The sequence below is a fragment of the Pseudorasbora parva genome, chromosome 17 (assembly GCF_024679245.1).
Source record: "Pseudorasbora parva isolate DD20220531a chromosome 17, ASM2467924v1, whole genome shotgun sequence".
NCBI classification, from domain to species: Eukaryota; Metazoa; Chordata; class Actinopteri; order Cypriniformes; family Gobionidae; genus Pseudorasbora; species Pseudorasbora parva.
The window spans coordinates 31025122-31097210 of record NC_090188.1 but is presented as its reverse complement, the minus strand read 5'-3'; the positions used below and the strand labels follow the sequence as shown (position 1 = coordinate 31097210).

General features: G+C 39.5%; 1 protein-coding gene across 1 annotated transcript; it reads left to right on the top strand.

Moving 5' to 3' along the window:
• Window positions 1-24099: 24099 nt before the first annotated feature.
• Window positions 24100-59536, top strand: sfrp5 (secreted frizzled-related protein 5). Its single transcript, XM_067420986.1, has 3 exons — window positions 24100-24884; window positions 35616-35693; window positions 58738-59536. The coding sequence occupies exons 1-3, from the start codon at window positions 24359-24361 to the stop codon at window positions 59064-59066; spliced, it is 933 nt and encodes a 310-aa protein (XP_067277087.1). The 5' UTR covers window positions 24100-24358; the 3' UTR covers window positions 59067-59536.
• The last annotated feature ends 12553 nt before the right edge of the window (window positions 59537-72089 follow it).

The following is a 72089-nucleotide window of genomic DNA, read 5'->3' as shown; positions in this document are numbered from 1 at the left end:
TTCAGTCCGATGAGGTCAGACATCCGCTACTATATAGTAGAAAGAAGTTGCACTTGTGATGAAAACGAGACACTGACACAGTTTTTCATGTTTAATATGGTAAAGCTGCTTGATTTTGAGCTATAGTCGGGCAAAATAGTATTTATTTAGCCACCAATTGTGAAATTTCTTCCATTTAAAAAGATGAGAGAGCCTTGTAATTTTCATCATAGGTACACTTCAACAATGAGACACATAATGAGAATAAAATTCCAGATAATCTTATTGTCTTATTTTTAAAGAATTTATTTGCAAATTATGGTGGAAAATAAGTATTTGGTCAATAACAAAAATTCATCTTAATACTTTGTTATATACACTTTGTTGGAAATGACAGAGGTCAAACGTTTTCAGTAAGTCTCCACAATGTTTTTACACACTGTTGCCTGTAGTTTGGCCCATTCCTCCATGCTGATCTCCTCTAGACCGGTGATGTTTTGGGGCTGTCGCTGGGCAACACGGATTTTCAACTCCCTCCAAAGATTTTCTATAGGTTTGAGATCTGGAGACTGGCTAGGAAACTCCAGGACCTTGAAATATTTCTTATGAAGCCACTTGTGCACAAGTTTTCGCAGTTTTCGTGCACAAAAAAAACCCAACAACACACACACAAAAAAACCACACTAAATAAACACATAGGCCGATTTCAAAACAAAGATTTGAACGTTTATGATTTTCTGTCTCTCATAGTTGAAGTTGTACCTATGATGAAAATTAAGGGCCTCTCTCATCTTTTTAAGTGTGATAACTTGCACAATTGGTGGCTGAAAAAATACTTTTTTGTCCACTGTATCTATTGTATGAAGTGCTATATGAATAAACGTGACATGACTATGTTGAGCTATCTATTGTATGAAGTGCTATATAAATAAATGTGACATGACTTTATGACATGACCCAAGAATGGCGAATTGATGATCTTGGGAAAACATTGCGATCATGCTGCTATGATCAGATGCTTTTCTAATGCTTAAAAAAAGCTTGCTGTTTTCTCAATTTTGCGATCATTGATAGAAAAGCATGCAGTTTGTTTTAAAATCTTTGCAAATTGCTATATATATATATATATATATATATATATATATATATATATATATATATATATATATATATATATATATATATATATAATAGGGATGTCAACGATTAATCGATGATCGATTAATTGTCGATAATACATTTGATCGATAAGACTTATCGATCATCGATTAAGCAGGGTCATGCGTGCTGCTCAACCGCGAAACGGGAGGAAAAATGAAGCGAGCGTGCCCGAGTTCTATTTGGGACCATTTTACAGCTGGAGTTACACCTTCATCATGACTGCAAGTTTCATGTGCATTCGCAGCCTTTTGTTTTGTGCAAATGTAAGTTGTAATATTGTGTTTATATTGTGCAGGCCTATCTATAGCTGATTTATCTCATAAGGATGCATTTGGTTAATAATTAAGGTTAGAGGAGCGGTAGTCAAAGCGTGGTGGTGATCGGCTTCAGCTCCAACAGCAATGCACAACTAATAATGACTATGATTGGGACTGTCATATTACACAACATTAATGAGAACACTATTGTAATAAAACATTGTGATTGTTAAGTATTTGGGTTTATTTGCCATGTGTTTCATTGCGTTGATCCAGGAAGAGCGCATGCACAACATGAGTTACATTCTGACTCGCGCATGTAACTTAGTTCAAGTGCAGTTGTGCATTCGCATCAGATTGTGCTTAAGTAATTTGTAATATTACATTTATTTTGTAACGTTATATATGTGATCAATCATAAAGGATGTGTTTCTTTAAGTGAAATAAAACGCACTAACAAATGGCTTCAGTCAGTGATGGCTACCGGTTTTCATTTAGTGCTTCGGCTTTAGCGCATACAGAGCAATGCATATAACTATGATTGGGACGATCATATTGTATACTAGAAATGAGAACACTATTTTAATAAATGGTTGTAAATTCATTGGGTTTAGGTGCCATGTTCAGAGCGCTGTTCCAGGATGAGCGCGTGTACGCGTCTCCCATTCTGAATACGAATATGTCACATGCCTGTCCTGTCTTGTGTGCACATGTGGGTTTTGTCATGTCTACTGTCAACCCCGCCCTTCTTGTTATCTGATTATTGGTTAAATTGCCCCACCTGTTCTCCCTCATTATCTGCCTTGTTGGTTCCCTTTATAATCTCCTTGTGTTTGCCAGTCGGTGTTGGATCCTTGTGTAATGTCTGCGTCTCCTGTCCTCCCCGTGATTCTGTTGGTTTGTTTAAGTTTATATTTTATTATTCTATTATGTGTTTTTCCCTCTCGTGGGTTTTGTTTTGAGTTTATGTTTTATTTGTTATAAATAAATATATCATTTTCTGCACTTGAGTCCTCGCACCATTTCCCTTGTCTGTGAAGTGACAGAAGGATCCAACCATACAATGAGAACTCAGCAGAGAAGTTCTCCTCGGTGCCAGTTCCGGGGGTCCCGAGTCCGGGAATCCCGAGTCCAGACATGGCCTGGAGGGCCGTAATGGGAGGGTTTGTGGTGGCAGTCCTGCATGCTTGGGAGAAGCACAGGGTGTCATCCACCACTCCGGTGGTCCCAGTTCCGGCGGATCGTGTTCCGGTGGTCCCTGTGCCGGCGGATCGTGTTCCGGTGGTCCCTGTGCCGGCGGATCGTGTTCCGGTGGTCCCTGTGCCGGCGGATCGTGTTCCGGTGGTCCCTGTGCCGGCGGATCGTGTTCCGGTGGTCCCTGTGCCGGCGGATCGTGGTCCGGTGGTCCCTGTGCCGGCGGATCGTGGTCCGGTGGTCCCTGTGCCGGCGGATCGTGGTCCGGTGGTCCCTGTGCCGGTGGATACTGCGGGACTAGAGAAGTTTCCCCGAGGCTCTCCGTGCGCCGCTGAGGCGTCCTGCTCTCCGTGCGCCGCTGAGGCGTCCTGCTCTCCGTGCGCCGCTGAGGCGTCCTGCTCTCCGTGCGCCGCTGAGGCGTCCTGCTCTCCGTGCGCCGCTGAGGCGTCCTGCTCTCCGTGCGCCGCTGAGGCGTCCTGCTCTCCGTGCGCCGCTGAGGCGTCCTGCTCTCCGTGCGCCGCTGAGGCGTCCTGCTCTCCGTGCGCCGCTGAGGCGTCCTGCTCTCCGTGCGCCGCTGAGGCGTCCTGCTCTCCGTGCGCCGCTGAGGCGTCCTGCTCTCCGTGCGCCGCTGAGGCGTCCTGCTCTCCGTGCGCCGCTGAGGCGTCCTGCTCTCCGTGCGCCGCTGAGGCGTCCTGCTCTCCGTGCGCCGCTGAGGCGTCCTGCTCTCCGTGCGCCGCTGAGGCGTCCTGCTCTCCGTGCGCCGCTGAGGCGTCCTGCTCTAACCGCTCCTCCCTGGCGCCCCCTGCACTGACCGCACCACCCAGGAGTCCTGCTCTTACCGCGCCGCCCTGGCCGCCTGAACTCTGCGGGCCTCCCGACCTCGGCGGGCCGTCCTGGCCAGTCGAACTTTGTGTGCCACCATGGCCTCCTGAACTTTTTGTTTTCCCCATGTTTCCCTTGTTGACCCCTCCCTTGTCTGTTCCTTCCTTGTTTGTCCCTCCCGTGCCCCCCTGGTCTGTCCCTCCCGTGCCCCCCTGGTCTGTCCCTCCCGTCCCGCCCTGGTCTGTCCCTCCCGTCCCGCCCTGGTCTGTCCCTCCCGTCCCTAGTGGAGTGTCTGGTAGCCGCTCCTTAAGGAGGGGGTAATGTCACATGCCTGTCCTGTCTTGTGTGCACATGTGGGTTTTGTCATGTCTACTGTCAACCCCGCCCTTCTTGTTATCTGATTATTGGTTAAATTGCCCCACCTGTTCTCCCTCATTATCTGCCTTGTTGGTTCCCTTTATAATCTCCTTGTGTTCGCCAGTCTGTGTTGGATCCTTGTGTAATGTCTGCGTCTCCCGTCCTCCCCGTGATTCTGTTGGTTTGTTTAAGTTTATATTTTATTATTCTATTATGTGTTTTTCCCCCTCGTGGGTTTTGTTTTGAGTTTATGTTTTATTTGTTATAAATAAATATATCATTTTCTGCACTTGAGTCCTCGCACCCTTTTCCCTTGTCTGTGACGTGACAGAATATCAGCAACTCAATTCAAGTTCACTTGTGCATTCGCATCATTTTGTGCAGATATAATTTGTAATATTTTGTTAACTTTATATAAATCTGATTAATCTCATATAGGAAGTTTTTTCTTGAGTTAAATAATGCGCTAAAAAGAGCTTCAGGAACTTACCAGTGTTGATTCAGCGCTTCAGCTCGCGCAGTTCAAACAGCAACCCACGACTAATAATAACTATGATTGGGACTGTCACATTACATAACATTAATGAAAACAATATTTTAGTAAATTGTTTTGAATTAATTGGGTTTAGGTGACGTTTCAGCACGTTGTTCTTGGAAGTGCGTCCACACATTCTGAATAACAGATTTGAGGCGGCGTTCGTGTTGTATTACAGGTTATATTTGGTTATTATATAAGTCATTTAATTAAATTATAAATCGCATCGACAAATTTTACAATCCCATAGCCCTTTGTTTAGACAAAAAAAATCTTTCTCATTCATTTGGTGAAGAACATAGCGTTTTGGGCAGCATTGCACATCCTGTCATGCTGTCGGCTATAAGCCACTGCTGTAGACGCATATTGCAGTATTAAGGTTAACGATTAATCGATTAATTGATCGTTAATTTAAACGACGATCGATCATGGAAATTTGTGAAAATTGGCATCCCTAATTTATATATATATATATATATATATATATATATATATATATATATATATATATATAATAATTCACATGTACATAAGTATTCACATTCTTTGCCATGACATTCAAAATTGAGCTTAGGTGCATCTTGTCTCCACTGATCATCCTTGAGAAGTTTCTACAACTTGATTGGAGTCCACCTGTGGTAAATTCAGTGGATTGGACATGATTTGGAAAGGCACACACCTGTCTATTTAAGGTCCCACAGTTAACAGTGCATGTCAGAGCACAAACCCAGCCATTAACCTCTTAACTTGCGGCCCTACTTTTTTTTTAGAATTTTCTGAAAAAGACATACCCAAATAAAAATGCCTGCAGCGCTTAAACCCTATAGTCTATATAAAAAAATGGGTATTATTTTAAACTAGATGCTTGAAATGTTATTACTGAATATATATATATATATATATATATATATATATATATATTTGGGGTGACCCCGAATACTCGAAGATTTGATGCATCAATATGCATAGCCGGATTCGACCACCGATCTCACGGTTGAATCTTTGCAGGTGTTATGAAACGAGGATCATACCATTTTGCCAATATAGGGGTGCTCAATATTTTAAAGATGTTGTATGGTGCTGCTCAGCACAGCACCTTTAATTCAAACACATTCAATGAGTGTGCATATACCGGTGACATCATTCAGTGCCTGTCCGCGGCGACTCAGGAAGTTGTTTAAAATCCTGCCGCGCCACAGAGCACAATTTCAAGGTTTTAAATTCAATTTATATTATATTTAACACACACATAGAAAGATTCGACAATATTCCCCTCAAATCGTCGATGTACATACTGATTTCACCCAGTGCTACAAGATACACTCATCGTGCAGCTCTTCTGTCAGAAGTCGATTCAAAATTGAGCTTGTGTGTATACAATGTACGCATCTGGTTGCAGAGATAATCGAGATGCAGCACAGAGCTTCACGTCAGGTGTGCAACCCCCATTTAGGCACAATCGGCTTAAGAACATACATATATATATATATATATATATATATATATATATATATATATATATATATATATATATATATATATATATATATATATAATGGATGATACTTAAATGTTAAATGCCTGAAATAACCTAAATATAAAACTGAATGACTGATCATGTTTTGATTCAAATTTGAGGATGATTCTCTCAAAAGTGTAGCTTCTGTAACCTTTTATGTCAAGAAAAGTCTAGACGTCCTTTCAAAAAGGCAATTTATTTCAGAAAATGTGTAAATATATTGAGTAGTTTTTCATTAAAATAAATCTGCAAAAAACTGCTAATTCTCATGGATATAAAATAGGCGTTTCTCAATGTCAAGGAAGGATCCTCGGAAGCCAGAATTCCAAGGATGCTACGTCATCGACATCCGACGATGGACTGTTCCAATGTCAAGGATCCTCGGAATTTCAACCAAGGACTGAGTCCTTCATTCGAAAAATATGTCATATACAGGAAAGGATGCATATGAGTAGCCTTCGCGCTCTTCGCGTTCTCAAATCACCCACAATCCTATGCGAACAGCTTTGCTATCTTCAGACGTTCTCGGAGTCGGAGCGTGAACGGGGAAAATATTCTTGTATCAGGGTTTGTAGATGGGAAGGAAGGAGGCGGGAACCCACGAACGTTCAACAGCTTTATAATAAATAATAAACAAAACGAATGTAACGTTGGAAGCCCCTCACGGGCGACTGCCCGCACACACATAATAAAACATAAACAAACCATAACATAAAATCCAGGCCAAGTCCTTCCACGCTCCTCCAATTATACTCCCGTCACTGCCGTGAGCCGAGACTGGTGTGGCGATCAGCTGCCGCTCATTATCACTCCACCGGCCCGCTCTCACGGTCCCTCACTTCGCTGCTTGCCACAATGCTTTTACCAAACATTTGTTATAACCGTAGTAAATATAAGTAAAGTTTAACGTTTAAATGCCGGTACAAATTACTACTGTATTGATATATAAAAAAAATAATAATACAAATAACGTTACACATAACGTTATTGATGGCCAACGGACCTTTTCACTGACGAAATGACGTGCACTTGCTAGCCTGTTCCATTTACGTGTTCTCCGAATGCTAAAGAGGAGCCTCGCCTAGCCTCTGAAGGAAATGACTTGGAAGGATCAGTCCTTCTAAGGAAGCATCATTGACATTGAGAAACACCTAATAACTGAAAAACTAAAGCAACTATTTACAGAATTTACAAAGTTTAAAAAAATAACTAAATAAAAATGTGTTGATAAGACCTGTCTATCATACAGTCTGCACTATGCTGTGTGCGTAAACTGGCAGACGTGCACAGGAGTCAATGGAAACATAAGCACGAGTAGTATTCACCAATGGTGTTTACATAAAATTGAGCAAGAGAATGCTCTTTGATTGGTTAAGCCTAACAAAGCCTGTAATGCACTTCCTGGATATATTGAGTCACCCAAACACCTGTGATTGAAGGAGAGAGACAAGGGAGGGCTCATATTCAGCGGAAGACTCTAAACTGCAGGGAAGATCATCAGATTACTGATTAAAATGGAATGCATTTTGAAGTGTGGACCCATACATAAAAATGTATTCTGGTGTTTCTCAGCTTCGCCTGACCTGATCTGCATGATATGAGATGAAATATGAGTACTGTGTTTCGTTTACATTGTTCATGTTTACATAGCCATTTTTATTTAACCCTTTCCTCTCTGTTGTATTTATGGCAAAAACAAGTTGAGAACATGAGTCTTGAGTGTTTTAGCTTTCAAATGATGCATAGTTTGTAATGGTTGATTGAATATTTTTTATAAAGGTAGATAAAAGTACTTACATCCTTAATGACAACCTGCTTCAGAGCGTTCTGGACGGAAGACTGGGGCAAAGGTTCATCTTCCAACAGGACAACAACCCTAAGCACACAGCAAAGATAACAAAGTGAATGTCCTTGAATGGTCTATAGTCAAAGCCAAGACTTGACCTCGACTGAATTATCTCTGGACGGATCTGAAAATAGCTGTGCACCGACGATCCCCTTCTAGCCTGATGGAGCTTGAGAGGTCCTGCAAAGAAGAATGGGAGAAACTTTTCAAAAATAGTTGTGCCAAGCTTATCATTAAAAAGACTTGAGGCTGTAATTGGTGCTAACGGTATTTCAACAAAGTATCGAGCAAAGGCTGCGAATACTTGTCCATGTGATGTTTATTTTTTTTTTTTTTTTTAATAAATGTGCAAAGATTTCAAACAAACTTCTTTCACGTTGTCACTATGGGGTATTGTTTATAGAATAGAGAGAAATGTCATCCATTTTGCAGTAAGCCTGTAACCTAACAAAAAGTGGAAAAGTGAAGTCCTGTGAAATTTTTTTCGGATGCACTGTATATATATATGTCCACTGAAAGTATTTGATTTTGCATGTTTACCGATCATAAAGCATGACTGTGCGTGTTTTAAATATTTCTCAGAGTATTCTCCTCTAAAAGACCATACATCAACCTCTGCCGTTGCTGCTTTTGGAAAGTGCTGCATTTTGAAAAGGAAAAATATAATTGAAAAACACAACGAAACACACACATCCTGTAGACAGTTAGCAAAGCAAAAGGAAAAATAAAAGAACATTCACATTTTCATCAATAAAGTCTTGTGTCTCCTGAATGTAAGCTCTCAGAATGGAGTTTAGAACAGCCATTAGAACAGTCTGGTTTGGTTTGAGTCCAGTTTCCTGCTGGTGTTGAAGAAAAACTACACCAAACACTGGCTCTCAGTATACATGATTACACAGCAGCTGTGACTGATCAAATGCCGTATGAAAGCATATTCGGTAATTATACGTCAGAGTTCCTATATTAATGTGCAAGGGGACAGATCCTGTTGCACACCCCCCTGGGTTATGTCAAACTGGTTTTAGTCAGGCTTTGGACATAATAGAATCAGTATACGTTTATGACTTCATATGCAGTGACCTGCTCTGGAGCCTGACAACATTCAATCTCAGCTTATGCAAAAGACCTGCCCAGCACATGAACCTTGCCATAAGGAGCAGCTGTCTCTTAGTAATGTCAAGAAAAGCCCGCTATATCTGTCCTGTTTGCCTTCATACTGTCGACCCACTCTTGTGGTCGGGACGTGTGTTTGATAATCTCACATGGCTAGACCTAGGACGAATGGCACAGCACTTGGTCCAAATTGCATGCTATTTGGGCCACTTTTGGTCTTCGCGACCACTTGTCTACTTACATGACGTATTTCTGGTGTGTGTCTTCAAAGTGTGTGAAGACTTTTGTTTACTCAATGGGACACATTTTAGATGACATCTTTTAGTGATTGAGGTGCTTAATTTGCAAACGTTTTACAAATATGCTCTCTACAGTCTCTGCACCAATACAATGTGCAACAATTTATGTTTACAACCAAATTATTTGCAACAGTGAATTCATTTAACTTACACTGTGAAGGCATGTCACGAAATTGAGGCACATACTGTAAGTTCCTGAACGTGAGGAATGATGGGATATGCTTAGCTAAATACATCTGTGGATTTAGTGTGCATTAAGAACTCACACTTATTGTTCGACATAGGGATATGTTCACAACTTGATTGGTCGGCTTTTATTACGTGTTTTTCGTGACGGAACTTACCGAATATTCAAAACAACACTGTGTGTTGGGATAAATGCGCTCATTGTATGTGTGTATATGATCATCTTTATTTATATGGCACTTTTTACAAGTCCAGTTGTTTCAAAGCAGCTTCATAGTGTTAACAGGGAGATAATGCAAACGAATTTGATTCCGCTGTAAAACCGCTCTGGTGAAAACGGTGATATTATCCAGCCAATTTCAGTTATCATAGTGTCAGTGCAGGTAGATTGTGAAATGTAGGTGTCTCCAATTTAGCAAGCCAAAAGATGGCAAGGAACAGAAACTCTCTCAGGGGCAAAATGGAGAAAAAAAAAAACCTTAGGAGAAATCAGGCTCAGTCGGGGTGCCGTATGATTATAATTCTGGCAACACTGCAGATCTTAAGTCATATATATATATATATATATATATATATATATATATATATATATATATATATATATAATATTTATATTCGTAAGATTATTCGAAAGATTGGAGTCGTCACGCCGGAGATTGGTGCATGGGTTTATTTGTCCCATTTAAGGTTTGTTTGCATGTCCTTGGTCCGTGTTGCATTCATATTTAATTTGAACCTCACCAGAGTTTGTTTAGAAGCGGGCCGAGACCCATCTTTTCGCCAGTCTCAGCCTGCTTGTTTGGTGTGCGCACCAGGGTTTGGATGGCAGCGTTTGCATTTTTTCAATTGAACTGCATTAACATCGCACCAGGGTTCATTTTAATCCAACTAAACATGCCAAGTGTGAAAACACCCTTAGTGTACCTAGAAAAGTCAGACCTCGGACAGTCATGCACAGTTACTTGCTGTCGAGTCAAGTGTTCTCAAAGGGCCAAGACCACAACTGTGGCTATTAGGATGGGCCTGAACAAAATGTAAAGCAACCCACAATTCACTTTGTTTTTTATGTGCTATTTAGGGGTAGGGTCAACTAAAATGGTTGATGCCACAATAATATACCAGCATGAAAAAAACTAAACAATTTTTTTTTCAAATAACTGCACAGAGTACATATTCAACTGCACACAGAAAAAAAAAAGAAAAAAAAAGTTCAAACTTTGTGATCAGATTTTATGTCTGCCCAAAAGTACAGATTATTTATTTAACAGTCAAAGATCTGAGTTGTTTTAACGTGCTATAAGCGCATGAAGCAAAATGAAACATGGGTCAAAAATTCCATGCCAATAATCTGGCAAATTTATCAAAACGCACTTATTGTATAACTTGTTAACATTGCTTTTCAAGGCAGACTGAACCTCAATTACCAGAAATTGCATAGACGTCAGTCAATCAACTTCTAACTGTCTATTTTCAGATAGTTCTTGCCAGTTTTCTGTAGAATATGCATAATATGGCTAGTGAACACACTGTGGGCATTTCTGTCTGGGGCTGAGTTTATTTGTTCTTGTGTTGAGTGCATGTTTGTGACTTAAAATGAAAGTGCAATTTGAAATCTTCCTCACAGCTGCTTTCTGGCTCCTCACACCACAGGCAACCGCATGATCTTGTTTCACCCGGCAGCTACAGGAACCTGAAACGCTGCACGAAAAAGAGAGTGAAAAAGAAAAGGATGAAATTAGTAATAAAATATGAAGGTGATTCTGTCTGGTGACAGAAAACAGTTGACATCTGGCATCTGCAATTGCATTTAAGCGCTTAATGGAATATGACGGCAAATTATAGACCGTTTCATCGGAAGCACGCATGTTGTCATGGTTACGTGCCTGGGCCGAAGTTAACTTCTGTCCTGTATTTGCTTATCGGCCTGGCTAGTATGTTGCACTACTTGGTAGAAACACATTTCTGACATACTTTTCAAGGACAGAATGCTATAAATATTAACAATCAAGCAGAGAGAATATGACACCTGTGCAAAAACAGTGTGTGACTCATCTTGAAAGCTTTATAAATTTCCAGTCTGACTGCTACGAGAGCAGCGTTGTGTCTAATGCCTAATGTAATTTACTTACTTATTTATTTTGTTTTTTTATTAGAAATAATCTGCTTTAGAGGGAGTTTTGGCTGTTACACTTGGCATAAACATGCGACCACCATGTCCGATCAAACTGATCGGATCATCAGTCAATCAGGATAACTTGGATTTCTGTTTCCTCTGGCTAAATGGTTTCCGTTTCATTGGTGAAGAAATCAAGGAACATAACAACCCTCATCCAGTCCCATCTCAAAGTCTACTGGGTGCTCCAAGTCACCCACCAAGCCTGCAACAAGGCCCTCCACAGCTACTCCAGAGTCAATTTCTGCAACGGTTCACAGGAGGAGGCAAAAGAGGAAGAAGGATGCTGCCATGCCTGAGCCAGTTTTTTTTTTTTTTTTATTCCTGCCAAGATGGCCGTCATAATGCCAGAGCCAGTGAGGGACGACTGGCTCATTGACTTCTGAACAGAACCATCTCCAATTCCCGTCCAGTGTCCTGTAATGTCTCCTGTCCATGTCCAGAGTCTGTAGACATGTCCTGTCCCCATGCAGAGTCCAATGGAGAACCACTCACTAATAGACTTTTGGTCTGAGCCACTTCCAGCCCCCGAACCCAGTGATGGCTCCAGCTGTCCCCAGTCCAGAGAAGACTCTGTCTCCTGTCCCTCCTGTACTTGATCCAGAGTCTGTAGCTCCTGCCAAGAAGATATTCCTTCCCAGAAGATCCTCTGAGGCTGGCCCTGAAGGGTCTTCGCCGCCATGACTCCCTGAACTGCCTAAGCTGCCATGGCCCCCTGAGCTTCCTGCACCTCCATGGCCCCCTGAAATGGTGGAGACCTAGCACTGGCACCACCCTGGAGGCTTCCTAGCCAGTCAACAGCACCTGCCTTTTGTCCACAAGGACACCAGGTTACAGGATCCAGGGTGACTTCTGTTGCTGTTATAATAAATTTCGATGTTAACTTTTGAGTTTCAACAATTGACAAATGCATCATGAATAGTGTTTTAATATAAATCCTACATATTACATAAATAACATTTTAACATCAATAAGCATAATATTTAATTTAAAAAAGCATATATTCAAATGGTTTAGACTAGACGTCTGCACACAGATGTGTTTGCCCAAGGAATAATTGTTTTTATTGCTAAAGAAATGAACTCTTTATGAAACTCACATCATATAATTTGATCCTTTTATAAATAAGTAAAAAAATCAATAAAGCTCTCAAGTTCTTCTTTTAGTGATTTATGTAGTCAGGTGACTTGTGTGTGACTGAATGTGCCAGTTGCTTCAAATGAGATATGAACATCAAGTTTGCTCCCTGACTCCCTGTTTACCCCTCTTGAGCGTCATTTTATAATCTGCCTGCTGGAATAGAGGAACGTGTGAAAGTGGCCAGTGTGGATCAGTATAGATAGAGGACACATAGGTTACACGCAGAGTAAATAATTCACACGGTTTGCACTCTCATGTGCTGGCATACTCTTAGGAAAACTATGAGTCATATGAGAAGAATCTTGAGGAGAATCATGAAGACGAGTCGCTAAGTTCCTTAACACCTCGTGGAGTCGTTTCTCCACATGGGTAACACCACATACTGAGCAAATGCAAACAGGGCAGAAGCTAGCTGCTGATCTTAAGAAATTCAATGCTGTATAAGGTCACAGGAAGACTGCATGCGGAAAGAGAAGAACAAAATAAAGAAAATTGAATGGATAAAGCAAACCCAGGGCAGCTTAGCCCTATATATATATATATTTATATATATATTATAATTCTTTCATTTAATAAAAAAAATATTTTGTAAGCATAATACATATTACAGAGGCATTTTTCAATACATATTACCTGGCATTGAAAAAGGTTTGCTGAAATATCACACCTGTGTCTGTGACAGCGCTTTGAAAGATTCTTTGTTTAGCCAGAGACTTCAAACTGCCTGTCAATCATTTTGCATGTTAAATGGTTAGTTCACCCAAAAAGGAAAATTATGTCACTAATTACTTACCCTCATGTCGCTCCAGACCCAAAAGACCTTTGTTCATCTTAGGAACATAAAATACGATTTTTTTTTTTTTTTATCTATAGCTTATACAGTAACTGTATTACCCAGAAAATGCCCAAAAACTGGAATATATTGTTAAAATAGTCTATGTGACTACAGTTGTTTTATCCTTAAAGCGTCTCCTACCCTGTTCATTAATTAAATACAGCGCAGCACTTCAAGAGTTCTTCATCAGAACGCCGCCTCACTATTTGGCGGCGCTATTCACGCGAGCACAGCGACACGTGCAGATGCAGGAGCTGGCCAGTCAGAGAGTGACCAATACTGAGCCAGCATTCAAAGAAACAGTTCTTGGATTTCATCAAAAATATCTTAATTTTTGTTCTTCAGTAACGAGAGTGAGAACTTTATGACAGAATGCATTTTTTTGGGTGAACTAAACCTTTAACAGACCAGCTCATTTAGGCTACAGAAATATGCCGTGTCTGAGATTCTTGGTGACACAGAATATTCACAAGTTTTTTGTCTTGTGTTAAAGCAAATTCGAGACCTGCAGTTGTACCACCTGACTGCTGCATATTCATTTCGGCATTGAAAGTGTTTACAAAGAAACGCATAAATCTGAATCTGAGGAGACTAGAATGTCATGGGTTGCCATCTTGTAATAACATTTATGACATGGAAATATAAGCAGCATAAGGTTGTTGTTTTGGTTCAAGAGGATTGCCAATGTCACGTGATTTCAGCAGTTTGGCACGCGATCCGAATCAATGATCGATTCACTGATTCACAACCGTTTGAATCTTTATTTGAGGATTGAACACAAACAAATAAGAGAAGACAGTGGTGAATAAAGTTGTAGTTTTTGTTATTTTTGGACCAAAATGTATTTTGTGATGCTTCAAGAGATTCTAATTAACTAACTGATGTCACATATGGACTACTTTGATGATGTTTTTATTCCCTTTCTGGACATGGACACTAGTGGGCATACACTTAGATATGCTCTCAGACTAAATATAGAATATTTTAAACTGTGTTCCAAAGATGAATGGTCGTACAGGTGTGGAACAACATTAGGGAGAGTCATCAATGACATACATTTCATTTTTGGGTGAACTAACCCTTTAATATAGTGTTGCTAAATGGAATGGAACCATTCAGAAATTTGTTAGTAATCACCTTTTTGAAGGCTTAAAAATTAATGTGTGGCACTACTGATGTTTTCTATTTTATTTTATTTTTTTATATATATTGTAGAATAAAACGTGAACATATTTTAACTTTGTGTTTTTTAGACTTTAAAAACCCTTTAGCTTTAGGAAGATGGAACTGGAGGGAAAAAAAAGCTTTTCCTGCAGCACTCTTTTGAGCCTAAAGATCAGTCTGTTACATTCTCTATTGCTAAAATGTCATTACATTTTATAAATTTGCAAGTCAGAGTTCACCCAACTTTGGTATGCAGCAGAAGTCAAAGCTTTTCCGCATTGCTTGCATTTCTTCTCTCCCACATTCACATATCTACGGAAGTGAAGGAAGTACTAAGACTAGTGTTAAAGTCTTTTAGCGGAGTTCCTGAATAGTTAACATCGACACACAGCACCTTTGAAGCCCTCTTCATTCCCCTGCTCTAATAGACTGTTATGGCAGCTGAACCACGGGCATCCTTGCAGGGCATATAAGATGATTAAGAAAATCCTCTGGAGGGAATTACGAGTCAGCGTGTTCAAAAGCCACATTCTGCAGGAATATTTTGCCAGCGAGACAGTTGAGGAAAGTCTGAAATTGCCTGAATACCCGTTTTGTTTCAACACTGCTGACACTTGCCATGTGAAAATAAGACTGAGACCTCCATAATTACACATTCATCAATTGACACATGCCAGACTATTAGATATCAGAGATTTTGCCCAACACAAACTGCCAGTTGTTTTCCCATAGTTAGTTTGCTTTTATAAGCAGAAACAACATGCAAACTAGTGTTAAGAGTAATGGATTGATCTTTTGGGACTGTGTGTGTATTTCCTAAATATCTTCAGCTTATGGCATGTCATTTGGAAACCCTATTTAATTATGAGAACATTACATAAATGCTAAATGTGCACAGTGAAATGGCAGTAGTGTGATTTAGTATAGTACTCCAATTCTTCCACTATAAGTGCTGACAAAGTAAAACAGATGCCAAGCTGAATTGTGGCATATTTTATCCTATCCAGGAGTTACTCCAGAAAGCCTCCTTGTGCGATTCCACTAAGGCTTTTTATTATTGATTCCTTTGACATATTAAAATGAAATACACAGTATTCTATGCTCCATTTTCATCTCTTTCAGTGTTTTGTTTCTCATGTGGCAGCTCGGGTATGTCGGTGGAAGTTTCACATCATTGCCTGCATGTGCAGACCCCCAGGACTCCCGGACCCCTCCATCCTCCGTAGAACCTGGCTTTGAGGGTCCTTTATTCTCTGATCTGTCCCTTTGAATTCTGCTCCATGACCACAATCTTTTCAAGGGTCTCTTAAAGACCCGCCTGTGATTGGGGGAAGCGCAATCCAAACTGAAGTGCGTTTCCCGCAAGCATGCCTGACTCCAAGGCTGCCTTGCAAGTGTGGCGTCCCTTCAGCCGTGCCAGGCAGTGAACCTAATACAGTGAAAATGTGATCTTGCATTTCCAGGGATAATAAATAAATTGTTTCACAGTCCAATCTGTCCAAGTGGTTTTTGTGGGACTCATTTGCCAGCGCAAGTACTTATTTTGGGTCTATCCCGAGTGAAATCTGCGGTAAGAAATGTACCCCTGCATTTCATCACATTTCAGCGACTATGTGATTTTATAACAGACTTCCCTTGGAATACAGTGCCAGTGGACATGCGTTTTGTGATTCAGTCCTGAGCGAGAATTGTAAAACCGACAGGCGTACAGGAAGTCAATGAGAAGAAAACCCAACATCTTTTAAATCAATTTTTTTTTCTCTCATTTTAAGACACAGTGTTCCTTTGTTTTAAATGTCACAAGTACAAAACAAAAATGTTTATTTCCATGCTTAAATTAGATTTAGAATCCCAGATTGTCAACGTGGATCCCGAAATCTGTTTAATCTAGAAACTCCAATAGTTTTCAGATGTATAAACATTTTATGGTTATTATCTACGTCTGAAAATGTTTACGATTCTATGAAATATATAAAACACATTGCATCCTTTGTAACATTTCCCTCTTGAAATATATACATATCAGTTTGCAAAGAATGTGAAGACAAACCAATCGATAGAGTCTCTTGTTAGAGCTGGCATCTTGAGAGTGCTAAAAGGGATAGTTCACCCAAAAATGAAAATGTGATGTTTATCTGCTTACCCCCAGGGCATCCAACATGTGATTTGTTCTTCAGTAGAACACGAATGAAGATTTTTTTACTCCAACCATTGCTCGTATTTAGAATTAGACCCCATTGACATGCATTATTGGGTAAACTATCCCTTTAATTGCCTTTACAAGGCAGGTATGAAGTAACATTCTACTTTCACAGTCATTCTGCAAGGACTGTGTGCCCATCAAAAACAAATTACATTATAAATCTGTCTCAGAGCAAACAACCTAATCTCCATGGATACTACATACTAAATAAATCTGTCCCTGTTTGAACATATTTCTATTGTTCACTATGTTAACATGTACATTTTCTTTTAAAATAACATTTACTTTGAAGAAATAAACATCCCGTGCCCTCATTTGACCAAGGCGCTCTCTCTATTCTTCAGGGTTTCCTTGCCTGGCTTATCAGGAATTTACTGAGCATATCTGGGCAATGGGCCACCTCTCCAGCACCCTCAAACCCTTTTAATAGTCACTTCAAATCCTTTCTTTAAGCATTTGGCTGAAAGTGCACTTCCAGCAGTGCTTGAACTTAATCTCTAAATGCTGAGCCAATCACAAAGCTGGAGAAAGTTGAAGTTTAGAGTTGAATAGCCAATTAACACAGCCCTGCATGCTGATGAAGCCTGTAGAAGGAGTTTGTCTTTTACTGAACTACAATGAAAAGCATGTCCATCTAATGAGAATCTGCGCACACAGCAGTTTCCACCATACATCTGAGAGTAAGTTGCTATATTCAACCACCCCTATCATTATTCATGACCTGTGCTGGGTTGCAATAATAAATGTTATTATTGTTTAAAAAGAAGAAAAATGATGTAAGATTTGTTTGAATCAGACAAAAAATATCTGAGCTACACGTCTATAGAGTCAGCAAAATCAGATTTGAGAAAAATCGAGCTGAAGTTTTCTGAAGGTTCCAAAACTACTTCGGTTTAATGCCTTAAAATCCCTGGTAATAACACAATTTAGCACTCATTAAAGGTAGGGCAGGTAGGAATTGGTTAAAAAAAGTTTTTTTTCGAAATTTGTTTAAACTTTTTTTATATATCAATACATAATTAAAATGTAAGTACTCTAAAAGAAAAAGTATACAAATTTAGTGTCTGTAGACCTCTCAAGACTGTTTTAAAGACAGCTCATTATTTCCATTCACTCCACCTTTTCCCTTCTGGACTCTTTCCAAAGCCACGCCTCCAGAATACATGAACGCGCCTCACCAACCGCTCAGCTGGAAGACGCTTTATTTACCTCAGACGAGCAGAGTGGATGTCATGACATCATGTCAGAATCACATGTAAGAAAACATCTAACTTTATCAGTGAATATAAACAAATGAAATGTCTTTTAGTACTCACTATCAAGCTAGAATACAGATACTGATAAAGTTTAATATATTTTTGCTTGATTCGGTAACATTTATAAAATATAAATAAGGCAAAGCTAAAAACGGGTAGCATTGACACACACACACACACACACACACACACACACACACACACACACACACACACACACACACACACACACACACACACACACACACACACACACACTATATATATATTTCCAAAAACATCAGTAATACTGTTTCAGGTAGGTCTAACATTAGTTTATAGGTAGAGAAATTGAATAAATAATCAAATGTAAAATAACTGCATATTTAGCTGTTTAAATCAATATTAATCCTTATTAAACTTACACAAGCCATTCAATCAAAAGCAGTGAGTGATGTCCTTATCTTTTCTTTGACATTAAAAAGAGTAACGGTTGCTGCCCCTTTAAGACCTAATATAGGGATATGAGTCGTCTTTCTCGACTGTGTAAAGTTCTCTCAAGCCATATTCAGACTATGTCTGCTTGGATACTCATCAAGATGGACATGTTGACATACTTTTTGTCTGAGTTTGTCCGTTCAAGCACAAAACTTGAAAGAGAAGTCAATATTTGCGCGCTGTGAGACGTGTGCACGCTCTCGGATGAGACAGATCTTCACACTGCAGAGAGTTCTCATTCGTGTCTTCTGGCGAATATACCCGGGTGGCGAAATGACTGGTCATACGGCAGCACTCGCATGCATTTTACACAGTTTACAAAGAGAGACCGTTTTGCCCGTTTTTCTTTTATTAGCGCTGTTGTAACGTTAGGCCTATCACTGAGGAGCCAGCATGTGTATCCATCGACAGAAATATACATAAAAGCATGTTTTTCAAGTTACAACCCATATTAAAGATGCGTCATCATCAGATGTGAGATGAACCATGGTGCAAGTGCATACCGGCAACTTTTACACGGCACCCCCGCTCACGTTTCGGTTGGGAAACGCTGGTTTAGACAGAGGGTAGCTAAAGCTAACTTAGTTCTAAAAATAAGTTCTTGGATGCGGTGTACTAGCTTTTACACATGCATTTTGTTATCTAAAGTTAAATTTAGCGAAATTCAACACAACATACATTAATTTGAGCTAAGCATATTGAGTATTTATCACCTACTAATGGCTAAGTTTATAACATTGTAACTTTAAGCTAAGTATGTTATGGTAGCTATATTAGGCAGCTACGTGTAGCCTACTACTTGTTCCATGAAAACATAAACCAAAAAAATGTATAATCAAAATGAAAGATTACCTGTCCAGCAGAAATACAGCAATCCGTTGGAAAGTCACGCCGATATTTACTCTCGTTTGGTTTCTTTGTTTATCCAAATACTTTTTGTGCATTGCCTTTTCTTGTACCATCTTCCTTTTTTTGCATTGTTTGCCTTGGCTGACTGCAAAACCTGGAACTGTGAATTCTGAATCTTTCTCTGCCATTATTTTGCACTTCCTAGGTTTCCTGCTTCTTCAACTCCCCAAATCGAACGGGCGCGCGCACGTGGGCACGTGATCCTGTAGCGAAAGGGGTGGTAGCCATGGTAGTGAGAGAGAGTGACAGTCACCCAAGCCAATCATTTGTTTCGTGCCGAATGAAATTAATGAGCGATGTTTATTGCAGATTAAAAAATCTAGAGTGTGGTGGTGATATTAATTCATTTTTTTCAAAAGTAACTCCATTTTGTAAGATCATTTTAAATTGTCCTCTAAGTAATTCCAAACATCGCGAGGCAGACGACGACATTATGTGGTCAAATACACTCAAATTATTTACCCTCTCCACAGCGCCACCCAGTGGATTTAGTTATAACTGCAATATTTAGAGGGATTTATCATGGATTCAGTGCATTTTTACAGCCAGCAAATCAACGCAGTAAAATTCGAATAGTATTAGCTTTCGAATATTAATTACAGATCGAATATTCGAATATTCGCTCCTCATGAACAGTGTTTATAAAATATATTTTTTGCTTGAATTCTGGAATCTCTCGAGATAAAGACATGTAAGAGGCTGACAATTAGCTGAAAATATACTAGTTTATTTAATGACGCTTAGCTTGCTTTTTAAACATTTTATTTGAATATGGAGACATTCTTATTTTAAACATTTTATTTGAATATAGCAACATGAAATATCTACAACAAAATATTTATATAATTAAATCACTAACAGAGAACCCTCCTCTATCAGCCAATCACTGTGGGCATTGTTAGTAAGCATGACGACATCATCATAGCAACGAGGTCAACCCCGCCCTTACTCTTAGCTTAGCTTAGCTCTCTATTCCTTAGAAGAAGTTGCTTTTTAGCAGCTTTGGGAATAGGTTTTAAGAGAAAACTCTTAACTTGGAACTTTTACTGCAATTTAGTAGAACTCTTAGTGGTAAGATTAAATGTTTTGTGAATATGGCCCCAGATGTTTTTACCCAACAGTTAACCAAACTTTCACTTAAGACTTTCACTTAACAGATGTCTGTGTGAATACTCCCCATGACAGATACTTCAAAATATTGTATATCTGTATATATCGGGATCGCACGCTGTGTGGCGTCTTTGCGTGCACTTTGGATCTATCAGTCAGTGTGAGTAAAGCCCAATTTATACTTCTGCGTCAAGTGTACACTGTAGCTACGTCGTAGCCTGTGTGTTGCACGGATACGACGTACCCTGATGTGCATCTGTCCAAAAACGTAACAACCTCTCAATTCTACGCGGACCGCAAACGCTGTGATTGGTCTGCGAGACGTGGTGTACTCAGAGGTGCGGCGGCGAGAGCAGGCAGTTCTTGAGGCGGCCCATCATTTTCCATTTCAGCTGTCTAGATGAATATTATTGATGAATGTGATGTTTATGCTTCGAACCTGCTTGGAGAATTCATCTGCAGGTCAACTGAGAGAAAGCCCACTTTTGGAAAAGTATGAAAGCTCTTAGAGCACAAAGTTGCAAACTGTTCTTTTTTTCTGAATGCTGTATGATATAGCCTAGTGTTATGTAATAAAGGCTTGATTTATTCATTTATTTCGTTTCGTTTTCTTAACAATGAAGATGCTGCATCTGTTTATCCAGTCTAATCGAAGTGTGCGTCTGTCCCCCAACTTTCCCCCCAAAAAAGGAGTTTTATGCACTCGAAAAACCGATGCTCAATTTATGCCATATGTCACGTTTGGCAGTTTTAAATCACGTGACATTGGCGACCCGAATCATTGATCGATTCACTGATGCATTAACCATTTGATTCTTTTTGGAGGCACATGGAGGAGAAGACAATGCTGAATAAAATCGTAGTTTTTGATGTTTTTGGACCAAAATGTATTTTCGATGCTTCAAGAGACTCTAATCAACCAACTAATGTCACATATGGACTACTTTGATGATGTTTTTATTCCCTTTCTGGACATGGACAGTAAAGTGGGCATTGACTGCATTTTGCTCTTGGACTAAATATAAAATATCTTAAACTGTGTTCCGATGATGAACGAAGGTCTTACAGGTGTGGAACAACATTAAGGTGAGTCATTAATGACATCAATTTCATTTTTGGGTGAACTAGCCCTTTAACGTGTTGGGCATTTTGTCCCGCGTCATCTTTATTTAAAACAACCCGACCGACTGCTACCCGAATATCATACAAAATATTCTTGGATGACTCGTAACCGCGGATACCCGCGGGAGACCGCAGGCACCCGCTCATTTTGGATCAACCCGCGCATCACTGGTGCACATGCTCCCTCTGCATGTGTAACTGCATGTCAACGCAGACAAAGGACGCAGAAGTATAAATGAAAATCTAATGGTAGGCCACAGCGTAGAAGCTGCAGCGTAGAGGCTACGGCGTAGCCCGACGCGGAAGTAATCAGCTGTAATATCCTTTTTCAGTCTAATCAAGGGAAAGGTACTCCTCTCAGAAAACTTAAAATTAAAGATAGTTGTAGATGTTTAATTGCTATTTGGAGCCTTTTATTCGATAGACAATGGCTTAATGAACACATTTGTGTGAAACCTCAAAATCAACATTTTTCACTTATTTTGCCTGTAGCTCGAAATTATACTGTGCGCATTCTCACTCATTTTGCCAGTTAGGGTCACATTTAGTATTATATTGGAATACAACTTTCATTGACATTAACTATTTGACCCCAGGGAGAAAGAAAATGGATGTCAATTGATCAAACTGCTACTAATTAATTAAACTAATGAAAAAATGAATTGCATATTGTAGGCTAATTAATTAATTGTTTATTGTAAAACTAAGAAAAACCCTCAAATGTATTTTTGTAATTAAGTAATATTTAAAATGACCAAATTTAAAGCAAAAAAATCCTGCTTCTATGCCTTGTTGAAGTAACTGTTATATTGTTTTTGATTTCTATGTCAACTTTTTGGGGATCTCTTGGTATCAGTTTTATGTCCTGATTTTCTAATGCCTCATGGACACAAAGTCTCATCAGAATATTTGCCCCAAAAACATTCCTCATCATCACTATAATCTCATTTATATCCGCTGCGGTGATTATTGATTTGTAAAGAGCGTAAAATTGTGCCTCTTTCAGTCTTTGACACAATCTGGGCAACACAAAACAGGACTGAATGAGTTTCAATTTCTAGAGAGAGAGAGAGTGATTATTGTTCAGTCCCACAGAGATCAGCCCTGACTGAAAAATTTTATGAACTTTGTAAAGAACCTACAACGGAGGCCTGTGAGATAAAATTTCGACAGGCATTCTACAAAAATAAGGGTTTCTGTAGTTTTTGCAGCATTTATGCAATGGTGTGACAACCTCTGCCAGCTTGTAAAACTCCAAGGAGCAAACATTCAAAGAGCCTGCTAACCGCATTCTGTTAGCTTTTTAGATTTACTGTAACCACCGTTTGCTATGTCATCTGAATGCTGCCCCTCTGATGGACTATTCTTGGACTGTTTCCTGTTTCTCTCCTAATGTCTAAAGATAAACCTCATCAAAACCTGGCTTTTTTCTACACTAACTTGGGAGGTTTTTTGAAAAAACAACATTTTTCATAATGCGTTGTATCATCCCATATGGCAAAATAAATAAATTAATGAAGTAATGAATTCTGGTCAAAACATATTTTAAATATAAAATAATGTTGTAAACGTTGTGGTTTAAAGAATATATATATATATATATATATATATATATATATATATATATATATATATATATATATATATATATATATATATATATATATATTTTTTTTTTTTTTTTTTTTTTTTTTTTTTTTAATTGACAATATGTTTAAACCTGTAAATTCCAAAATATTGTTACAAAATGTACTTTCAGGGCAAGAAAACACATTTCCAATCAGTGTGTGATTCATATATATATATATTCACACACACTTTAACCAGCATTACATTTACATTTGCCATACAAAAAGAAAAGCAAAACAAAATGTGCCTCACTTATATGTATAAAACTTGATACGTGCTAATAGATAAAGATCTGATAGTAAGGCTTCTCAATTTGGGCGGCCGTAATATGGCAGTACGGCCCCCTGCTGCTGGGTGGCTGTTATGGGTTGAATTTTGGGCCCCACGGTGTGACAGCAAATGATATAAGGAGACAGAGAGAAAGTGGGTTTCTATTCACATCCGCCGGCAAAATTAGCATATCTCAAACAGCACATCCCAAATGCCCTGACCACCTGTAGGTGAATATTTTTCCTGCCTTCTGATTCTTTTCTAATAAAGTAGAATGTGAAAGGCCAGGGCTGAGGATATGTGTGGAAAATCTGTGTGTCCTCAGAGCTAAAGAGAAATTGAATGAGCTCAGCACACTCCACACATGCATTGTGCTGCAGGACAGCGCGTGGTCTGCCTGTAGAAGTGTCTGCGAGGGGGGTGGGCTGCTGGGGTGCCGCCCACTGTGCAGCAGTTGGCTGTATCTGGGAGGGGGCGGGGTTTGTGGTGGACAGGGGAAACCAGTGGGAGGTGGGTGGGCAAGCTTACTCAGGGGTTGTCAGCTCATAGGGCCCTGAGTCCACTGTCTTTTTATGCACTAGGTGCATTTGAGTCAAGCTAGAAAAGAGCAAACTCTGAGATCTGCCACTGTGCCCTGCTACAGGAGTTTCTATTAAACTGCAGGACAACCAGAAACAAGGAGGGGAAACCCAGAACAAACCCAGTCTTTTTTCTTCTCAAACACAACAAAAAGGATTAAAATTCTTCTTTTTGAACCACTTCCCCCCATTCCCCTTCTTAATCACAGCAGAACTTTAGGAGGATGGCAGAGCAGAAGAGGCAGGTGTCTCTGACCCAGGCTGTGACCCTGGCGTTGGTTCTGCTCACCTCAGCTGCTTCAGCAGAGGAGTACGACTACTATAGCTGGCAATCGGACAATTTCCACAACGGCCGCTTCTATGCCAAGCAGCCACAGTGTGTGGATATCCCAGCCGACCTACGGCTCTGCTACAACGTGGGCTACAAAAAGATGCGCCTGCCAAACCTACTGGACCACGAGACCATGCCTGAGGTCAAGCAGCAGGCGGGCAGCTGGGTGCCACTCCTGGCAAAGCGATGCCACGCTGACACGCAGGTGTTTCTCTGCTCCCTTTTTGCTCCAGTGTGCCTGGACCGGCCTATCTACCCCTGCCGGTCTCTGTGCGAGGCGGTGCGGGACAGCTGCGCCCCGGTCATGGAGACCTACGGCTTCCCCTGGCCAGAGATGCTACAGTGCGAGAAGTTCCCCATTGACAACGATCTGTGCATTCCCATGCAGTTCTCAGCGGGTCACGCCACTCAGACTCCAGGTAGGACCTGCAGGAATGCTGTGGTTTTAGATATAAAGATGACTGTTATTGATTCATTCAAGGAAATTTAAAAACGTACCCAACTAAAAAATTTATTTAACAGCATTACGGTGATCCAAAATAATAATAATGATAGAAATTATAATTATTAAATAAATAAATATCTAAATGCACGAGATGCATGAAAAAGGCTTTTTTTATAATATATATATTTTTATAATATAAGTATTGTTTCTTAAACATGTTCATGACCTAAAATAAGCATCAGTACTTGATTTTAAAACCACCACTTTTGTTTAAAAAGTACAAAAATTATAATCACCATAGTCTCCATAGATCTATACAATAAGGCCCATTAGTGGATTTTCTCTTGCTTTGTTTAGCCTAGAGCTCTAGAGAAAGTAAAATTAAGAAAAGCTCTTGGAAGGACAAAAACCTTTCACTATCTAAAGCAAACATCTCATGTGGAATGTGGAGAGGAGCGTTCCTGCTGCGCCCTGCCTCTCTCTCTTTGTTTAATCGTGCATTTAGGTTTCCAATTAGCCAGGCAGCCAAACCCTTTGGATCACTAATTAGTCTGAAAAGTTGTACATTACTTTGTCTAACTGACTATTGTAATAGAAAGAGGAAGGACAAGAGAAGCGAAATGGGAGTGTAGTTAATGCTCAGCTTGAGGATGGAGTTAAACCATGATGCATGGTGTATAATAAGGGCAATATATTATCAAAATAAAAAAAAATATGTGGTGCAAAAATGAATTACACAAATATTAAATGACACGTCCCAATACAAAACAATGAGCAATATATGAATGCATCATACTGTATGCTGTGTTCAAAATGAATCACATTTACTGTACAATACAGCTTTACTTTTATTTAAAAAATATATATAAATAAAAACTAACAGTAGGACTATTACCAAATGGTACCTAATGATAATTTTCATTTAAAAAAAGTTAAAATAGAAATGTATGTTTACTTTTTTAGATCATCCTGAAACTTGAAACTGATTTAAACATAAAGAGGGAATCTTTTATTATTATTATTATTATTATTATTATTATTATTATTATTATTATTATTATTATTATTATTATTATTATTATTATACATGGGGTAAGATGAGATATTTAGGTTATTCTGTAGTCATAATTTGCCTATATATATATATATATATATATATATATATATATATATATATATATATATATATATATATATATATATATATATATATATATATATATATATATATATATATATATATATATATATATATATATATAATAGCCAAGTAAGTAAACTTGTGTGTAAACATGCACAGTTTCACTTTTCACTGCTAAGATTTGATGGATTACAATGTTCTCAAAGAAGAAAAAAAGAGGCTTTTGAAAAAATGTGACTCCACAATACTGTTTTCATACTTCAGAGTTAAGTAGCTTGGCTTCTGTTAGAAAAATAAGCTCCTTAAAATTGCAGCAAACTCGAGAGCAAGCAGAGAAAGAGTGGGACCTTCGAGACAATATCAATTACAACCGTAGCTGTTCTGAAATTACATGATACTGAGAGTATGAAAACTAGCAGAACTAAGTAAAATGCTTTCTCGCATCGCAGCTGGATGGGAAAGTAGCTCGCGGCCAGGCGTTTACAGCGATGTGTGTTTTGGTGTGCGTGCACATCGACGTGAAACAGGACTCTAGAGATAACATGACAGCACAAACCTTCGTTTGACATGGCCAGTCGCTCCGGCCTGCTGCCGTCAGCTCAGGCACACACGAGCGGCGGACCAGGGACATGAAGAGCTGTTTTTTCCCCTGTGGTTTGAGGCAAAATTCTGGGACGGGGCCCGTTCACAGCCAGAACCACAGACATGTTTCAAGGGCTGTTTCTGGAGATACATTCCAGTAAATCACATTGGACAGTGCAGCAAAAAGCCTCTTTAAACAACATTGTTCATTCTACAAATAGACTTGTTCTTGTAGCCAAAATAGACAAATAGCCAAAACAAGAACAATTTTTATTAGTTCCTCAGAAAAATCCAGCATACAAGCCTGTTTTATGACATATTTACTGCACTGTAAAAAAAAAATGTTGATTTTTGTTGGTTTAACTTAAAAAAGTAAGTAACCTGGTTGCCTTAAAATGTTGTGTTTATTGAACTTAAAACATTGAGTTGATACAATGAAGGAAATTTGTTCAATAAATAGAAACTCAAAATATTTTGGTATCTGAACCACATAAAAACATGTGATAAATCATGAAAATAGCACTATTTGGCAAGTTTCACTGCGTCAGAAATAAAACACACACAATTACTCAATATGCTTACAAAATCTTTTAGTAATATTTTAATAAAGGCTGTCGAATCTCAAAAAATGTTCATTGTATTAACTCAAAATTTTAATTACAATGAACTCAAAATTTTAAGGCAGCCAGGTAACTTTTTTTCTAAATAATTTTTTACAGTGTGCTTGAAAACTGTGATTATAACATTCAACTGAATTTAAACCTGAGGCACGTCACTTTAAATGTAAAAATATTTACTCACATCCCAGTTTAATATGCAGAGACAATTACTTTGTGATTTTGCCAAGTAAGACATCTTTAGTTGATCGTGGAACAACATTCCTGTCCAAAAAAATAGTCCAATCCATATCCCTACCCCTAAATCTAACCCTCCCCATAACTTATCCCTAAAATCAGAGGACAATAACAGGTGAACAAGCCCCTAAACCTGGTTGTAAGCACAAACATTAACTGTATACCTATCCCTCTAATATGATTAGTTGATGGGATTTTGGTCCAGGAAAATGTTCTACTTGGTGAAATAATGTTCACCCACCTGCTTTGGTTCAGCAGTTTGGGCAGGGCTATTAGTTGGCTGACCAATGGCGGCGGGGGGTGGGGGTCTTTTGCCACTCTAATTAAGGTCATGTTTTATTAAAAGAACTGAATAGAGACAATGAATTAGCCTAAACATAAAGATGTACAAGATAAAATAAATCTACCAGCTCAGATTAGAGTGTATGTGTATTCCATTGTCAATGATCCCAGTCAGGCGTTTTTTTCCAGTAACGATTAATCTAAAACGTTACTATTTCCAAACCAGTTATCAGATAAAAGTAATTTATCCAAGTCACTGTGAGTTACTATTTTAGTCATTTTCCTTAGTAAAAAGTTTCTTCTTGCGTCTCGGGGAGAGTATTTTTTCAGGAAATATATTGTAATTTCATCTTAAAATGTCAGGAGAGACATTGTTTATATTACTGTTAAAAAACACTTCCAATAAAGTGAGTGTTGGCAAAAACGACGGCGGCAGGGGTGTTGTCGGCAACTGCTGAATGTAACTAATAAAGTAACTTGTAATCTTACGTAGTTACTTTTAAAATCAAGTAATCTGTAAAGTAACTAAATTACTTTTTAAAGGAGTAATCAGTAATCAGATTACTTTTTCAAAGTAACTGTGGCAACACTATCCATTGTTTGCAGGCTTCTGCTGAATGCAGAGGTGCTGTTGCCTGAGGGGCGGCTCTTGGAGACATGTAAACCTGTCTCTGTCTCCGCTCACTGCACGTTTAAACAGACGTAAATCACAGCAGTTTTTCATCCTGATTAATGTTTTATGTCCGAAGTGTTGCTGCTCATAACTTCAAGAGTCCAAATGAGCCATAAAATTATGACCTGCGCATAGTTTAAACAGAACATTTTCCTCATAAACTGTGATACAGAAAGTCAGCGATGCAGAAATCACTCGGACGCGGAAATACCTGTAGGCTCTCATGAGGAAACTGCGAGGACTTAAAAACCTACTCTTATATCCATGGTGACAAACTGTGAGATCTTCTCCTGACAGATTTCATCCCTTACAGTTTTCTTGTCTTTCTAAATATGACATTTTATTCACATCCTTTAAAAGAATAACAGGGGAGACCAGGGCTAGTTGTCTCAGTTCCTGTAAAACTTTCTTATTGTGTCTTGATTTCTGCAGCATAGTTACATAATTTAAAGTCATGGCTACAATATATATATATATATATATATATATATATATATATATATATATATATATATATATATCAATCAGACGGATCTCACGAAAAATGCGTATAAATAGTACGAGTGTGCAATGTTGTGGAATGTATACGCCAAAACTCATTTTGACGTGCATATGATACGCTGTTTTTCACGTGCATATGATATATATATATATATATATATATATATATATATATATATATATATATATATATATATATATATATATATATATATATATATATATATATATATATATATATATATAATATATCCTAATTAATAATAATAAATAATATATCCTATTCAGTATTTCCAGCATTATTGCAAAAGGATTAAATCTGGGTAACACTTTATTTTCCAGTGTCCTTGTTACATGTTACATGTACTTACCATAGTGATAACAGCACATTTTGCATAATTACATATTTACTCAGTAATTAAATATGTTACACTGTAACAATGACACATTAAAATAAAGTATAACCAACATAGTATGTTCAGTTAATATGTTTACCTTTTGTGACAGCATAGTTGGGCATGTTTTCACACTGTATGGTCTATGTAGTCACAACGAAACCTGCCATGAAGTCACCCATTCTAGGTTTTATAGTCAAATTTAAATAGTAAAAATTAAATGTAACAGCAAAGTGTAGTGTGAATTTATATATATATATATATATATATATATATATATATATATATATATATATATATATATATATATATATATATATATATATATATATATATATATATATATATATATATATATATATATATATATATGTATATATATATATATATATATATATATATATATATATATATATATATATATATATATATATATATATATATATATATATATATATATAATATATATATTTATTTATTTATATATACCGATGTTACCACATGAACCACATTTTCGGGCTACCTGACAAAACAGATTTTAAAGTGCATACACTACTTTAGGACTAAAGCACTCTTACTGATTAAAAAGATTTCTTTCAGAAGCAGTTCTATTGAGTCCTTGTACATGCTGCAATGAACATAAGAGAGCATTCAACAGGAAATTTAGGCAATAGATTACAAAAAAAGCCAGTATTTCTCTGATATCACTCAATCTCTGAATTGGCACTTCTTGCAGAAACTCGGTTTGCAGAATTAACCTCGCTCAGTCTCCTGACACATGCTTTGGCTCCATTTCTACCAGGCATCCTGCCAGCGAGCCACCCTGCAAAACAGAATAAATCGCTCTGCTGTGCAAATAAGACATTTCAGCTTCAAGAATGCAGCTCACGACGGCCTGCGAGTACGAAACAAAAGTTCCCTTCCACAACACGCTCAGTGTGTGCAAGTCACCGAACACGTCATGTCTTCGACTCGCTGAATGTATGGGAACTTCTGCTCAGGGAACAACTGACGGTTAAAATGTACAGAGGGGTTCAACTCCCCACGACCTGTGCACTGAAGCCTGGTGAACTTTAACCCCTCCCCTCATTATCTACCACTATGTCTGTGCTTGAGGCTGGGGTGATAAACTCTGACCCTTGGTTTTTAACCTGGAAGGGGGAGTCTGGAGACGAGCCATGTAAGTTCTTGTTACCAGATGCTTTTGTTACGTGAACTCAAGGGAGGACCTGTGCTGAATAAATGACAAAATCATATTCGACACCTCAGAGATCAGAGATATAACACACTTCATTGTGTGGTTGATTTCTGGGGAGAACTTTACGTTTTAGCCAATCTGGTCACATGTTCGTTCTGTCAGTGCTTTCTGTATTTTTAGCAGTACAAATTAATGTATTTTCCATGTTTTCACAAGCCCCATCCAGCATTCTTCCTAATTATGTGGTTAAACAGTATAATAATAATAATAATAATAATAATAATAATAATAATAATAATAATAATAATAATAATAATAATAATAATAATACCTTTTATTTATAAAGTGCTTTAAACACATACACGCACACACACACACACATAGGTTATATAACCTATATATAGATTGTTTATCCTTTTGATCTTTTATTTAAAAAAATCACAAAAATCCAACCTTTCATTTAAGTAAAATAATTGACATGAATCACATTATGAAATAAATGCTTTTCTCTAAAACACATTGGCCACAATTGTTAATACCCCTAGAATTTTAAACGAGTAAAATATCTCTGAAGTATATTTACATTAATATATATATTTTTTTAGCACACCAAGGTGACAAGGAACATGAAATTGTCCAGCTATGATGTCTTGTTTCACAGGAGTATAAATATAAGGAGGCATAAAAGCCAAATTCCCTTAATCATTCATCCCAATGAGTAAAACCACATAATATAGTTCTGATGTGCAGCAAAAGATTGTTGAGATTCGCAAAATAGAAAGAGACTCTTGGAAAATAGCTAAAGCATTGAAAATCCCCATTTCCACCATCAGGGCAATAATTAAAAAGCTCCATTTAACTAAAGATGTTACAAATCAGCCTGAAAGAGGACGTGTGTGTATATTCTCTTAATGCACGGCGAGGAGGAACGTTTGTGTGCACAAAGACTCTCCAAGGATCACAGATGGAGAATCGCAGAGATTAGTTGAGTCGTGGGGTCAGAAAGCCTAAAAAAAATATTCAAACAGCCCCTACATCAACACATGTTGTTTGGGAGGGATTCAAGAAAAATCCTCCTCGCTCATTCAGAAACAAACTTCAGCATATTCAGTGGCCAGACACGACTGGAAAGAAAAAAACGACCTGGTTCTGTGGTCAGATGAAACTATAAAATAGCTTTTTGGCAGCAAATCTACCAGATGAGTTTGGTGCAAACAGGGATAAAAAGTACCCCAAGCCCACGGCTGAAAATACCGCTGGATCTTTAATGTTGTGGGCCTATTTTTTTGCTGGAGGTCCTGGACATCTTGTTCAGATACATGGTATCATGGATTCTAGCAAATACCAAAAGATAAAAAATCAAAACCTGATGGATTCTGCTAGAAATCTTATAATGGGCCGTGGTTGGATCTCCCATCAGGACAAAGATCCAAAACAAACATCAAAATCAACACACAAATGTGTCACTGAGCACAAAATAAAGCTTCTGCCATGACCATCCCAGTTTCCTGACCTGAACCCAATAGAAGATGTGTGGCTGAACTGAAGAGAAGAAGCACCAGCATGGATCTGGGAATCTGAAGGATCTAGAGAGGCTCTGAATGGAGGAATGGTCTCTGATCTCTATCAGGTGTTCTCCAAACTCATCAGGCACGATAGAAGAAGACTCAGAGCTGTTATCTTGGGAAAAGGAGGTTGCAAAAAGTATTTAATAAAAGGGTACCAACAATTGTGGCCAACGGGTTCTGGAGAAAAGCATTAATTTCATAATGTGATGTACCCCTCATTTTCAATTATTTTACTTAAATGAAAGGGTTAGATTTTTGTGATTTTTTAATAAAAGATCAAAAGGATAAACAATGCAGATTTATTTTTATAGACATATTTGATCATATTTACCAGGGGTACCAACAATTTTGACCACAACTATATATATATATATATATATATATATATATATATATATATATATATATATATATATATATATATATATATATATATATATATATATATATATATATATATATATATATATATATATATATATAGTGTTCAAAAGTTTGGGGTCTTTTAAGGTTCTTATTCTGAAATAAGTTCACCAATGCTGATTTTTTTCTTTTTTTTTTTTCTTTTCAAAACAGTAATATTGTGCAATATTATTATAATTTAATAAAACTCCAAATTACTCAAGTCATCATTGTCACATAATCCTTTCCAAATCTTTCAAATATGCTAATGGATATTTAGCATTCTTTGATACATTTACCGTAAAGTTGAAAAGAATAGCATTTATTTGAAATATATATTTTTTATGAATTATTTCAAAACAGAAAAGAGCATCCTTTAAAACATTTACTTCCAAAGCAAAATGGTGTAAGAAAGTTTTTAGAGTACTCTATGTAACTTGTTTATGTTTAAAACAAATCATCAGTCCTTCTTCCAAAACATGTTTGTCTCACCATGATTCACTATGGTACATTACATTTTAGACCAGTTAGGATGGCTTTCAGGGGAAATTGCACTTACGTCATTTGTAAATAAAGAAAAGTTTGACCCGTGTATGGTATGGGAGTGACAGATGTTAGATGTCACAACAAGCGAGAAAGTTTGATCACATTAAATACAGAAACTCCAAGGCATCACAAGTTTTAAACAAAAAACACCAAACAGAAGACAGCCAGAAAAAAAAGAATGTGACAGAGCTCGTAATAAAATGAGAATCAACATTGGCTTAGCTTTTCGGAGATGCCGTGTAAGGAGTTTGAAATGTTGTAAAAGTGATGGCGTCCCAAGAGATGGGATTTGTATTACTTTCTTTTTGAGGAAGCACTGTCTATTAATGGGTATATAACTCCCTGTAATAACTCCCACTGTATAAAATCATGCACCAAACATGCAGACTGCTTTTACAAACATTTGTAAAAGAATGGGTCCCTAGCTCAGTGAATTTAAGCGTGGTACCGTGATAGGTTGCCACATGTGCCACAAGTCCATTCGTGATATTTACCTACTGCTTAATATTCTACGGTCAAGTGTTAGTGGTATTATAACTGGAAGCAATTGGGAACAACAGCAACTCAGCTATGAAGTGGTAGGGCATGTAAAATCACAGGGTCAGTGCATGCTGAGGAGCAAAATGCGCAGAAGTTGCCAACTTTCTGCAGAGTCAATAGCTATAGACCTCCAAACTTCATGTGGTTTTCAGATTAGCTCAAGAACAGTGCATAGAGAGCTTCATTGAATGTCTTTCAAAGGTTGAGCGGCTGAATCGGATGCAGTGGTGTAAAGCACTACTGGACTCTAGAGAGTGGAGACATGTTCTCTGGATTGACAAATCAAGCTTCTCTGTCTGGCAATTTGTGGATGAGTCTGGATTTGGCAGTTGGCAGGAGAATGGTACTTGCCTGATTGCATTGTGCTAAATGTAAAGTTTGGTGGAGGGGGGTTTATGGTGCGCTGTTGTTTTTCAGGGGTTAGGCTTGACCCCTCATTTCCAGTGAAAGGAATTCTTAATGCTTCAGCATACCGAGACATTTTGGACAATTTCATGCTCCCAACTTTGTGGGAACAGTTTGGGGATGGCCCCTTCCTGTTTCAACATGACTGTGCACCAGTGCACAAATTAAGGTCCATAAAGACTGAGTGAGAACATGACTGGCCTGCACATAGTCCTGACGTCTACCCGATATAACACCTTTGGGGTAATTTGAGACAGGACTTTTTGTCCAACATCAGTGCCTGACCTCAGAAATGCACTAGAAGCATAAAGTTTACTTTAGGCTCTCCTAAACATTGTGGAAAGCCTTCGCAGAAGAGTTGAAGCTGTTATAGCTGCAAAGGGTGGGCCAATTCCATATTAAATCCTATAGATTAAGAATGGTCATTCATGTGTATGTAAAGGCAGGCATCACAACATTTTGGGCAATATAGTGTATATGCTCTAAAAACCACTCTTTTTATATTTTACAAATTAGCTTCAAGCAAATACATATTGTTTTAAGGATGTAATAAATGGAGGCAAGGCAGTTCTTAACAGAACTGTATAAACCCTGTCAGTCTCTTTGCATTTTGTACTGATAATGTAAAATGTGCCCATGTGAGCATGAGTACAGTATGTTTGACAAGCCCACTGAAGAGAAACCCAGTACCCCAGTAGGTGGCACAATAAACATCTGTATCTCTACAGTTAAAAATACGATCAGCAAATAACTATCAGCTCCAAGAAGGTCATGTACAGCTGTTTGCATGTTCCAGTGAACATTTTCACTGTCAAACTGCTGAGAAGAATTTTTTCACAGTGTTCTATTAAAAGCGTACCCCCGCATTTGTCTTCGTACGTGTAACATATTCTGGTTTCTATGACATTTAGACAAATCCTATTTTGGAGAGGCCAAAAATATTTTCCCTCAGATATATGCAGGTATATGCAGGACATACACAGTACAGATCTGTTGAGATGTGATTTCACATCGATGAACCACTCAAAGTCTTAATCTTGTTTTATAACTTCCCTTCCTCTGTGAGAAAATAAAACTAGCAGCTGCCAAACCTCTCCCTCTCATGGCTTCAAACACTGCAGATTAAGCTCCATTAGCACTGGCCGTCTGCCCCTGCATGAGTCCAGCACTGCAATGAAACAGAGTTCTACTCGCTGCACTAAAGCCCTATTAGGGCTGTTTGCATAAACAATCACATGAGAGTTTCCCATATTGGAAAACAGGCATTTTAGTAAATATGAAACATGCACCCTTTATTTGTTTGTTTGAGTCTTCTGTGATTAGCCAACAGTAGGTCAACTGAATCTTTCACCGAATTTACTCTATCACTGCTACTGAACTCATATAACAGTTTATCTTATCAATGAACACCAATAAAAATCTCAACCAATATGACAGCAGCACTTAATCAACCAGTGGCCAAGTTTGGGGTCAGGGCTATCAGTTTATTAGAACAACAGCAGACAAAAATGCAAGTATTCAGGTTAATTGTATTTCTGACTAGAATAAATATTGTCTGTTTGATAGTTATTTATGAGACACTAATTTTTAACCATCTTTCCCTTTCTTTATCCTGTAGTTTCAAAAGTGTGTCCACCCTGTGACAACGAGTTGAAAGCCGATGCCATAATGGAGCACTACTGCGCCAGTGATTTTGGTAAGATATTAACTTTTATTCAGTCATCCCATTTGACAACTTAATTAACGCTAGTTGCGATCTGTTCATATTGGTACAAATTTGTAATTAAAAAAACGAGAAAGGCTGCGGTTTGCTTATATGGAAAAGGGGCCACTTTAATATTTAGGGTGAATATAATAAATGTGACATTTTTATTACAGACTTTGTGAGAAAAAGCAGATAGGCCTGCAACGTGAGTTTGCACATGCATATATAATCAAATATCTAATCAGCCAAGCACATGGCAGCAACTCAATGCATGCACACACATACAAACACACACACACACACACACACACACACAAACACACCCACACACACACACACACACACACACACACACACACACACACACACACACACACACACACACACACACACACACACACACACACACACACACACACACACACACACACACACACACACACACGCCAGGTTCACTATCTTTGTGGGGACTCTCCATAGACATAATGTCATTTTTATATTCTATAAACTGTATATTCTATATATATATTCCCCTTACACCAACCCTACCCTTAAACCTACACATCACACAAAACTTTCAGCATTGTTACATTTATAAAAAAAAAAAAAAAAAAAAAAAACACATTCTGTATTATTTATAAGCTTATTCCCTCATGAGGACATCAATTTAGGGCCCATGGTGACGCGAGTCCCCATGAGTCTGTGTGCATTCAGGTTGAAGTCCCCACTGGTATAGAAAAAACATGAATACACACATACAGAGACATACATACACACAAACATTCAAACTGCATCAAAAAAATAAATATTATACCAAAATACATTTCGTGATTACACAAGAGTTGACTTTACATTTGTTAAACATTCCATCTTGCTTTATCGTTAAATTACAAAAAGACATTTAAAATGCATTAAAAAAAAATTCAAAGTGAAGAAGTTGAATGCAGTTTGAAATATATTAAATATTATGCAAAACATCACAAACATGCAGCAAAGTAACCTGTTTTAATGCATGGGACACGTACATGAATTCATATGGAATTGACATCCAGTTTTAAATGGTGCTGGAGGATTCCTGCTGTAAAAGTTTGGGATTCTTTATGGTTCGTATAAAAGTGATGTATTCTGACTGGAGGTCCATTGATCTGTCAAATGTGAATCTCTAGAATGAGTCTCTGGCATTGAATGAAAGAGTTTCAAGGTTAAAAGTCATTTGAAAAGCCTTCCCTATAGAGAGCAGAGGATTATAGCACAGTAGAGTCACATACGCCTGACTTATCTTTGGCTGTGAGGCCTGTTTCTCTTGGATTTGCATGTATTTTCCTTGATAACTATGACAGATGACATTAGAAAATATTGTTAGTAGTAGCCTGAGTGTATGCTCTAGATTTTACACATTAAAGTCAGAAAGTGAAGTGCAGACATCACAGAGAGAGTTATAATGTGTGTGTTTGTTTTAATCCTATAGTTCTGGCTTTTGAGATGTAATACGTGGAGTATTACATCTCAAAAGCCAGAACTCTAGGATTACTGAAAGTAACTATAGGATACTGAAAGCATAATGCATGACATGGATATTTCCACTTGTTTCATTTCTTCCCCTGATCTCCATATCACTGGTACCTACTGACATGAACCTCTCTAATAAAGTGTATTCATTGACATTGAATTTTTAATATGTATATTTTTGGTTTGGTTTTGAGATTTTAAATGGCTCAATATATATACTCACCTAAAGGATTATTAAGAACACCTGTTCAATTTCTCATGAATGCAATTATCTAATCAACCAATCACAGGATAGTTGCTTCAATGCATTTAGGGGTGTGGTCCTGGTCAAAACAATCTCCTGAACTCATAACTGAATGTCAGAATGGGAAAGAAAGGTGATTTAAGCAATTTTAAGTGTGGCATGGTTTTTGGTGCCAGACAGGCAAGTCTGAGTTTTTCACAAACTGCTCAGTTACAAAGAATTGTGTGAAAAGGGCAAAAACATCCAGTGTGCGGCAGTCCTGTGGGTGAAAATGCCTTGTTGATGCTAGAGGTCAGAGGAGAATGGGTCGACTGATTCAAGCTGATAAAATAACAACTTTGACTGAAATAACCACTCATTACAACCAAGGTATGTAGCACAGCATTTTTGAAGCCACAACACGCACAACCTTGAGGCGGGTGGGCTACAACAGCAGAAGACCCCACCGGGTACCACTCATCTCCACTACAAATAGGAAAAAGAGGCTACAATTTGCAGAAGCTTACCAAAATTGCACAGTTAAAGATTGAAAAAGGTTGCCTGGTCTAATGAGTCTTAAGTCAATGTCTCTGTTGTGACATTCAGATGGTAGAGTCAGAATTTGGCATAAACAGAATAAGAACATGGATCCATCATGCCTTGTTTTCACTGTGCAAGCTGGTGGGGTTGTGGTGTTATGTTTTTTTTGGCACACTTTAGGCCCTTTAGTGCCAATTGGGCATTGTTTAAATGCTACGGCCTACCTGAGCATTGTTTCTGACCATGTCCATCCCTTTATGACCACCATGGACCCATCTTCTGATGGCTACCTCCAGCAGGACAATGCACCATATCACAAAGCTCGAATCATTTCAAATTGGTTTCTTGAACATGACAATAAGTTCACTGTACTAAAATGGCCCTCACAGTCACCAGATCTCAACCTAATGGAGCATCTTTGGGATGTGGTGGAACAGGGCCTTCATGCCCTGGATGTGCATCCCCCAAATCTCAATCTGCATCTCAAATCTTGCAACTGCAAGATGCTATCCTATCAATATGTGCCAACATTTTTAAAGAATGCTTTCAGCACCTTGTTGAATCAATGCCACGTAGAATTAAGGCAGTTCTGAAGGCGAAAGGGGGTCAAACACAGTATTAGTACAGAGTTCCTAATAATCCTTATATAGTATATACCGATCAGGCATAATATTATGAATAATATTGTGTTGTTCCCCCTTTTGCTGCCAAAACAGCCCTGACCCAACAAGGCATGGACTCCACTAGACCCCTGAAGGTGTGCAGTGGTATCTGGCACCAATATGTTAGCAGCAGATCCTTCAAGTCCTGTAAGTTGTGACGTCAGGCCTCAATGGATCAGACTTGTTTGTTCAGCACATCTCACAGATGCTCGATTGGATTGAGATCTGGGGAATTTTGAGGCTAAATCAACACCTCAAGCTCATTGTTGTGCTCCTCAAACCATTTTTAAACCATTTTTGCTTTGTGGTAGAGTGCATTATAGTCCTAAAAGAGGCCACAGCCACCAGGTATTACCTTTTCCATGCTAAGGTAGGTGGTACATGTCAAAATAACATCCACATGGATGGCAGGACCCAAGGTTTCCCAGCAGAACATTGCCCAAAGAATCACACTTTCAATTAATCTGCCAGCTTGCCTTCTTCGCATAGTGCATCCTGGTGCCTTGTGTTCCCCAGTTAAGAGAAAAAGGGTGCAAAAGGGGGACCAACACAATATTATTCATAATATGTACCTGGCCATCCACGTGATGTAAAAAATGCGATTCATCAGACCAAACACCTTTTTCCATTGCTCCGTGGTCCAGTTCTGATGCTCACGTGCCAAAAGTTGGCTCTTTCGGCGGTGGACAGGGGTCAGCATGGGCACCCTGACTGGTCTGCCCCATATACAACAAACTGCGATACACTGTGTATTCTGACACCTTTATATCAGAACCAGCATCCACTTTTTGAGCAATCTGAACGATCTGTTTGACCACACGGGCCAGGGGGCCTGTTTGAGCCTTGGCCACCCAAGACCCTGTGGCTGGTTCACCACTGTTACTTCCTTGGACCACTTTTGACATATACTGACCACTGCAGACTGGGAACGCCCCACAAGAGCTACAGTTTTGGAAATGCTTTGATCCAGTCATCTAGCATCACAATTTAGCCTTTGTCAAACTCGCTCATATCCTTGTGCTTGCCAATTTTTCCTGTTCCTAACACATTGTGGCAAGCATCGAGGAAGAGGGACCATGAGAACTGGGCGAGGCCGGTGGCGTGATGATAATTATGACCAGCTGTGCACCGCACCGGTCTTGCTGCTTGTCACAGACATCAACTTTGAGGACAAAAAGGTTCACTTGCCGTCACAGTCACTTCCTGGGAAATTGCCACAAAGTATCTGTAATAAAAATGCAAGTTGCTGTATTCATGGAGGAAAATATGGAAACCAAATTTTACATTCTGGTGTCTGCCTGGTGTTTGGGAATGCAATCACATGTGGCTGTTCTGGGAGATAATTAAACAAATCATTTTTATTACAGACTTTGGCTCTGGCATTTTAGAATCCTTCACTTGCTATCGGAATTTTCGTGAATACTAGTTCCTTAGTTTAAAAAAAATGGACATGAATTGGACTCTCAATTCAAAATTTTAATTTGATGAGCTTGAAATCACGACTTCAAAAGTGGGAAGTTGCCAATAGCATGTGAAGGGAGCCTTAAGATGCTGTGCAATGAAACTTTTTCTGTCAAAAAAATAAATAAATAAAAATAAATTATTCTTGGGATTCTTTATGGTTCATATAAAAGTGATGTATTCTGACTGGAGGTCCATTGATCTGTCAAGTGTGTGTATATATATATATATATATATATATATATATATATATATATATATATATATATATATATATATATATATATATATATATATATATGTTGTGTGATTGGCAACTCAGAGAGAGTTGCCAAGCAATGTGGACACACGTGTCCCCGTTTCATATGGGCTCGGACTGGTGTGAAGTACCTGGGTGTTCAGCATTCTAGGGCGGCTCTCGAGGGAGCCGCCTGTGAGCATTGTGATAAGCTGACGCTCAGGGTGCTTCGCTCCCGGCTTGCCGCGTGTTTAAAGAGGCCAGCTAGCCCTGTGGTTCTGTCCCGCATCTGTCAGCGCGGCGGCATAGATCAGTGGGCTCGCAAATGAACTTGTCAGCAGGTCTTGGGACTGCTGAGGCACCTTCGCAGCAAGGTTATTATAGTTTTGCTTTTTTTAATTAGTTTTTATTTTATTATCGTTTTCAAGTTTGCTACAAATTTCAGTTTAGTTTTAGTTAGTTTTATAAATGGTTTTGCTAGTTTTAGTTTAGTTTTTATTTTGCAAATACATTTCTGTTTAGTTTTTATTTATTTAGTTTCAGTTTTAGTTTTAGTAATTATAGTTTAGCAGAGTTACCAGAATGAAGTGTAGAGACCAAATCAAGGTTTTTAATTTCAGCAAATTTTAATGTTTGCACAGATTAGAGTTTAATCTTACTAAATAATTCCTTAAGTGAAATAACTTGATAAAAGAGCATTATTGTTTTAACCCAGGACGGTCCAACAAAATTATGTTTAACAGAGAGGGGAGTCTTACAAAACTGTATAAATGCATAAATGCATAAAGTTGGGTCTTCACCTTTAAGCAAAAAAGCTTGAGTCTATGACCTATGCAAAGAACCAAATAAATGCAATGTAAAATATAAAAGTAAAAATTATAAATTCCTGAAAAACTCATTGATAACAAAGACGAAGTGTGTGTGTGTGTGTGTGTGTGTGTGTGTGTGTGTGTGTGTGTGTGTGTGTGTGTGTGTCCTGGTATTCCCTACTTTCTGGGGAAATGTCACCACACGGATAATAATATTATTAGTAGTACATGATTTGTAAAAACAATGATAACACCTTAAGTTAATATTATGCAAACATGAAATCTCAAACAGTACTTGTACCATAGTTGCTGACATTTGCGCCTGCGTCTTCCATCGCGTATGAAACGGCATTCTAAAACAGTGAGCTTAAGTTAAAAGAAGTTCAACGTGCTTCTCATTACCTTGTGCCATTTCCCATTTTACTGCCACGAACACATTGATTCTTTGTGAACTGCCGTTTAGGACTAGCGATGTGTTGACTGTCTGCACGCGTTCGTCACAGGGCAGCGGTTAATCCCCTCAGTTCACTTCTCGTGCAGTAGCGCAATATACAGACACTCCACCAACCGCCACAGCTCAGATTTTCCACCACAGTAAAGAAAGCTTATTAATAACGAAAACGAATATTTTTTTTGCTAATTATTTTATTTCAGTTAGTTTTTCAGTAAGAGTAGTTAGTTTAGTTTCAGTTTACGAAAATGTTTTTTGACCAATAGTTTCAGTCTTAGTTTCAGTTTTCATTTACGAAAATAACCTTGCTTCTCAGTCCTAGCTGACAGTTCAGATGTTTTCCTTCCCTGCGTGGAAGCCCGCGATGCTGCTTCTCCCCCCGGGTGGAGAACCTGATGCTTGAGCCGTCTGTTTCTGAGGGATCAGATGTGCACAGAATCGAGGCAGGTCAGGTTAAAGCACTAACACGCTGCTTCATTCATAAAATAAGGGTGCTCAGGCAGTTCTCGAGAGGGGCTGCCTGTATAGTGACCAGTTGTTCTCCATCCCCATGTGGAAGCCCGCACTGCAGCTTCTTCCCCCGGGTGGAGAACCAGATGCTTGAGTAGTTTGATTCCGAGGAATCAGACATGCTCAGCATCAAGGGAGTAAAGTAGTAACGAGTGCTCGCCACTCATAATACAAGGCTCGATCTTGTGTTGCGGAGGCAGCGCGTAGATTACGGGTCTGCAATAAAGAGTGAACACACGTGATCAGTGTACATGTGATACTGTTTGGTGTGAGGCATGCAGTCAGCTCCTGAGGGTGCTGGTATGTGTTTATTGAGAAATATCTCTACGCATACAGCAAACAAAACAAAAAAAGTCAATGCTGCCATCCGCCGTCTAAGACACTCAGGCCGCAATGATTTCCAGCGAACGCATGCTGCTTCAGCTGCCTCTAGAAAGACCTGCAGCTGGGCAGCGAACACGTTCACACACCGAAAATCTTCCCTGACTAAGCTCTGCTGGGTGGCCGCTTCAGAAGTTCGGGCAGGAGGCTCAGTGGGTACCAGAGACCAGCATCGAGAGGCTGGTTCCCCTAGTAGAGTATCTCGGGGCATGGTTATCTACTTTGGCCCTGTGTACCGTGGGCAAAAGGGTGCAGACTGCAGTTCAGTGTTCCCCCACTGAGGTTTATCGGTGTGGTCTGGACTGTGGTGTGCCCAGCCCAGTGGCCAGCTGGCCAACCCACTCTCCCTGGGAGCGATCGTGTTCACCTCCTCCGTGGAGTCTTCTGGAAGTCGATGCTGTGATCTGCCATGTACAACGCTTGGGTCACATTGTTTTCCAGTGAACACATGCTGCTCCAGCCACCTCTAGAAGGACCTGCTGCTGGGTAGCGAACGCGATCGCATACCGAAAATACTCCCCGATTAATCTCTGCCGGGTGGCCACTTCAGGGGGTCGGACAGGAGGCTTGTGGGTACCAGAGACCAGCCTTTTGCCCTGTGTACCGTGGGCAAAGGGTACAGACTACAGTTCACTGTTCCACCACCGAGGTTCATCGGTGTGGTATGGACTTTGGTGTGTCCAGCCCAGTGGCAGGTTATGGAACAGGAAGGGTGCTCCCTGATTGTAAGGAGGCCATAAAGTGTATCCCTCCACCAGACAGGGAGTCCGGCTGTTACGGCCGCTACTTCATTGTTTCCAAAAAGGATGGGGGGTTGCGTCCCTTAATAGATCTAAGGTACTTGAACTGTTCTCTGAGGAGATTCAGGTTCAAGATGCACACTATCCCATCTTGAGTCAGATCCAGTTCAAGGACTGGTTCGTCACGATGGATCTGAAGACGCGTATTACCACATCTCCATCCTTCCTGCCCAAAGGAAGTTTCTGAGGTTTGCTTTTGGGGGCAAAGTGTATCAATATCGAGTTCTTACCTTTGGCCTGGCTCTTTCCCCTCGCACATTTACGGAGTGCATGGATGTGGCTATGGCTCCGCTGAGACTCCAGGGTATCCGTGTACTAAATTATATCGACGACTGGCTTATTCTGGCCAAGTCATATGATATAGCAGGTTGGGATTGAGATGCAGTTCTGGCCTACATGAGGTGCATGGGGCTGACACTCAACATGAAAAGGAGCGTGTTGACGCCCTCCCAGTGGATTACGTTCCTCTGGGTTGTATGGGACTCAACAATGTTGCGGGCACAATTTGCCCCCGCACATATTGAGTCCATACTGGCGACAGTCTACAGGGTGAAGCTAGGCCGCAGCCTCACTGTCAAGTGAGTCTCATGCCAGCAGTGTACAACATGATTCCATTCGGCCTGCTCCACATGAGACCCCTACAGTGGTGACTGAAGACAAAGAGGTTTTCCCCAAATGGGAATCCTTTTTGTATGTTCGGAGTAAAGCGCAGATGCCTCCATTCCCTTGTCATAATGAAAAAGCATTGGTTTCTGTCCCAGGGGCCAGTGCTGGGAGCATCATGTTGCCGGAAAACCAATTCAACAGATGCCTCCCTCACTGGATGGGGCATGGTCATGGAAGGCCGCTTTGCGAGTGGTCCATGGGGGACCCAGCATTCTTCCTGGCACATCAACTGTCTGGAAATGCTGGCAGTCTACAAAGCTCTGAGGAGCTTTTTACTGGACCTCCGCGGCCACCATGTCCTGATACGATCTGACAACAGGGCCGTAGTTTCGTATCTGAATCATCGGGGGGCCTGAGGTCACGCCCTCTGTGCAAACTGGCACACCAGATCCTCCTACGGTCCCAGGGGAATATGTCATCCCTCAGGGCGATGGACATCCCCGGGGACCAAAACCAGGGAGCAGACATCCTGTCGAGGCAGGGGCTCAGGCATGGGAAGTGGCGGTTCCACCCAGAGGTGGTAGAGGCCATGTGCGAGAGGTTCGGCCCAGTAGAAGTGGATTTGTTTGGGTCTCGAGAAACGTCCCACTGCCCACTGTGGTTTTCTCACACGCATCCAGCCCCGTTAGGGATGGATGCCATGGTGCAAACATGGCCGAGGCTGCATCTGTATTCTTTTCTCCCAATCACTCTGCTCCCGGGAGTCCTCTGCATGGCAGGTCCCTCTGAGGAGGGATCTCCGGTCTCAGGCAGGGGGCACAATATTTTACCCCCGGCTGGGAATTTGGAGCCTTTGGGTCTGGCCCCTGAGGGGGCCAGATATCTAGAGGCCGGCCTGCCAGCAGATGTGATTGAGACCTTGCTCAGTTCCAGGGGTCTGTCTTCAAGGAGACTGTGCAGCCTTAAGTGGAAGGTATACGTGGCTGCCATTGGGACTTTCCACACTCCTGTGAGTGATAGGTCTTTGGGTAGGCACCATCTGGTTGTACGGTTCCTCCGTGGGGCCTGGAAGATGAGGCCTGCGTCTTAGCCAGAGTTCTGAACTGGGATCTGGCAGTGGTACTTGAAGGATTGGCTGAGGCCTCCGTTGCACACTTTCATAAGATTTTATAGGATGCACCTGTGACGCCCAGCGCTAGGGTGCTCCAGTTCTAATTGTGCCTGGTTTCCAGCTTCACAATAAGGCAGGCGTACCCTCGTTGTGGCCTTGTGGGTACTCGTTCCCCAAATTTGTCGTTTCAACACAGTGCGAAGTTCCCTCGATATAGGGAACGTCTCGGGTTATGACTATAACCATGTTCCCTGAGAGGGAATGAGTACTCCATCTCATAGTCACGCCTGGAGCGCTTGCTTCCTCACTAAAATTGCCGTTACTATGTGCCGGCCCCCCTTATGTAGCTTCCGCGTATGCCATCACATCTACGTCATGACGCAACACCAATCAAGATTGGAATAGTTTCATTCAGACTTCAGATACGCTGTTGCTAAAGGAGCATCCCCAAATTAGTCGTTCCGACGCAGTGCTGGTTCCCACTCAGGGAACATAGGTTATAGTCATAACCTGAGACATTTTTTGTTGCGCATTAAGGGATTTATTTGATAAAGTTGTGTCTTTTTTAGAGCCTTATGATTCCCAAGATGCAGAAAACATGGACAGAATCGCTCCATAAAATCGATTTGATCCATAAACACAATTTAATGTATAACATGGAATTTCAATGAATAAATGAAAAGCAGGTCAGTACACTAAAATACAATTGCAATATAGACTAGTGTTTGTGAATATTAAACCAACAAAAAAAACACAGAAAGTATACAGATACGAATCCTGTATATTCTGCACGTCTCTGTGTGAATGAATGCCGCAGATGCAGTTACCTTTTTACCACACACACACACACACACACACACACACACACACACACACACACACACACACACACACACACACACACACACACACACACACACACACACACACACACACACACACACACACACACACACACTGAAGCACGTGTGACGCTCACAGTGTTTTCAGCATTTGCTGCCTCACTATATTAAGACTTGAATGTTCACTTCATGATCATTTTGCCATTTAATTTGGGAACAGCTATTGTCATATCATAAACATGCAGTTTGGTTTTTAAATAAATAAACAAACAAACAAACAAACAAACAAACAAACAAACAAACAAACAAACAAACAAATAAATAAATAAATAAATAAATAAATAAATAAATAAATAAATAAATAAATAAATAAATAAATAAATAAATAAATAAAGAACACTTGTCTAACATGACAAAAGATACCTTTGACCTAAAACCAGTTGTTGACTTTTGGATGCAAACAGCAAATCGCAGGCTTAACCAGGGAGAAAGAATCAGGACTACATCATCTACCATTTGAGAGAAAATAGAAGCTTAGTCCAACAAAGTTGTGCACCCCTGCTTATAATGTGTCAGTAACTCAAAACAATTCGCCCAATATAACCTGTGTGTATATATTTACATGGCCTGACATGAACAATATAAAAAAATGTATATTGATTGATGCTTTATATAGTCTGAATGTATATATATATATATATATATATATATATATATATATATATATATATATATATACGTGGAGGATCAATGCACCTAACCCACAATCTACTCCTCGTGTGCCACAGCAAAATGGCTGTCCACTCCTTCGGTTGTGTGTGTCCACAGTTTGTTGTGTGTGTGTGTGTGTGTGTGTGTGTGTGTGTGTGTGTGTGTGTGTGTGTGTGTGTGTGTGTGTGTGTGTGTGTGTGTGTGTGTGTGTGTGTGTGTGTGTGTGTGTGTGTGTGTTCACTACTTAGATGGGTTAAATGCAGAGGACATAAGTATGGGTTACCATGCTTGGCTATCACGTTTTACTTTCCCTTTCACTGAAAGGCATTTTTTATTTTTTATTTTTTTTATTTTAACATTTTGACCAAACGTGCATTTTGAATATTTGCAGCACATTTCTATATTTTATTGTTTTGTGAACTTTTGCAGCTAAAACATTTCTGCATTTGGTTGTGTTATAAGTAGTTGCAGCACATGTGTTGTCAAACTCATTAAGATGTGCATGTGTTTTCTTCAACTGAGGAGTGCAGAGCTCTCTGGTTCATTGTAGATAGGTCATTGTTGAGTAACTAGGACTTTTAACACAAACAATTAGAATGAATTACTAGGTCTACATCACTAATAGCCTAACAAGCTAGACCCACATACAGACATTGGGTCTGGGAACTCACCATTGACAGGACTCAATCCGAGGGGCGAGATAAATGGATGTCTTTCAAACTCCCTCTGCACACAATTGGATAGAGCTACAACCAACCAGAGCAACGTGAAGCAAAGCTAGTTGAGAGATTAAACTTTCACCTTATCCAATCGGGAAAACTCTGAACACATCTTCCCTCGATTGCATTAAGAATGATTTCAGTGCCGTTCTTTGTTCTTTTCTCAAAAAAAAAGTTTAACTCCAAGTCTTCCAGAGTTGCGGCCAAAGCCGATTCAAAAGACCACCGTTTGCCTGCTTCTTTGTTTAAAAATCACATTTGCTAGATTTTTATGGAAGGTTGTATCTGAAAAAAAAAAAAAAATGGAATTTGCAACGTTATATCAATTTTGAGTTTTTTTGGTTTGCATCTCACAATTCTGCCTTTTTTTCCCCTTAGAATTGCATGATATAAAATTGCAATTGCGAGATTACTTTTTTCTCAGTATTGTAACTGCAAGAAATATGCTGCGTTCCAGTTCTGTTTTATCATGTCCTTCACTCGCAAACTTCCCTCCGTCTCGTTCACTCGGATGTGCGTCATTGCCTACGTTGCATGAGTGCCGACTACTGGCGGAAACTTTGCAATGGACTAAACTGGAACGCCCTAAGCCCTTGATCACTTGGAATCCACTATGGAGTTGATTTATTATTTATTTTTTTCCTTTACGAAATTGTTTAATGCAGCATTCTATATGTATATGGATGTGTTTGGGTTGTTTTAAATGTTTTTAAAAATATCATAGAGTTGTTTGTGGTGGGGTAAATTAAACGCGGTATGTGGTGACGTCACAATCGCGTTGCATTGTGGTATATGAAGCTGCCTGAAGTGTACATATGAAGTAGACTCGCTCACTCGGTCAAAATCGAGGGAGCAAGGGTCTGTCCATATAAACTTCCCTTGTCCACTTCACGAAGTGGAACGCACTTCAAAATGGCGGCAGGGATTCCCCCAAGGGGAAGTGCTTAGGGAAGTTTGCAAGTGCGTGTCTTAAAGTGGAGTGGAACGCAGCAATAGTCTGGATTTTGAGATATAAACTCACAGTTCTGAGAAAAAAGTCTGAAAGTTCTGAGTTTTAGCTCTCAATTCTGATCTTACAACTCTGTATTCTGACTTTATATCACGCAGTTCTTCATAACTGACAATTATCACTCACAATTGCGTGTTTATATCTAACAATTGTGAGATAAAAAGTCACAATTATCTTTTAAAATGTTTTATTGTGTGGTGGAAACAAACTTACATAAATTGAGACCAAATAATTTTCATTATTTTCTCTTTCAAATTTTTTTTGCATCAGTGCTGACTCTGTTTAACTCTTTAAAGATAATGTGTATTAGCACCGTTTTACAGGATAAACCCTTGCATAGTGGTCACTACAGTGGACAGCTATTCAGCTATTCACTTCAACCTCTACAGTGGACCCATGTGCATCATCTTATACATTACTACAAAGTGGCAAATCTTTGCAGACGATACTAATACTCTGATATACATATGCAGTAACTTTTTTGAGTTATTAGAATGTAATTTACATTAACACCTTAAAAAGTAATCTGATTACGTGATGCACGTTACTTGTAATGCATCACTTTACTCGTAACATAAAAATGTAATCTGATTATGTAATGCATGTCACTTGCATTACTTTACTTGTAACATCAAAAAAGTAGTCTAATTAAGTCTCAATCTTGTATATTTAAGAAGCGCTTTAAAATAACAAGGTTAGCCAAAGTTTTGTACATTGACAATACACAAAATGTTTAAAAGTAACAACATAAAAACTAAAACTTAAAATCCAGAATTAAAACAATAAATTAATAGTCATCTCAAACTGTGTTAAAAGCCAAAGAGAAGAAATGTGTTTTAAGAAATAATTTTAAAACAGGAAGTGAGTCAGTACTTGATGTGTAGTTCAGGTCATTCCACAATTTGGGGCCGGCAACTGAAAGGGCAGGACACCTCTTAGATTTCTCATTGTCTTAGGGACAGTGAGCATGGACTGATTTTCCGACCTGAGAGAGCGGGACAGGACATGAGACTGGAGCAGGTCGAACAGATACCGCGGAGGAAGAGCATTTAAACTCTTAAGAACAAATAAAATAATTTTAAAGTTGACATTAAAATGCACAGAATGAAGACAAGCTAAAATGGGGATAAAGTGATTGTACTTTCGGGACCCAGTTAAAAGACAAGCTGCAGCATTTTTCACCAACTGCAGACGAGACAGCGAAGACTGACTGATCCCAACTGACTGAAGTGCATTACACTTCATTGCATTACAATAGTCCAGTCGTGACGTAATGAAGGCATTAGTCAATATCTCAAAGTTTTGTCTAGAAAGGATAGACTTTAACTTGGCTAACTGCCTCAACTGAAAAAAAAGACTTGACGACTGCTTTAATTTGTGTGTCGAAATTTAAGTCTCGATCCATTTTAACTCCCAGTTTTACAGATGTTGTCATAGAACCAAGGTCCACCGGGAAAATTTAGCATGTCACATGATCCAATTATCATGACTTCAGTCTTTTTTCCATTAAAATGTAAGATGTTCATGGAAATCCAGTCTTTAATGTCTTCAATGCACTCGAGTAGTTGACGGGCACAAAAAGCATTATCGCTTCAAAGGGACATAAATTTGACAACCTGGTCTCACAGAATTCCGTGAAATCAGCACGGACCCTTCACTCAAAAATCTGTGGTAGTTACACGAAATCGCCGAAAATTCCGTGATGGGTTCACGGAAGTGATGCCAATGTAAATCAATGACAGTCAGCATACGTGGTCCACACACGGATTCCCAACACACATTGAATTATTTGCATTTGTAAAAGTAGACATGATTTTAATATTTATAGCCTACTTTTATATTTCGGAGCAACTAACTCCACTCCTACCCGTTCATATTTCTCATGATTCAAATGATACAGACGACAGCATGATGACGCGATCAGTCACGAGACACATGAGAGCCAATGGCATTTTACAGACTGAAATTTGACTGTCGTCGGCGTATAAATGGAAATAAATGCCATTTTTGCGACAAATTGACCCAAGAGGCAGCATATACAATGAAGTAGATGTAGATGCCCAAGTAGATGCCCAAGGATTGACCCCTGGGGCACTCCACAAGTGAGAGAAGCCGTGGAGGACACAGTCACCAAAACTGACACAAAAACGTATGTTGACTAAGTATGATCTGAACCACTGTAAGGCCAAACCCAGAATGCACACCCATTTTTCTAAGCAAGAGAGGAGGATGTCATGGTCCGCTGTGTCAAAGGCGGCTGTCAGGTCCAACAACACTATAATGACACAGTGTCAGCAGCGACAAGAATGTCGGATTAATCGGATTACATTATGCATGTTACTTGTAATGCATTACTTTACTCGTAACATCAAAATGTAATCAGATTACGTAATGCGTTATCCTTTTTTTTTTTTTTTGGATCGAGGTAATTATGCGTACGTTGAGCATCGTTGTCACACACCCAAATCGAGTCACCACAACATGTCGAACGAAAATGTAAGAAAATATGACAGTGGCAGGGGCGGATCTACCGGGGCTCAACTGCCACCCTAAAAGAAGGACCAATGCCACCCCAGCAGGCAGCCAGTGTTTCCCAAATTCCCAATGCATAAAATATAAATTGTTCCTCTACCAATTTACATTAGCGGCGCTTTAAATGTGATGAGATAGTAGCAATAAAACACTTCTTTCTATTATTGTGTAGTAGTCCAACAAATGACTCCTATGAACTGCTTAGATCTGCAACGCAAATAGTTTGATCACGAATAGATCGCCTGTTATACGTCCCAATGTTAACGGATTTCAGCTTTTTCACTACACACGGATGCGGTCCGGGAGTGCTTTCCAGGAGCGGTGCATCTGCAGCAGCGCATCGATCATTTCTGCAACGAGTCTATTTTGTGCTGGACCCGCTGAATTAAAGTGATAGAACGTTGCTCGCATTAAAATAAGCATGCATTGAAGTGAAAATCTGGTTATTTCACCGCAGATGCATGTAATTTAAAGTCTAATCTTGTTTCAATGACTTTTTGCCTCAGGTAAAGCAAGAAAACAGATACATTAAGGTAAATAGGGAGACATAATGGAGAGCTCTCGTCCTGGAATTGGAGAAATAAAGTTCTTTATGACCTGCAAAAAAGCTTAGCGCAGGGCCACGCAAAGGCTTAACACGGCCCTGCTTGTGATGCATTACGTTTTTGATGTTACAAGTAAAGCAATCTGATTGCATCTTGTATAGATGCAAACTCCTCACTTTAGGTGAGAACTCACCATTTTGAGATCAAAATAGGTCACCTAAGATATTTGCGTAGATCCGATGAGAAAATGTTTTGGGGGAGAGAAGGGTCTGTTCAGGCTGATCTTTTTTTCACCTTACAAGGTAATAAAGAAATAGGGTTTAACTTAAAGTAACCCATATTGATACATTTGTAACCAGTGGGATCTTCAGTTTTTAGTTGAGTGTTAATGAGGCTAAGAGGATTTCCAACATGCATTTTATATGGTTGTTTTTGTTTTGTTTATGTATTCAGCTCCGACATTTATTGAATCCTTTATAAACTGTATATATATATATATGTGTGTGTGTGTGTGTGTGTGTGTGTGTGTGTGTGTGTGTGTGTGTGTGTGTGTGTGAGCCTGTTTATGTGGTTTATGAGGACACAAATTTGTATAACTACATGGGTATTGCACTGTCATTACACTATAAATGTGGTTTATGAGGACATATCAAATGTCCTCATAATTCAAATGGCCTTAAAAACATATTAAATTATGTTTTTTTGAGAAAGTAAAAATGCAGAATGTTTCCTGTGATGGGTAGGTTTAGGGGTAGGTGCAGTGTAAGGGGATAGAAATACGGTTTGTACGGTATAAAATCAATTACGCCTATGGAGAGTCCCTGTAAACCACATAAACTAACGTGTGTGTGTGTGTGTGTGTGTGTGTGTGTGTGTGTGTGTGTGTGTGTGTGTGTGTGTCAGATTACCTGTGGTAGTTGTTTTTACGAGTTCACACTTACAAATGATTGAATAACGTTAAACAATATAAGTGTATTTGACATGCTGTCTGAAGCGATCAACGGGTCTGAGCATGGAATTTAGCCCAAACCAAGTTCTGCCCCATATCCCCAGTCGAGTATGAGGAATGGGGAGGGATGCAGAAAACTGTGGAGGTAAGCTGTGGCTCTCTGTCGGCTCTCAGCTGTGTACCTCCTCTTTCACTGATTGGATAGTGTAATGACCACTCCGAGAAAGAAGGGTTGGAGATCCAAACAGAGTTTTTATTGAGAGGGTGATCCACATCTAAGTCCAAAAAAGGCAAGAGGTCATAACAGGAAATCTGACCAATCAAGCAAACAAAACAGAGGAGACAGGCAAAAGAGTAATCCACGAATCCAAGATCATCCGTGCATCCATATTCACATACTAGCCATACTAATTTGAATTTGAAAATAGAATAAGTATGTCCCAAATCGTAGTATGCTGAAAAGAGTATTCCAAAGATACCCGGATGGTTTACTATTTCTGGTCAGAATTTGAAGTGTGGATCGATGGGCACTCTAACAGCTGATGTTTCCCACAACCCATTGTGAGTTTGAAGAGGATTCGATTAGAACTACAAACACGGATAAAACGTGTTAAAATACTATAAACATGATGGATGTGTGAGTCAGACGGTTAGAGAGGTTTAGATAAAGGTTTGAGTGATCAATTATCAGTATTTAACCTGACGAAAAAATCTTTATTGAGTGCTATCCACATTATATTTCACCTGCAGTAGCTGTGTGAACTTTTGTAAGGATACACTTGGGCATTAACTTTTAAATGCATCATTATATTTAAACTGCAAAAAAGACTAATTTTAAGAGTGACAAATCTGACGATGATTGACAGGGCAGTTAAATGGCAGTTAAACGTTGGTGAGATGCATGTAACCAAGCGACAGAGTCCGTTGAAAATGTCGAAGTAGTATGTCCCGAAGCTTGCATACTTTTCTGCTACACACTCAAAAGTATGTACTTTTTCTTCACAAAAAGAGTACCTACTTTTAGGACGTAGTATAATTAGGCGAATTGGGACGCAGCACAAGATAACTGCATTTCTGAGCGTTTCTATGGATTCATTTGTGACACTAAACAAGACTTTGCAGTGAATGACAGAGTGAACATGGTATACATAGGGGGAGGTAATGAGGAAATGAGAGACAGGTGTAAACAGTGAGTTAAAATAAAAATAGTCTATTTAAAATAGAAACAGTCTATTTTCAGCACAACCGTCTCTGTTGATAAAAGCTCCCAAAGCCTTTAAAGTCTATTGCTGTGCCTTTGGACATGGGCAGGTTTTGGTCTCAGAATTATTGAACGAAGGCTGCAAGTACTCAGGGCGACACTTTTCCTCTTACCCTTCCTTCGTCAGACCTACTGCCAGCAATTTAAAGCAGCTCTTGTGGTTTTCGGCTTGTCACCACGATATTGCCCAGGCGTGCTCACTCCCCACAAGCATTATGGGTCATGAGTGATCACCTGAATCAGAGAGAAAAACCCCATGTGTGGCTGAACTGCAGTAAGGTATGTGAGCTGTATGGTTTTGTAGTTTTGCAAAATCTCTTAAAATATATTAAACCTATCAGCTATGTAAATAGAGACAACTATGCAATTTGAAAGCTGATTTCTCCAAAAAAACCAGAAATAAACACAGTGGATCTGGGAGCCTTCAAAATGTTTTTTTTTTTTTTTTTTTTTTTTTTTTTTTTTTTTGAGTGTCCCGACACAGAAATAGTATTTAAGCAACAAGACTTTTCATAGACTTACATTAAACAAAGGGACCCATACTATAATTAGGCACAATACATTATTAAGTGACTTGGCAGAGGGTACTTTTAACTTAGACCCCTAAGTGACCACCTAGAAATACCCTATCAACCATCAAAACACCCAAGCAATCACCCACATGTCTGCAACCACCTAACATTCGCCCAGCAACCACATTCAATAAATTAAAAGAATTGTGGCATGTACGTTTTCTTACAGTATTCTTCTTCATATTTCCTTTTCTCACAGTATTCTTCTTCATATTTCCTTTTCTCATTCTCTTAGATTGAGTATTAATTGTTTCAGTGGGAATACACATTCATCATACTATACACTCTTTTCAGGTTTCAAAAAAAATAAAATAAAAAAATAATAATAATTATATATATATATATATATATATATATATATATATATATATATATATATATATATATATATATATATATAATTTATTTATTTATTTATTTTTCTGATCTGATTTTTCTTGTAATAGATTGTATAAGATCTCTAATTATATTTATGCCAACACCAAATATCTCCAAGCAAGTGAACTAAATATGTTATCTGTGAAACCATTTAAACATACATTCCTGCCCTTCCAGAGATGCATGAATGTTTATGATATTAGACAAAGAGCCTACATCACACTGATGATGCTGGACAAAATGTTGTCATTGATTAATGTGCTCTTATGTTATGTTTCATAATATCAGGTATAGCCACTTTCATGTTTTTAAATGCAACATAGAAACAAGAGAACCCGGGAATGTGTTTTTTTTTTTTAACCTTTTTTTAACTTTTTTTTTTTTTAATCAGGCTTGCTTCTTTATGGTTTCTAAAAGAAGAAAAAACAGACCTGATCCAAACAAAAATTGTGGAGATGGAAGCTGAGATTTCTTTCAGATTCAGGAAGGAAATTGTTTCAATGGAGACATTTAGGCATGCAACAAAATACACAATAACATCTGTGAAATATATTTTTAGAGCATTTTCTAAGCAAATGTTTGAGCTGTCAAACAATTAAATTGAGGACATAGTGAATGACCAGCAGAGATCTGGGACCAAAGTAACAAAGGCTACCATCAGTAACACACTACACCACTAGGGACTCAAATTATGCAGTGCCAGACAGCCCCCTGCTTAAGCCAGTACATTTCCAGGCCTGTCTGAAGTTTACTAGAGAGCATTTGGATGATCCAGAAGAGGATTGGAAGAATGCCATATGGTCAGATGAAATCAAAATATAACTTTTTGTTAAAAACTCAACTTGTTGTGTTTGAAGGAGAAAGAATACTGAGTCATTCAAAGAACACTATACCTACTGTGAAGCATGTGGGTGTAACATCATGCTTTGGGGCTGTTTTTCTGCAAAAGGACCAGGATGACTGATCCGTGTAAAGGAAAGTATGAATAGGGCCATGTATCATGGGATTTTCAGTAAAAACCTTTTTCCATCAGCAAGGGCATTGAAAATGAAATGTGGCTGGCTCTTTCAGCATGACAATGATCCCAAACAGACCGCCCAGGCAACGAAGTAGTGCCTTAGTAAGAAGCATTTCAAGGTCCTGGAGTCCAGATCCTAGCCAGTCTCCAGATCTCAACCCCATAGAAAATATTTGGAGGGAGTTGAACATCCATGTTGCCCTGCGAAAGCTCCAAAACATCACTGCTCTAGAGGAGATCTGCATGGAGGAATGGGCCAAACTACCAGCAACAGTGTCTAAAAACTGTTTAGACTCACAGAAAACGTTTGAACTCTGTCATTGCCAACAAGGGTATAGAACAAATTATTGAGATTAACTTTTGTTTTTGACCAAATACTTTTTTTCACCTTAACTTGCAAATAAATTATTTAAAAATCAGACAATGTAAACTCTTCAACTGTCTCTCATAGTTGAAGTGTACTTACGATGAAAATTACAGGCCTCTCACATTTTTTTGAGTTTGAGAACTTGCACAATAGGTGGCTGACTAAATACTTTTTTGCCACACTGTATTTAAGAGTGTCTATAGGCGTGAGAAACCTGGGACATGGATCAGTGCATTTACGGTAGTCACGCTTCTTCTCTGTGCGTTTCATTTCAAGACTGCATATCTCTTTAGTCAACTCAGACAGAACAGTCCCTGTAGATAGAAAAAGATGGTGTCCTGTTTGCAAGGCGCCCTCATCGATAAACATTTATTTGTGATATTATATGAATTATCATCAATGCCATATTCATGTTGTGGTCATAGGATGAAAAAAATAAAATAAATTTTGCTCCACTTAATAAAGGGGCTAAAATGTCCTCGTATTAATTTAATATGAAATTTGAACTCAGCAGTATGTTTGAATTTTTATTTTTTTATTTATTGTCAATGTTTATTTTCTTGAAACTTTATGGATTACATTAAAATTTGTTGTGACTTTGCTCTGAGCCAATGATTTACCTTAGACACCAACCTGAATACACATATCTCCTACAGTATAGTAGGTGAAAAGTATTTTGTAAAATGAGTAGCATGTCTGACTTCACAGTGTTTATAACACAGTAGGCAAAAAAGTACCTAGATGACCTACTACTTCTGTTCACATCCACTTTCGAATGGAAAATGTTGAAACCAATGATCCAATGTTGAAACTTGTTGAAATTCTCTGAACGAAGGTTAACAGGCTTCCAAAATTATGCTTCCAAAATTGCTTGGAGAAAATTCTTTAAAAAATATGTAATATGAAAATAAAATGTAAAAAATGATGGCTTATGAGGACGGGCTACCGAAGGGGTTTTCACTTTTCACATCTGTCTTTAAAACTTTCCGTTCCACTCTCCGTCCTCTCCCGGGTGAGAGCAATTAGTGCCGTCCATGTTTAAATGATGCTACTCCGGGGAGGTGTAAACTATTCCAGCGCTCTGGATAGCCTTGGTTCTTCCTGTGTGCTCGTTGTGAAAGGTTTTGTTGCTTGAGACAGCAAAAATATATGGGAGAACCGGAGTGTGACCAAAGGTCCCATGAGAACATTTCCCATTTTTTCCAATGGATGAAGTTAAATGACAGCACGTAATACTCAGAACTTTTTCCAAAGGGTCTTTCTGGTCTTTCCTTGGTGTTTTTAAAGGGTTAGTTCACTCGTAAATGAAAATGTTGTCGTTATTTTCTCACCCTTTTTTCAAACCCGTATTCTATTAGTTGTTGAACTTTTCAGGTATCGCAAACATCTGGGGGTTCATGAAAGAACTGCAGGGGATTTGTGAGTTGATAATAGAGATGCACCGAATCCAGATTTTTGAGGTTCGGCCGAATACCGAATCCACTGGTTAAGATTCTGCCGAATCCGAATACCGAATCCAACTCCCATCCTCAGTCCATTATCACAGTAAACACATTAATGACAAAAAACGTCCACAGCAGTGTATTTTTAATTAAATTTTTTTTTTTTTTTTTAAAAAGGCAACATTATGCCAGGATGACTGTGCCGTATTGCTGACTGTAGATTCCTTCATGCACAAAAAAACAGATGTCTATCATACCGGCGGATGAGAATACATTCAAACACATTCATGTAAAGTATTTGTAATTAAAACTTAGTATAGTAATAATTATTATTGTCATCATCATCATCTTGGATACGTTTTTTAATTCATGTTTTGCAAAAGCACTCAATACAGCCACTGTCGTGCAAACACTGATGTTTTACAAAGATTAAATAAACTTACATTGACATAACATAAACTTACACAAATCCTTGGTTCACCCGTGCTCATATATTATCAGCATCAGTTTTCCGAGAGAAAGAGCAGCTGTCCCATTCCGAGAGAAACAGTTCTGTTCAAGACGACGCTATCACGCATGCAGTATCTCAGCTCACCGGTTCTCACAGCAAAACATGTCTCAGTTTAGTGAACTGTTGGAGTTACAACATATACTTCAAGATATTAGTTTATTTCTAGTCTGAGGGATGGTCACTCATGTCAAAAAGTGAGTAACTATAGTAATTTGTGAGATCAGCGCTGATTTGAGACGCGAACCGTTTAGAACGATTCAGTCCGATTTGGTGAACTGGTTCGACCGGATCACTAAAAAGATCCAGTTAAAAAGAAAGATTCGTTCGCGAACCGGACATCCAGCGGCTATTGTTTAGGGTTCCATGCCACCACGAGACAAATCGGCATTGCAAATTGAACATATAGCTCGACTTGAATTGCCTTCTTGTGACTGAAAGTACTGCCAAACAACACATTTTCTGTTCACAAGTTCCATTTTCTCTCTCTCACAGCCTACTGCATTCGAACGGTCCACCTAGTAAACACGTTGCCATAATCAACCGCGGCATCATGTTCGACCAGTATCGCGTAGTGCAAGCGGGTTCGGTTCGGTGGAAAAAAATTCTAAGGTTCGGCAGAAACCGAACCCAGTCAAAAAGTCCAATATTCGGCCGAATCCGAACCCGAATCCTGGATTCGGTGCATCCCTAGTTGATAACAAGCTAATATTTTTTTTAAAAAAATCAAATAAAAACATAAACATAAAGTGAATCTGTTATATGAACTTCTGAAAAATGAACTAAAAACCTCAAGGGGTATTTTACATCCAAATTTGGCTGCCAGAACAAGTTTGGAAATTCTTGCTCTAAGTCTTTTTCTTTCTATATTTTATCAACAGCACTCAAGATGAAGATTAAAGAGGTGAAAAAGGACAAAGGCGACCGCAAGCTTATCGCCGCACAAAAGAAGAAGAAGGTTCTGAAGATGGGAATACTGAGGAAGAAAGACCTAAAGAAGCTCACGCTATACATCAAGAACGGAGCGAACTGTCCCTGCTCGCAACTGGACAATCTCGGGAGCAACTTCCTCATCATGGGCCGCAAAGTGGACCAACAGTTACTGCTCATGTCCATCCACAAGTGGGACAAAAAGAGCAAGGAACTCAAGTTTGCCATTAAGTACATGAAGTCTCATCAGTGTCCCACCTATCACACTGTCTTCCAGTGACCAATGACTCTTCTGTCTGCATCTTCCAATAACTCTTTCAGAGACCGTATCCATGCCTAATTCCGACCATTAGTACAGATGTATTTTATTACTCATGAAATGGCTTTTGGAAACTGCTTAGGACTTAATTCATCATCAAGTACAGCTACATTTTGTTGGCAACTGTATCTAAAATGTATTGTTTATGAAGCAATCAGCACACTTGTGATGATCATGCATATCTTAGAGAAACTTTCCTGGTTCCCTCATTCAGAGCAGAAGCTATGAGACTTTTCAGAAAGGCAATAACAGCCCTTTCAATCAATGTGAGAAAAAGAGAATAGTAAACAAGAGCTTTAAGGAGCGCACTCATTTTTTATTTCAATGGTCGAGATTCCACAAACAAATGAAACAGAACAAACATAGTGCCAACTGGTTTTTATTTGTATCTTTTATTTTGTAGATAAGGAATAAAAAGTTTTTATTATGTACTACGAAGATACAATCGTGATCATTAGCGCCAGAATGGGACGTGACTGGGAATGGGACTCCGGTTGTGGCTTGAAACTTGGGAGGTAAGAAAACTGATGGATTGAAAAGTGTTGGTCAGGACGGCGGCCCAAATTCATCAACCGCAGCCCTGTGAGCAAGTCTGGACCATTTTTCTGCTCTAAGAGCGCACGTCATATCAGCCAAGCTTATGACAGACTCTGGACTTATTCAGTCATTTTGGGTGGTGAGGTGTTTTTCATGATTTCTATACAGTATGCAACATTATTTTTTACTAAAATTATTATATATTGCTAAAAATATACATACATGGTATGGAAAGAGCCTTCCGACATTACATCTCACTGTAATAAAAGATCAAATGTAACTGTGCTAGTTCTGTTTAATCAGAGATCACATTTGAATTATATTTTCTTATGTTGTTGATCATTTGCTCATCACAAGGATTTCATCTGTTTGGTATTTATCTTCAGGAATTAACAATAGTTCAGCCAAAAATGCCATTTCAAACCTTTATGAATGTCTTTCTTCTGCGGAGTAAAATTGTAGCTTTTCTTTCAGAAAACAACTTAAATATTGTTTTTTTTCCAGGGGTGGCATTTCAGTGAAGGCACAGACTACCCAAAATGTTCAGGTAAAAATTGGAGATGGGCAAATCTGCCATTGTAATTACAAATGTGATAAATTGAGTCTAAGAGGAGAGAGAAGGGCAGGGGAGGCAAAATCCATAGCTGAAGACTTTTTCATTGATAAGAAATAAATAAATAATAAAAATTGCCAATCACTATTGAGTATTTCACATTCATCAGTTTGAACTGCTAAAACTGATAATGCACTACCTTAATTATAGAGTAGAGATATTGGATATTTAATTACCAACAAATGTGAGTGAAATAATAATTATATTGTCTTGCTGTGTGTGTAATTTTCTTTAAATTATATGTCTAAATGTGACCAAAAAAGCCATTTTAAAATCAATCGATCGATCAATCGATCGATCAATCAATCAATCAATCAATCAATCAATCAATCAATCAATCAATCAATCAATCAATCAATCAATCAATCAATCAATCAACCAACCAACCAATCAATCAATCAATCAATCAATCAATCAATCAACCAATCAACCAATCAATCAATCAATCAATCAATCAATCAATCAATCAATCAATCAATCAATCAACCCTTGAGAGGGCATCCCCAGACTGCTACAATTTAACATGTCCATGTCAACCGGCAACCTTTGGCTCTCTCTTGAAACCAACACAGAAGTGACTTAAACAGCAATCCATCAACTGCCCACTAGAGACAGGCTCCCAAAGGGACTCAGTCCCATAGACCCCCCATGTTAAAACTTTACAGCAGAAGAAAAAAATATATAATGATTACAGCCGGAAACAAAAAATTCTCCCCTTCATGACAACTGTGAAGGCTTGAATTTTTTTTTTATAACTTATTAATTTAAACTATATTAAGGCTTAAAGTTCTGCATAATTAAGGGAATGACCACTTGAGTGACAAGTGGATTGCTGCCACTGTCACTACTAGCCTTTTGTTTGCTCAACCCATGTCTCGCCTCGTTTGTCCATTTTCAGTTATCCGGGAGTAGCGCGTTGCCAAGATGGCGACGGTCGGCTCCGCCCACTTTGGGCTCCAAAAAAGTTCTTCAGAAAACTATGGATGACGTCACAGACACTACATCCATTTTTTTAAGCACTTTATGGTCCTTGTCTGGTTTTGCAGACTTCTAATATAGCATTAAATTTGTACAAACTACTTTAATGATTTTTGGTGCCTTGTGGTCTTGTTTGTAGTTTGACAGCATATGTACAGCATCCACTTACATTGTATGGAACAGAGCAGTCCCAAAAAAATCCCTTTTGCATTCCACATACGAAATAAACAAATAAAAGTTTGGAATGACATAAGGGTGAGTAAAAGTTGACAATTATTTTTTTTGACTGAACTAACCCTATAAGGCAAAGCACTATCCATTTAAAATAATGATACTGAACGATATAAAGACATACCAAAACCACAAATGGAGACGTTATGAGCTAAGTCTAAAACAGGAAATATTTATCAGATATCTAAATCACCAAAACAAGATAAAGACTGACACTAGAGTACGTTGCCAATAGTTGCTCTTAAGAACAAATCTATGTGCCAAGATGTTAAAATAAGAAAAGACTAAAATAGCAAATGACCAATTCAGTGCTAATCTCTGTAAAAGTAAATAGGAAAAACAATCTGTGGCATTTATCTGAGATCAAGGAGCAAATGCATATCTTTCAGTAGATGGATAAGCAACCCCTCATTGCTGGCCTATTGTCTACAGGGATCTGCCAGCTCATGCCACCCCCATCGTCACATTCAAACACTCTCCACACAGCTTACATCAGATGGATCTAAACATCACAGTCTGCTGTCCGTCATGTGTTATATAGTGTCACAGTACCATCTATTAAAGCTTAAACATCAGCTGATCACCAGAGGTGTTACAGACACATTTATAATGTCCAGTTGAAGATGTTCACCAACACACAACTCATACACTGCCCTTACCATCTTTAATCAGGGTTCCCATACATGTACATGGATGTTTTTGGTTTAACACTCAAGGATGATATAGCAATATGTACATGTACAAGATATATGCGATACTGTATTACATGTTATTATGTGGTTTGGCTACATATGTTAGGCATTTTCTAAAACGTTTCAAAATAATTAAAATCAGCATGAACTGAAAATTCACCCAAATCTATTTTAAATGCATGTAATATATATTTGTAACAATGTTAAAGTTCAGGAAAGAAGGAGTTAAAAGTTCAACATAGCTTTAATTATAAAATAGACAAACACAAAACGAAAGTAAAGCAGCAGCCCCTCATGGACGGATGCCATTAAAACATTAACAAAACACAATGTAAAATCCAATCCTGGTACTTCACTGTCATTGCTCCTCCCAGAGTTCCCAGTGTGGCGTGCAGATTAAAAATCACGCCTCTGGCTTCGCTCCATTCACAATGCTCTTGGCCCACAATCCTGTGCTTTTCATTCAGTGACATTTGAGCTGGGGGAAAAAAGAAGACATCCGAAAGTTGCATTTGCTGGTCAGTTTGTGTGTAAATGTCGTTTTTTTTTTACCAATATTTTCCACTTCTGATGTCATTTTTAGCGAGAAATTACTAATGTAGTATTTAAATATGTGTTTAGTTCTCACCAAAGCTCACTCTTTTTTGTTGCTGATCATTATACTGCTACACTGCCTTAGAAGTCTGTCTGAAATTAGTTTTGTAAGGTGCCTTTATGCACAAAACACTGACTTACAAGTCATTGTCTGATAAGGCAGTGGGGCAATGAGTCAACTGCCTAGGTTTTCGGATGCAGCCCTTGCGTCTGTCTCCATGGTGAATCATCGATTCGTCACTCTGTTGAGAATGTCTTGTATGTTAACCAGGAACATACTCTGAGTTGTCTGAACTTACTCACAAACTCGTTTTTGGAACCAGCATACCTTGAGTAAGCAAGGTTTGGGTTAATCAACCAAGAGTTCAAGGTATATATGATGGTAAGTTAACCTTGCTTTCTGGAATACACCCCTAGGGTAACCTTGAGACTGCGCTCTACTCCCCCAAATCCAAAGCTAGGTTTTTACACTGAATAGGTGGAAGGCCCTCTGACTCTTCCCCCGCCTGGTGGATGGTGACGCTCCACCAGGTTTGGGCAGTCGGCAGCGAGTCCCCTGTTTTCCCCATCATGGTGGACGGCAGCAGGCTCTGGTCTCAGCAAATGGCGGAAACTCCTCAGCTCCCTCTCGGACTGCAACCTCCCCTCCAGAAACCTAGTCAGCTGGCAGTGATTTAGTCCATCATCTTGGCAAACCAGTCCAGCACACCACCTCTGCCAACAGAGTAACAAAGTTCAACAGTTCAGGAAGAAGGAGGCAGGAACCGGGGAATGTTCAAAATACTTTAGTCATAAAATAAACAAACACAAAACAAATGTAAAGCGACAGCTCCTTATAGATGACTGCCTAACAAAAATAAACAAAAAACAATGTAAAATCCTGGTCTGGTTCTTTCTTGTCCTTCAATGTCATCGCTCCTCCTTTTTTTCCTTCTGGAGATCCTCCATGAGAGACACGAGGGTGGTGTGGCACGCTGGTGGCGCTCTTTAGCAAGAGTGTCACCGTTTCCACGGCTCTTGTCTCCTCCCTGCCTATTACAATCCTATTGTGAAGAATTCAGCATGTATTTTTATTCTTATTTTATGTTTTGACCTTGTATTATATAATAAAATGTCATAACTGGACCTTACAGACAGGTGATGTATACAGTACTTCTCTGATTATTGAAAGGGATACAAAATGTTGTCATTATTTACTCACCCTCATGTTGTTCCAAACCTCTATGAATTTAGTCTTCTATTTAAAAAATGAAAATAAATTGTTGATAACCAGAGAGTAGATGGTATTTATTGACTACAATGGAGGCCAAAGGCTAACGTTAACAGATTGATTACCAACATTCTTTAAAATATCTTCTTTTCTTTTCAACAGAAGTTAGTAAGTGATGACAAAATTTCCATTTTTGAGTGAACTATTTCTTTAATCCGCTTGAACTCCAACCCCGCAAGCTCATGTTCATCTGTCTCCATTTTGATTGCAATGCCCAAAATCCAGATTGGTGAATATCAAGATTTTCCAGTGAAAAAAAAAAGAAGACTTGTAAGAACACAAGTCATTTTCATTTTGATGCTTGATCTTGTCCTAGTCTCCCTCAAATTGAAACAAAGTGACATGTTTAATTCAATTTAAATGGCATAATTTAAAATTTTGAACAAACTAAAATGTTTTTTTTTTTTGACAAACAAATTCAGAAAAACAGCTGCATACAATGTTGAATCAGATTATACAAACTATGTACAAATTTGAAAGTAATGAACACATGCTCAATTACACTGGAGAGGAGAGGAAAGATTCAGTGAGACATGAACATGAGATAACAGTGCTGGAGAAAGAGAGAGGACACCAAACAAGAAAGAGTCTTCTCATAGAAGCTTATCAGAGGGACAGTCCTGGCCCCTCCTTCTCATCGTTCTGTCAGCATCACCGCAAAGGTCACTTACTGTGATTAAAAAAGGCCTGACGGCCGCAGACAGAGGGAACAGGGCTTCGCTTTGTGCCAGATGACCGGTGATATAAACAGCCTACCACACCAGCAATCAAAAGATAATTTAGACCCTCTGTCAGCTTCTGTGTCATACTGATTTCCCTGAAAGGTTAATATCATGGGGAATGCAGGGCCCAGCCAAGAGCGGCCCCCAACCTCTTACTCTCTCTGGTTTTATCTCACCCCAGTAATCTCAGATCCATCAGTAGGGATAGAGAATGGCGCCTTTGTGTTGTTCAATTGCTGCTACTGTGCTTGCAGGCGCGTTGTAGTAGGTTGATTAAAAACTGGCTGAGAGACCAGCAGACCCTCCAGTGTCTATATAGACATGGAGGGGCGAATTCACCGGATCCATTGTGACACTTTTGTGGGTACTTCAAAGCAGAAACCTGCGTTTTAATCGCTAACCATCCACTATTATTTTGAAACCAGGCACTAAATGTAACCCAGGCTCACTGGAAGCACTTGCCTATAGGTGACATTTCTGACCTGGGCACCGAATGATGATACTTGGTATTTAATGAAAAACTCAGCTACTATGAGTATTGAAAATAATGTATCTTTCTGTGCCAAATTTCGGTTCCAAAAGCCAAGCGGCTGTGCCTGTGTGAGCCTGTACAACTAGTACTTGCATGTAAGGACCTAAAGCACTGGTGATTGGCTGTCCACCACCACGTGACGGGAGGCTTTCTGAAGATGTGACACGTTCGCAGTCACACTTGACACAACAGAAGTGTAGTTTTTTATTTTCTCATGTGTTCTACCGCATAGTTTTACAATGCCACAGAGGTCTCATGTGTGGCTAACACTTTATAAAAGTGTATGCCGAGTCAGCAAAGTGCAACATATGCAATAAGAGTAGTGCAACCAAAGGCAGCGGTGTAACTTAGGGTGCTTTCACACTTGGTTCGATTGTTTGGACCGAACACGAGTTCGATTGCTCCCCCTTACCCTGCCCTCGCTGGACTGTGTTCATACTATATAATTTGGTTTGGTATATATTATATTATTAACTGGGTTCTTTTGCATCATCAAAGAAAAAGGTGTTTACCCGGTTGCTTAGTAACAACAGCGAGCGTGAAGGCGGCGAAATTCACAACGTTGCTCACATCACTTTTATATTTTTGTTTTTGAACAGTTGGTTTTGTTACCAGAGCTTCAGTACATTATGGCACTTCCGTCTATCTGCCACGAATGCACTGCAAATTCTCTACAAAACGCAGAAGACGAGCAGAAATGAGATCTACAGCTCTCTGCTTGCAATATGTCAGTGATGCTCATCAGGTAAATGAGTGAAACACACAAAACACACTTTTTTTTTTTAAATCGTACGTCATTGATAGCGGTCACTTCGGCGATTTAGTACGATTACGTTCATATCAGCAGTGAACCATACCAGAGTTCACATGAACTGAACCCCAGACCACCTTTTTAAGCGGACTCGGGAACAGTTCACAGGTGCGCACCAGAGTTCGGAAGACCGTGTTCACATCATCCAAACCAACTGGACTCTGATGTCAATCTAACATCTCAGCTGCCTTCGTAATAATCTTCTGATACGTACAGTGCAGTAAAGTGAAAATCGCTGTGTGGCATAAATGATATATCCTAATGGCAGTCTATTAGTGAAAGCACTTTTCTTCTGTTCTTCTTCAAAACAAAAAGTTGCATCATGAATAACATCATGCAATTGCATAACAACTGCATCATGTGCATTAGTGCAAGTGCGAGTGCAGGCCAGCAAGGGAGAAGGGAGGAGGGAAAATCGTTGGGGGAAATACATGACAGAGAAGTGTAATTTTCGCCTTCAAATTTGAACTAGAGGTGAACTCAGTTATCTGCCAGGAGCTGGTGACAGGACCACTCCTTCCACCGGAGGAGGACTGGGGGATAATATTTTGTTTAAAAAACATTTCCCCGCCGCTGGCCCCCAAAAAACAGGCAGCTGCACCCTATTCTTGGTTAAAGAGAGAACTGACTCATTCACCTCCGAGCCCCAAGATGGCGCGACTGGCAGTGTGCGCCGCCAATAAACATTGCCACTCTCGGTCCCCTCTGTCGCCAGCCCACTGTCAGTCAAGACCCCCATGGGACACCTGCCTCCCCTTGTCTTCTCTGTCAGGGCAAGGAATTCGACCCCGCCCACACCTCGGGATGCTCCCATGCCTGCTGCATCTGGGCTGGTCATTCCGCCTTGCTTCCCCATGCCGGGTATACCTGTGGCTTACATGACCCCGCTGGTTCAGTTTCTGGGGGCCTGTCTAGCACTCCCCAGGCTGTCCAGCAGGCTTGCTTGCACCATATGGTTAGGCTATGCGATTTAGTTAGCATGGTCTCCTCCCCGGTTTCGGGGAGTCCGCTATGCCATGGTGGGTGGCAATGTCCTTGTCATGCGTGTGGAGATCGACACCCTAATGGCGAAGGGTGCCATTGAGATCATCAATCTGGCTTCAACAGCGTTTACTTCATTGTACCCAAGAAAGGCGGAGGATTACGACAAATCCTAGACCTGCGTATCTTGAACCGAACCCTCCACAGGCTTCCGTTCAAGATGCTGACAGCAAAACACATTTTCAAATGCATTCATCCACACGATTGGTTTGCAGCGATAGACCTGAAGGACACATACTTTCATGTCTCAATACTTCCTTGACACAGACCATTTCTGCGGTTTGCCTTCGAGGCTGGCCCTGTCTCCTCACATCTTCATCTCGATGACTGGCTGATCCTGAGCCACTCGCATAAGCAGGATTGTGAACACAGGGACTTGTTTTTCCACCATCTTGCCCGTCTGGGTCTTTGGGTCAACTGGGACAAGAGCAAACTCTCCCCAGTGCAGAGGATCTCTTTTCTTTGTATGGAGATCGACTTGGACGCCATGAGCCTGCAGCTTACGAACGAGCGCGGAGTCTCTGCTGGCCTGCCTTTGTCACATCAAATGCAGGAACCCGGTTCGACTGAAGTTATTTCAGAGACTCCTGGGGCATAAGGCATCCACAGCTGGTGTAAAGCCACTCGGTTTGCTTCATATGAGAGTCCTCCAGCACTGGCTTCGCGGCTAAGTCCCGAGGTGGGAATGGCAACACGGCACACTTTGGGTACCAGTGACCCAGGCCTGCCATCAAACATTCACCCCCTGGCTAAACCTCCAGTTTCTACGGGCAGGAGTTCTCTTAGAACAAGTTTCCAGTCTGTTATGGGTCTGCGCAAAGATAGATCTGATGATTCACCTCCCACAACTCCTCCCATTGCCGCTGGTAATATTCCCTGATCGAGGGGACCCTCGGCACGGATGCACTACTACACACCTGGCTGCGGGGCACACTCAAATTAGCGCTTCCCCCAGTGAGCCTTCCCGCACAGCTCCCGTGCATGATCATGTAGGACAGGGAGCAGGTCCTTGTGGTCACCCCGTATTAGCCTGGCCGGACCTGATTCTCTGAACTCATATTCCTTGCGACATCACCTCCCTGGCCTATTCCTCTGAGGAAGGACCTTTTTTCTCAGAGAGGGGCACCATATGGCACCCGCGTCCTGACCTTTGGAACCTCCACGTGTGGCTACTGGATGGGACGCGGCAGGTTTGAGTAGCCTACCACCACCGGTGGTTGCTACCATCACTTCCGCAGGGCCTCATCCACGAGGCAGGCCTACGCGTTGAAGTGGAACCTCTTCATCACCTGGTGCTCTTCTCACAGAGGAGACCCCACGAAATGCCAGATCAGGTCCGTGCTCTCCAGGAAGGGTTGGAGAGAAGGCTGTCTCCCTCCACCCTGAAGGTCTACCTGGTGGTAATAGCTGCTCACCATGACCTGCTGGATTCCAAGACGGTTGGACAGCACGACCTGGTTCGCAGGTTCCTCAGGGGGGCGCATAGTTTAAATCCACCTCGCACTTGACAAGTACCATTTTTGGTACGTTGGTACTTTTGGTACAGGTCTTTTCAGCCCTGTGCAAGGCTCCCTTCGAGCCTCTGCAGTCTGTTGAGCTTAAGTTCCTGTCTATGAAGACAGCGATCCTGATTGCTCTGGACTCGATCAAGAGGGAGGGCAGGCATTTTCGGTTGACGAACCAAGCCTAGAATTCGGGCTAGCCAATTCTCACGTCATCCTGAGACCCAGGCCTGGATGTGCCCAAGGTTCCCACCACTCCCTTCAGGGACCAGGTGGTGAACCTACAAATGCTGCCCTTGGAGAAGGCAGACCCAGCCTTGGTACTGCTCTGTCCAGTACGTGCCCATTGCACTTACATAGACAGGACGCGGTGCCTTAAGGCCTCAGACCAGGTCTTTGTCTGTTACAGAGGGAAGCAGAAAGGGAAGGCTCTCTCCAAGCAGAGGTTGTCTCACTGAATAGTGGATTTCCCATTTCCCCTTGGGGTCAAAGCACACTCCACTAGGAGCGTAGCTTTCTCTTGGGCTCTAGCGCATGGCGCCTCGCTAGCAGACATCTGTAGAGCTGCAGGCTGGGCGACACCATACACATTTGCTAGATTCTATAATCTGCGAGTGGAGCCTGTGTTCTCTCGAGTACTCGCCCCAGATGGCCAGTAACTGGACAGGCTCAGGTGTCTTAGCTTGCTGCGCCATTCCACTCCACGGAGTGGATGTGTTTGCTTATTCACTAAGTTGAGCCTCTCCGCAGGCCCTGAGTCCCTACAGCACTGTTGACACTGGCACCAGAGTGCATGCCCGAATGGTCCCAGCCCTCAAGTCTGCCTAGGTGCCCCGTGTGCATAGTTCCCCTGTTGGCCAACCACCACATGTGTATTCTCCAAGGTAAGTCTCCCTGAGCGTGGGTCTTCCCATGGCAAGACCCTTGCCACCCCTTGGGTTTAAATATTCCACCTGCACCTGGATACTCCAGTTTCTTCCGTATGCAGCCCATAGGTGGGTCATATGCATACGGGCAGGCATTGTGTTGCATTTCTCCAAGTGGGATATGCTTCCCACTGTAGCTGAGCCGGCCCATCGTCATGTAAGTTCCAACACAGGGTGCTCAGGTCAGCCCAGGATGCTGGAAGACAGCCACTGTGGCGTGATTAGATTGGGACCCCCATTTCGTCAGTACTGACGTAACTCGGAGTGTACTGACTGAAAGGAAACGTCTCGGTTACGTATGTAACTAGACATGTGCCAATTTTTGGTAATGTGATACATCACGATAATGAATATGCACGATATTGTTATCTTGGGCACTTCAAAATATCGTAAATAATAATTTATTAAAAATTATAAAAACAAATTATAATGCACTCAAGAATACTTTGCCCATCAACCGTATAAATGCCCAACACCGCTGTATTCTGCATCAAAGGGACACGCGCTCAGATGTAAATGAGAAGCACATGAACGAGTGTAGGAGACGCGCTGAATGTAATGCACATGACAGCAGAGGGCGCTGATGAACTGCAGAATGCTGCGGTTACCCCGGAAGTGTTTAAAACAGCCATTCGTTTTTGTAATCTCAATGTTGTTCATCACAGCACCAAATACTAAATACTTAAAGACTTAATAGGCTATTTATTTTCAAACTTAAACATTTGTATGTTTTAATTTGGACTACAACATGCCCTAATGTTTTTTTGATTATTTGTTATTGTTCAGTAAGACTTCGAGACATTAGACTTCATTAGTTAACATGTTAATTCATCATTACCAAACTGACAATGAAAAATACTTATAAAGAATTAATTGTTCTAAGTAATGTTAATTTCTTTGTTACTGTTTAATAACATCAAACAAAATCAAAATAACTTTTTTTTGAATGGACCTTAGATACAACTAACAATAATCAGTATTTCTTAACTAACATTACCAAAAACAGTATACTTTCTGTAAACAAATGTAGCTATTGCTCAATATTAGTTAATTATCTTAGTTAATCTTAGCGTTATGGCCTAATTATTTTGCAATTTAATTTGTTGGAAAATTGTACTTTTACAGCTCTGGAAAAAAAATTAAAAGACCACTTAAAATTGATTTCTCAATGTTAAGCGGTCTCTTAAATTTTTTCCAGAGCTGTATATATTTTTGGTGCATTGTATTATTGTATTTTTCAGCCTGTCATTGTGATTCTTTTTATCTCATGACATTATTAAGAAAATGACACACACACAAAAAAAAAGACTAGAATGAAACATTTAGGAGTCAAATGACAAACTACAGAATCACTCAATACAGATGGCTGTTCCATGAGATTCATCTATTTGTCTGATTTGCTTCTGGGGGAAAAAGAAAGCAAACAAAAAACGGTCAGCATCAGGTTCTGAAGCAATGGCAGCTTTTAGTCTTGCATTAAATATGCTTATATACGCACCATACACACATTGGGCCTCATTCATGAAACACAAGCATAACTAATTTCTGTGCAAATTGTTCATAAATCCATTCTTATATAAATTGTTGCATTGAATTGAATGCCACAATTTATGTAAGAATGTTTTTACGGATGATTTGAACAGAAATTCGTTCTGCTCGTGTTTCATAAATGAGGCCGGATGATTACATATAAGACAGGGAATTACAGACAGGATGCTTTTGAATTCTGGCAGCCGATTTCAACTGAAAGAAATCTCAAAAAACACGGAGATCAGACTATCATTTCCATCAAATGTTTTAACACAGCATGTTGGCTATCTCTTAAAAAAAATCTATTTACCATCTGGGAAAGCTAAATGACCTTATAGAGGATTAAAAATGGTTCATCTATTGCATAAAGCTACAATCATCCCTTGAAGCAATACTTTGTCGGTGTTAGAGAGTAACAAATTAAAATATAAAAAATATAATAATACTACCTTTTCCAACAGCATGAATGCAGTGTATAATTGGTTTCAATGTATGCAATGCACTTTAAAAGTGTGATGGATGTGATGGTATTACCCGCCAACAACTTAGACATTTTCCATCATTTTAATATTTCTATTACATTATATTACTACACATCACTTCAAGACATATTTGCAAACAATTGAATTAAAAATAAGTCTCTATTTTTTATAAGAAGATAACTGGACATCACCTGATAAAATTATAAGACATGCTTCTGTTTGAAAAAAATAACAAAACCACAAAAACCTTAATCAAAGCATTTTCACATTCTGTTTTTTATATATAGTTGTGTTTAGTTCCGCATATATATATATATATATATATATATATATATATATATATATATATATATATATATATATATATATATATATATATATATATATATATATATATATATATTAGGGGTGTGACGAGACACTTATCCCACGAGACGAGACTTGAGATTCGGTTCACGAGAACGAGACGAGACAAGATTTTTATACTATTTTTAAAATGTCCTCAATAATGTAATATATGAAG

Bases quoted from the DNA above. Each gene is read 5' to 3' on its own strand.
- sfrp5 (XM_067420986.1), top strand. From the start codon at position 24,359: ATGGCAGAGCAGAAGAGGCAGGTGTCTCTGACCCAGGCTGTGACCCTG. The intron at 24,885-35,615 runs GTAGGACCTGCA...TTTATCCTGTAG, and splicing joins TCACGCCACTCAGACTCCAG to TTTCAAAAGTGTGTCCACCC. The intron at 35,694-58,737 runs GTAAGATATTAA...TTTTATCAACAG, and splicing joins CTACTGCGCCAGTGATTTTG to CACTCAAGATGAAGATTAAA.